The sequence below is a fragment of the Quercus suber genome, unplaced genomic scaffold (genome assembly GCF_002906115.3).
Source record: "Quercus suber isolate HL8 unplaced genomic scaffold, Cork oak 2.0 scaffold_564, whole genome shotgun sequence".
Classification (NCBI taxonomy): Eukaryota; Viridiplantae; Streptophyta; class Magnoliopsida; order Fagales; family Fagaceae; genus Quercus; species Quercus suber.
In genome coordinates, this window is record NW_027070009.1 from 125,065 (window position 1) to 197,153 (window position 72,089).

At 33.6% G+C, this 72,089-nt stretch overlaps 4 protein-coding genes and 2 pseudogenes across 4 annotated transcripts; 4 read left to right on the plus strand and 2 right to left on the minus strand.

Annotated features, from left to right (window-relative positions):
- Positions 1 to 3,386: 3,386 nt before the first annotated feature.
- On the plus strand, positions 3,387 to 3,660 carry LOC112017280 (membrin-11; the record flags this gene model as incomplete). Its single annotated transcript, XM_065764495.1, is given in 1 exon segment — positions 3,387 to 3,660. A coding segment is annotated over 1 exon segment (164 nt), but the record flags the coding sequence as incomplete, so codon positions are not given.
- Positions 3,661 to 11,691: 8,031 nt separating this feature from the next.
- LOC136063707 (ras-related protein RABA1f-like) lies at positions 11,692 to 17,227 on the plus strand (annotated as a pseudogene).
- A 2,570-nt stretch (positions 17,228 to 19,797) lies between these two features.
- LOC136063708 (uncharacterized) lies at positions 19,798 to 20,478 on the minus strand. Its single transcript, XM_065764489.1, has one exon. It carries the CDS (start codon positions 20,476 to 20,478, stop codon positions 19,798 to 19,800), a length of 681 nt encoding a protein of 226 aa, XP_065620561.1.
- Positions 20,479 to 21,084: 606 nt separating this feature from the next.
- Positions 21,085 to 21,675, minus strand: LOC112017269 (uncharacterized). Its single transcript, XM_024049735.1, has one exon. It carries the CDS (start codon positions 21,673 to 21,675, stop codon positions 21,085 to 21,087), a length of 591 nt encoding a protein of 196 aa, XP_023905503.1.
- A 15,814-nt stretch (positions 21,676 to 37,489) lies between these two features.
- Positions 37,490 to 44,976, plus strand: LOC112017283 (acyl-coenzyme A oxidase 3, peroxisomal). The gene is made up of 13 exons (XM_065764487.1): positions 37,490 to 38,062; positions 39,463 to 39,580; positions 39,685 to 39,792; positions 39,922 to 40,094; positions 40,207 to 40,306; positions 40,507 to 40,581; positions 40,840 to 40,970; positions 41,831 to 41,966; positions 42,046 to 42,165; positions 43,158 to 43,304; positions 43,768 to 43,872; positions 43,959 to 44,060; positions 44,544 to 44,976. Exons 1-13 carry the CDS (start codon positions 37,587 to 37,589, stop codon positions 44,784 to 44,786), a joined length of 2,034 nt encoding a protein of 677 aa, XP_065620559.1. The 5' UTR covers positions 37,490 to 37,586; the 3' UTR covers positions 44,787 to 44,976.
- Positions 44,977 to 45,939: 963 nt separating this feature from the next.
- LOC112040189 (cyanidin 3-O-galactoside 2''-O-xylosyltransferase FGGT1-like) lies at positions 45,940 to 48,463 on the plus strand (annotated as a pseudogene).
- Positions 48,464 to 72,089: the final 23,626 nt, after the last annotated feature.

Sequence of the window (72,089 nt, forward strand, 5' to 3'; positions counted from 1 at the left end):
CAAGAGCCTAGATTACAACCCAATGTTTTTTTATATTAAAACACATGCACACACTGACGAGTAAGACTCAAATAATCACCCTCTAGCCACCACAACCCAACTGCCACAAACTCGACCATTAATCCATACCAAGTCGAAACCCTTTCAATCACCAAACACCTTACAATGCATTCCACTAAACAGCAAAAGTACCAATCTCTAAAGACCCCAAATTGATGATCTCGGGCCTTCCTCACATTGGCATCCTGCTTTTCTTATTCTCAGTGCATCATTGTGGCTCCAAACGTTGTCCATGAGCCCCTCCACATATCGCTGATTCTTACCCTAGATCTTGGCACACTGGTAGTCACTATTTTTGGACATTGTGCGCTTCTCACAAGTTTTTGCACTCAAGACACCACTCAGGTATTAAGAACCTAACCTGACGAGTTGCAAGCCCAGACCCTAAGCCGGAGCCTAACCTACTTGCTGGAGCCAGGCCTGCAAGCAGTTGAACCAGTGAGCCCTATTATCCTAGCCCTATGAGGGCACTAGTGAGCATTGAGCCGGGGCTGTGGGGTCTTTTCCAAAGCACTTTTCATTGCAGGATTTGAACTTGGAACCTCCACCTCCCAAACTACATTGGAGCAAGAACGATTGCCGCTAGACCACCACCCTTTGTGGTGGTTACATCCTTTATTTTTTATTTTTCTTCAATTTTATTATTACATTGTTTTCTTCTTCTTGCATCTCAAATTCCTCCCCCACATCCCTTATTCTCTCTTCAAAATAGAAGCTTACAGAATTGGCATGCTTTATTCTTGGATAAAGCCATAAATGATTGAGATTTTGAATATTAATTGGGTATCGTTAGATATGCTGCATGAGAATTTGGAATTCTTTCAATAGTTACACATTTTTTGGACCATTAATTACTATTAGATCTAAGGGTCAAAAAACACTCATGGTAATGGCATTATTGCTCTCTAGAAACTAGCCAATGAAGCAATAACTCTTCTTAATAAAATAAAAAATAAATAAATAAATAAAACTCTCACACATAGCATTAATGTTCACTCTTCTCCTCATCATCATCATCATCTTCCTCTCTCACATCTTTCTTTTTGCAGTATGTACTTTCTGGCCTCATCCACTGATTTCTTTATGGTACTGTCTTGAGGTACTGGAAAATTTTAGAAATACATGGCCAAAGTCACTATTGTTTTAGAGAATGATTGTTGAGGATGAGTATTTCTAAGGATTAAAAACACGGAAAATGTCAATTAAAAAAAAATTAGTGCTCTAACAACATTATGTTTCAGCCATGTCGTCATCTCCCACAATGGTCTTTTGAAAGATCTTAAAAAATATGGGCTCTCTTACATCAACATATGCAAAGCATCATGGTTTATGGCAAAATAGGCTAGTACTTTTGTGGCATTATTTTCTTTGGATAATCAACACTCAACAGCAACATTCTAAGGACGACCATGGTTAATGTCCTCCCTGATAATATGATATGGCCCGACAGTCTTCTCCAATGCTCAACACACCCCAAAATAACAATTCAATTGCTAACCTCTGCAACAAAAGTCACGGAAAACCTAAGTCGCTAAATATACAACCAACATCTATCTTGCACCCTTATGATTTGTTTGCACGAGAACAAGTTGATTTCTTTATGGTACTGTCTTGAGGTACTGGAAAATTTTAGAAATACATGGCCAAAGTCACTATTGTTTTAGAGAATGATTGTTGAGGATGAGTATTTCTAAGGATTAAAAACACGGAAAATGTCAATTAAAAAAAAATTAGTGCTCTAACAACATTATGTTTCAGCCATGTCGTCATCTCCCACAATGGTCTTTTGAAAGATCTTAAAAAATATGGGCTCTCTTACATCAACATATGCAAAGCATCATGGTTTATGGCAAAATAGGCTAGTACTTTTGTGGCATTATTTTCTTTGGATAATCAACACTCAACAGCAACATTCTAAGGACGACCATGGTTAATGTCCTCCCTGATAATATGATATGGCCCGACAGTCTTCTCCAATGCTCAACACACCCCAAAATAACAATTCAATTGCTAACCTCTGCAACAAAAGTCACGGAAAACCTAAGTCGCTAAATATACAACCAACATCTATCTTGCACCCTTATGATTTGTTTGCACGAGAACAAGGTGATGTGAGAGAGGAAGACAGGAAGAATATGATGACAAGGAAAGGAGTGAAAGTTAACATCATGTGTGTGTGTGTGTGTGTGTTTTATCAAGAAGAATTAATGCTTAATTCGCTAATTTCTAGAGAGCAATAATGACATTATCATGAGATTTTTTGACCCTTAGATATAATAGTAATTAATGGTCCAAAAAAAGTGTAACTCTTGTGAAGTTACACCAGCTGTAGACTTGAACCCATCTCAAATATATATATATATATGAGATGAGTTCAAGTTACACATGGTTTAATTCGAAGCGATGTTACACCTCCCAGTAACTTATTGTAGAATATATATTTTGAGAATCCCACCATTGAATTACATGTTCAATATGATCTTAATATTCATGCCAATTTTCATGTTGTTTGGATAACATTTACTATTCAATCCATAAACTCGTCTTTTATGCATTATTTTAAACTACTAAAATTTGAATTTAAACAATTGATTGATAACATGATTATTAATTTTTGATCACTTAGAATATACGAAAGATAATATAATCTAACAGTGGATTTGTCAAAATTTGCATCTAATTAAAAAATATTAGGCGGTGTAATATATGTATATATATATATATATATGAGATGAGTTCAAGTTACACATGATTTAATTCTAAATAATGTTACATCACCCAATAACTTGTTGTAGAATATATATTTTGAGAATCCCACCATTGAATTACATGTTCAATATGATCTTAATATTCATGCCAATTTTCATGTTATTTGGATGACATTTACTATTTGATCTACAAACTCATCTTTTATGCATTATTTTAAACTACCAAAATTTGAATTTAAACGATTGATTGATGACATGAAAATATTAATTTTTGATCACTTTGAAATTTTGCAAGCATGGAGAATATACGAAAATAATATAATCTAACAGTGGATTTGTCAAAATTTGCATCTAATTAAAAAATATTGGGTGGTGTAACATTGTTTTAAGTTACACCAGGTCTAATTTGGATATCTTAATTATTACGCATGATTCAGTTTTCAGTAGTATGGTCTTTAATCCTTTGGACTGAGGTAGATACCTAAAAGAAAACAATGGTCTAAATTGTTGGGATAGCTCATGTCTTTCGATAAATAATGGTTTGTAATGCATTGACATGAGTGTTGCTCCTGAGTCCTGATGCTATTGAGTACTGCTGATATGCTTTTTCCTTGGTTCAGAATGCACAGCGGAAAGCACTGGATGTCCTTAATACAGTGGGGCTCTCGAATTCTGTATTGAGGCTGATTGAGAGGCGGCACCGTGTTGATAATTGGATCAAATATGCAGGCATGATTTTGACACTCGTCATTGTGTTCATCATCTGGAGGTGGACACGATGATCTACTCTTTTGGCTGGTATAGTTATGTGAGATGTGTTCCCTCTAGATGCCTTTTAATTTTTTGTTTTTACTTTTTTTCTCCTTCGGAGTGGAAGATATTAATTGTTTCAGCAGTGTTATATTGGAAAAGGTAATGATGGTAATGAAGTTGTACAAAGGCCAATTATGAGAACACACTTGTATAAAATTGATTTACAAATGGGTCAGTGCTCTCTTCAGAGCCTCCACAGAAAACACAAACCGTTATTCATTTCCAGACCGTTTTTGAGCAATTCAGATTCCTGAGGTAATAATGCATAGTGGATTAATTGCACAAGAAGAGGGTAAGTTCAAAAAGAAGTTTGGAAACTCAAGTGGTTGGCCGAGTTGTTCATAAGATTTCGTAAGATTCTTGAAATCTTAAATTCGAAATTTCTTGCTAGCATTTTAAGGCCACTCTTCATGGATTTTTTCATGTAATAACATAGTGCATGTAAGATAGGAGGACTACGTAAACTTGAGAGAATAGTTTGATACTCAAAAAGGTTTGAACTATGTTGTTTGTCCAAAAAAAAAAAAAAAGGTTTGGCACTATGGATCCTTGAACTCTATAAACTATAAAGCACTAATATTATTAGTTTCAGGCCATGGATCCTTGAACTCTCTAAAGCACTCTCCTCTTCATTGCCGCTGCTTCAAATTTTGGCTATTTGAAAGGAAAAAGTTTAGTAACAAAATTAGTTGTAATCTAAAACTACAACTTTCTTAAAAAAAAATTAAATTGCTTCATATTTTGAAAATTTAACCATTGGATGTATGTTTTTTACGTTTTCAATACATGTCTAATTTTATGTTAATTATATATTATTTATTATATGATTTATAAGCTTATATTTTATACATAATTTTAAATTATAAAAACTTACAATTTAAACAATTTATTAATAAAATAATTATTGATTTTTAATCTTTTATAAATTTTGTAAGCATGGAGGATATAAGAAAAAAATGTAATCCAATGATGGATTTGTCAAAATTCACTTCAAAATATATATATATATATATATTAAGGTTACAACAAATTTTGTAACTAAACTTTGTTATACCTCAAATCCAAAACTTTTGCTGCATCATTCCAAAACTGGCTACAAGTATTGAAATCTTAGTATTACATTCAATCTCATATTAAAGTATAAAGTTTAGTTACAAAATTAGTTATAGCTTTCGACTACAATTTTACTTAATATCTTTTCATTGGAGGGTAATTTTGACAAAATCTATATTGGATTACATATTCTTCTTATATCTTCCATGCTTACAAAATTTCTAGAAAATTAAAGATTAATAGCTTTATCATCAGTAAATTATTTATATTGCAAATTTTTGTAATTTAAAATTATGCATAAAATTTAAACTTATAGATTATATAGTAAATAATATCTGATTGACACAAAATTTGACATGTGTATTAAAATCGTAAAGAACATACAATTCAATCGTTAGATTTTTAAAATTTATAATAATGTTTATTTTTTTGAGAAAGATTGTAATTTTACGTTACAACCAGTTTTGTAACTAAACTTTGTCTCAAATTAAAATATATAGAAGCAAAGATACTTTCTTTTTTAGGTAATAATCACTAATCAATTAAATAGTAACCATTTAATGATAGATACAAGTTTTAATTTGTCATGTCTCACTTTGAATTTTTGAGTCCATTCTTCAACCCGTTAAGCTCACACCTTGAGGGGTGAGTTTTTAATTATTACTTAAAAATGTAATGAAATAAATTTGGTTTTCCATGCAAGCATTATCCTATTTTTATTCCAAATTTTAAAGAAATTCATTATTATTTTTTAAATTTGATTTTTTTTTTATATAAACAATAGAAGTGGACATATCAATTGTTTTTAATTTTTAAAAAAATAAACAATAAAGGACATTTGCAATGCCGATATATGGCTATGGGTTCTAGTTGTAGTTGCAATTTGCATGAATCAAAAGACAAAGTTAGCTTTTTAATGGTTAAATAAGAGATTTAACGTTTACTCCCTTCCTACACCAAAAATCAATTTGTGTCTTACTTTGATGATAAAGAACTATTGTTAGGAATATCATCAGGAGTAAACGTCATAAGTTGAGACTCTCTTAAAAAAGAAAAAGACAAATTATGGACCAATGATATAGTATACCCTTAACACATGGAATTCTAAAATACATCTAACAGAGCAAACAATGTACGGCTTAATCAAGAATTATATTTAAATAAAAAAATTAATAATATAATTAAATTGAATTTTTGAACATGTAAAGGAGATTTTACTGTAGTAATGGTACATAAAACTAAAGGAAAATTTAGTAAATTGTGGTAATAATTATATGAGAATAATAATTAGTTTTTTTTTTTTTTTTTTTTAATTGAGTGCCGATAAGGCCTCTGATGGGACGGACAACCAGAAGAAAAGCAAATAGACGATCAACAGATGGAAGCAGGAGATAGGAAGATGAAAACTATAAAAGAAGAGCTAGTAAAGCCAGAAAGGAGGGGAGAACCTGGAGGCCTCCTCGGCCACAGGCCGAGGAGCATTCCCCTATTTGTAAGGAAACACTTAGCCTTTTTTATAAGAAAAAGTTTGAGCGTGGTGATCGACGGCCAGCACCTAAGCCTGTCAACCCACTCTCTATAAATTTATTGTTTGGGCTTATTGGGCTGAAACCCAACACTCAATTCAAATTGGGTCCTTACAATTTATATTGCAAAATTTTGTAATTTAAAATTATGCATAAAATTTAAACTTATAGATTATATAGTAAATAATATCTGATTGATACAAAATTTGACATGTGTATTAAAATCGTAAAGAACATACAATTCAATCGTTAGATTTTTAAAATTTATAATAATGTTTATTTTTTTGAGTAAGATTGTAATTTTACGTTACAACCAGTTTTGTAACTAAATTTTGTCTCAAATTAAAATATATAGAACCAAAAATACTTTCTTTTTTAGGTAATAATCACTAATCAATTAAACAGTAACCATTTAATGATAGATACAAGTTTTAATTTGTCATGTCTCACTTTGAATTTTTGAGTCCATTCTTCAACCCGTTAAGCTCACACCTTGAGGGGTGAGTTTTTAATTATTACTTAAAAATGTAATGAAATAAATTTGGTTTTCCATGCAAGCATTATCCTATTTTTATTCCAAATTTTAAAGAAATTCATTATTATTTTTTAAATTTGATTATTTTTTTTTTATATAAACAATAGAAGTGGACATATCAATTGTTTTTAATTTTTAAAAAAATAAACAATAAAGGACATTTGCAATGCCTATATATGGCTATGGGTTCTAGTTGTAGTTGCAATTTGCATGAATCAAAAGACAAAGTTAGCTTTTTAATGGTTAAATAAGAGATTTAACATTTAATCCCTTCCTACACCAAAAATCAATTTGTATCTTGCTTTGATGATAAAGAGCTATTGTCAGGAATATCATCATGAGTAAACGTCATAAGCTGAGACTCTCTTAAAAAAGAAAAAGACAAATTATGGACCAATGATATAGTATACCCTTAACACATGGAATTCTAAAATACATCTAACAGAGCAAACAATGTACGGCTTAATCAAGAATTATATTTAAATAAAAAAATTAATAATATAATTAAATTGAATTTTTGAACATGTAAAGGAGATTTTACTGTAGTAACGGTACATAAAACTAAAGGCAAATTTAGTAAATTGTGGTAATAATTATATGAGAATAATAATTAGTTTTTTTTTTTTTTTAAGAAATACAAAAACTTAGAATAGAATAACTAATCGTATATGGGTATCCAATATACGGCATATATATATATATATATAATATTATATGAGAATAATAATTAGTTTTTTTTTTTTTTTAAGAAATACAAAAACTTAGAATAGAATAACTAATCGTATATGGGTATCCAATATACGGCATATATATATATATATATAAGAAATGTTATGCTTACAATATTTTTATAATACTTTCATAACAAATCATAAGTGGCAGGGTAAAATGTATGGCATAAACATAGTTTTACATAGCGGAATTCCCATTTTACACATAATATGAGTGCATTGAGTGGACTAGTGTGGTGATTAAATTTCCCACATGGAAATAAAAAAAAAAAAAACTATAATTTTTAAATTTATATGCTTCCATTATTGGACATTTTTTATTATTTATAAATGGTAATTATGATAGAATCTGTCCTAAACCACTAATCAATTAAATAGTAACCATTTTTCAAAAAAAAAAAAAAAAAAACCCATTTAATAATAGATGCAAGTCTTAATATGTCATGTCTTCATGCTTCTGATTGGGCTAGTGTTTGGGCAAGATGCTCTTCAAGCCTTGCCTTTGAATGGGCAAGTTACTCCATCACAGATGCAAGCGAAGTCTCTAATTCTATAATTCGTTGGATGACACAAGGACAAGGGGGAAACTGATGGGGTCCAAACCAAGTTTAGGTCATCCATGGTGGTCGTCCATGACCAGAACACGTCCATAGGGTTTTACAAGAAAAGAAGCCCAATAGAAGCACACCAAACATGAATAAGATCCCTCCATAAGATATAGTAACTGTCCAAGTTAGGATGGTCGTCCATGACTCACAAGGTTATGGACAACTGGGAGTAATAGTCCAGGGTGCACAAGGGTATGGACGACCATACAACACTTGGGTAAACTTCAGAGGAATTCTCTATAAGCTTTTCCCAATCAAACCACGATCTGTCACTTTGGATTGTGGAGAGAATTCCTTGCAACCCACTTCATTTTTTTTCCATTAACTCCACACATCTCCTACAGTGGTAGTGGATTCAAACAAGTAGACCCACCTTCAACTCTCTATAAAAAAACTAAGTCACATTCACCCAAGGTAAGTTCTACTATTAACAGTTTCCCATCCTTGTGCTCTAGAGAGAAAACTGACTTAACCATTGGAGGTTTCGTGGCTGGGTTACACCGGTCACCTTTGATAATCTTTTCTTTCCTTTCAAGTCCTAAGCCCATGCCCGAAGCATTCCAGCCTACTAATCTTTGTGCATCATCACTTTGCATTAAAATAGATGTAACATTTTTTTTCTTTTCTGTTTTTTCCAGGTTTATTTACTCACAATTTTGTTGGATTGCATAAAGGCTAAATTGGACGAGTTCAAATGAGTCACACTATTATTTGACGGCATGACTTCAAGGAATATTCTAAGTGATTATTATTTATGTAGTTAAAAATTAGCTTTGTAAAGCAAAGACCCTAGGTCCCTAACTATGTTTGTATCTATCTATCAATATGTCTAAAATTTATATTCTACTTAAGAAATAGTTTCTATATAAGACATTCCTTATTAATTGTTAAAGTAATATTCCAAGTTAATTTTTTGGAAAAATTTCAATGTTATATATGAGAAGAGATTCTTTCCGTAGCGAAGTCAAGAGATGTGAAAGAATTTTGCTACACTTTTATTAACGAATTTATATTAAATATTGAAAGTTGCTAATACAATCCTAGCAAGTATTTAGAACCCTAAACCATGTTTTTTTTTAAGGATTAATCACTTTTAAGCTAGTCTCGATCCCTCGGATGCTCTTCTAATTTTTTTTTCCTAAAAATTAATAATTTACATTGATTATAATTCGGAATTGTTGCATTTTTCAGTTACAAGAATACCTGAGTGTGATGAGATTATTTTTAACTTTATCTTTGAATTTATATCTATTTATATAAATTTTTATATATTTTCTAATCACAAAAATATCTATATATTTATTTATATATATATATATATATAAAACCGAAACCTTAGAGCTTCCACAATTTTCACGTCACAATTATTTTCTTTTTTTTTTTTTTTAAATTTTAGATTTTATCATCTTATTTTTATTTTCGCTCAAGCCTCAATGATGAATTATCTTCTTCTCCTATAATTCATAAGTTGATAAAAAATCTTAATTTGATTACTATCCAAATTCTTTTACAATTTATTTGTTCATATCCTATCAAATTCTAATTCGTTTTTTTTTTCTCCCATTTTTTTTAAGCAAAAGTGAAAAGTCAGACTGGTGGTCCTTATAGTGTTGAGCTTGGCCCATTTGAATCTGTATATTAAAATAAAGTCGGTTCCGTTCTTCATCTTCAACTATGATCTGTTTCGTATATAAAGCTTTTATTTTACAACATAGTCATGTGTGTTAAACAGAGTTGGTATCAAAGAAAAACAGTTCACTTTGCTGCTTCATTATAGGTATGATCTCTCTCTTGCTTAAAGTACTTTGGATAATTTTCTTTTCTGGGTTTATTTTTTTAGTGAATGATATAGACATATAGTATATTGCTCAATACTTGGTTTCGTTCAAGGAAAAAAAAGAAAAGAAAAGAAAAGTTCACAGATTAAAAACTGATATAGAAATTAATCTACTGACGTGATTACAATACTCTTATAAGGAATTGTTAGAGTAGTTTTGAATTTTTTTTTTGAATTTTTTTTGCCGAGTGCAAGAGTAGTTTTGTGTTTTGTGTTTTTTTTTTTTTTTGGTTGAGTGCAAGAGTTGTTTGGTGTAACTTTTACTACTATGAATTTTATATATAAAACCCTCGTATGATCTTGGAAAACACTCTGTCAAAAAAAATTGTCATCAATAACAACAAGAAGAGCTTATTCCTAATCCTAATANAAGATTTCATCTAATCCTTTTATTATTATAATTCATAAGTTGATAAAAAATCTTAATTTGATTACTATCCAAATTCTTTTACAATTTATTTGTTCATATCCTATCAAATTCTAATTCGTTTTTTTTTTCTCCCATTTTTTTTAAGCAAAAGTGAAAAGTCAGACTGGTGGTCCTTATAGTGTTGAGCTTGGCCCATTTGAATCTGTATATTAAAATAAAGTCGGTTCCGTTCTTCATCTTCAACTATGATCTGTTTCGTATATAAAGCTTTTATTTTACAACATAGTCATGTGTGTTAAACAGAGTTGGTATCAAAGAAAAACAGTTCACTTTGCTGCTTCATTATAGGTATGATCTCTCTCTTGCTTAAAGTACTTTGGATAATTTTCTTTTCTGGGTTTATTTTTTTAGTGAATGATATAGACATATAGTATATTGCTCAATACTTGGTTTCGTTCAAGGAAAAAAAAGAAAAGAAAAGAAAAGTTCACAGATTAAAAACTGATATAGAAATTAATCTACTGACGTGATTACAATACTCTTATAAGGAATTGTTAGAGTAGTTTTGAATTTTTTTTTTGAATTTTTTTTGCCGAGTGCAAGAGTAGTTTTGTGTTTTGTGTTTTTTTTTTTTTTTGGTTGAGTGCAAGAGTTGTTTGGTGTAACTTTTACTACTATGAATTTTATATATAAAACCCTCGTATGATCTTGGAAAAACACTCTGTCAAAAAAAATTGTCATCAATAACAACAAGAAGAGCTTATTCCTAACCATCAAAACCACAAATTTCCTGTCATCAATAATCAATTTTATATAATGTTGTGACATAGTCCATAGTTTTTTTTTTTTTTTTTTTTTTTTAAGGAGAAGTATAGTCCATAAGGGAGTGATTTAGATGTTTCCTACTCAATTTTGGAATCTCAGATTGATTAGTAGAATAATATGGTGCATTATTCATATTAAAAGTGGCAATTTACATTGATAAGAAACTAAACAAGGGCATGTAATAACCTCTATACATATGGTGGTGGTGTACTGCAAGTAGAATGCATATTTTAAATAAATAAATAAATTATAATAGTGGACGGTGGCTACTTTTGTCTTTCTTATTTATTTTAAATATGCATCCTACTTTGTTGATACATTCTTTTTTTATTTATTTATTTAAAATATGCATCCTACTTGATTGATACCTATACAATACCTATGGGAAACTATTTTAAATTATAAAATAATTTTTCTATTAACTTTTAATTAATACAGTAGTTTTTTAATACTAGACTCTCTATTTTTTTTTTAAATACATTTAATTTTAAATTTAATTTTTTCGTCCATCGCACGAATTAGCGACTAGTTATGATAATTTACATTCATCCAAATTCGGGATTTCTATCTTTTTCAATGCTTATATATTTATTTTTAACTTTTAGCTTTGAATTTCTCTTTATTTTTAACTTTAGCTTTGAATTTCTCTCCCTCTTCTGTCGTAGTATTTTACAAATACAAGCGTCCCCTCTCTCTCTCTCTCTCTCTCTCTCTCAAAATCTCAAATGCGAAGAAATTCAAAAACCATTTCCCGATCCCATTGAAATCAAATCCAAACCTATTTTCATATTTTGATCCTTCAAACCCTCGTTTCCTACCCCAAATTTCAAGCTCAAAAGACAAACAAACGAACCAAATAAAATGGGGGCGTATAGAGCGGACGACGATTACGACTACCTATTCAAGGTGGTGCTAATCGGCGACTCAGGCGTCGGCAAGTCCAATCTGCTTTCCAGGTTCACGCGAAACGAGTTCAGCCTCGAGTCCAAATCCACCATCGGCGTCGAATTCGCTACGCGTAGCATTCATGTCGATGACAAGGTCGTCAAGGCCCAGATTTGGGATACCGCCGGCCAAGAAAGGTAAACCCCATCCCCATCCCCATTTCTCATTTCATTCTTTGTTTTTCGTAATGGGTTTCTTAATTTGGATCTTGGGTGTTTCACAATATTGAATGTGGGTCATGGCGTGTCTTGGATTATTGGATTGTGGGTTATGTGTCAAATGTGTTGTTTTTGTGTGAAGGGTAATGGGTAGTCAATGAATTTGATTCATGCTTTAGAATTCTCCTTGGTTTTGATTGTTTATATTCATTCATTCTTTCTTTCTTTCTTTTTTTCTTTTCTTTTTTTTTTCATTGGATTTGGTATGGTTGATCATGGATTTTGATATTGTTCAAGCTGGCAACGTAGTTTTTTTTTTTTTTTTTTCGTTTTTTTGGGGGTTCAGAGTATTATTCTAGTTCATAGCTGGTTTGTGTCTATTTGATTAGGTTACATTTGATTGTGCAATTTGGAGTTTTGAGGTTTACTACGATATTTGTGTTATTGTATTTGATTGATTAACCAGATGGTATTGAAATTCAGTTTGCTTTGTTTCCTCTGTTCTTTTCTTACTTGTTTGATGTTGAATTCAACAGCCAAGATTCCTGTTGCCATGCCAATCAACATTTGTTGCTCTGTTGTGTGGCTTGGGATGGTGATCCAATGAATGCATAGATTTTATTATTATTATTATTATTATTTTAAAATTTTAAACCATCGTAATTGAACATTGTGGATTCATTTAAATATGCGGATGAGGTACATCTGGATGGTAGACAGGAGCAATTGAACTCCAATCCTGTCATCAGTTATTACCAATGTTGTTGGTGGTGGTGAATGAGAAATTGTTAAACATGTGTTTGATGAAGCTTTAAGATGGTTTTGAGTAATAAACTTGGCAGTTTATTTAAGGTTCCATAGCCACAATATTTTTCTGGCCTTGCTTTCAGCTTTATACTGGAGTGTTAAAGGTTAACTCTTCTTTTAAGTCACTCTTCTTCCATATTTTTCCAGACTGTTCACAGTATACCAAAGTGTTATTAGTTGGTTTAATTGAATAATGATGGAGGAGGTTGCAGCCTCTTGAGATGAAAGCCATTTTCATCATAGACAGTCAGAGGGCGTGTATCATACAGTGATACAAAAGGTTTTTACAGTTGATGTTTTATACACATGAAATAACTTTGCACGATCTATTAAGGCACCCTTCTTGGGCATATTACTAATCTGTTCCCTAAGCCCAAGTGTTATAAGTTGGATTTAGAATATGCGCAATACCTTAGGTATTGCCACCATGTGCAATTGTTCTCAATATTTGAAATTGAGAGTTAAAAAAATCAACTTTCATCCCCGATCTTTGAATAAAAAATATATAAATAAAATAGAGGTAAAACGTAAAAAAAGTGTAGCAAAAATTTTTTTTGGGCAAGTGAAGTGAGGGAGTAATTGCACCCCTAATGTATGGATCCAAATCTGATATGATTGAATGATGGAAGGTTTTACAGCCTCTTGAGATGAGAGCCATTTTCATCATAGATGGTAAAAGGGTATTTGTCATACAGTGATACAAAAAGTTTTAACAGTTATGTTTTATACACATGAATAACTTTGCACTATCTTTTAAGACACCCTTCTTGGCATTTTACCAAACTGTTCACTAACCCAAAGTGTTATTAAGTTCTTTTAATAGAATAATGGAAGGTGTTGCAGCCTCCTGAGGAAAAAGATTTATGTAAATTTCAGCAAAGCGGCACTATGTCAATATTTGTCAATCCATATAAGTTACAGCGGTCTTGGCATAAAGGAGTTTGGGGCATTTCCAACCTGAACCCGAAGAGCCAATAGGAAGAAAGAACCTTAAAATCGTGCCTTTTCACTCAAACTCACTCCTGCTAAAAAGTCTATCTTATCTCACAACTTCTACTCTTAAAGATTCTAATCCCCTAGAGTTTCTGGTTTATATTTCAAAATAAAAAACAATATGTATCAAAAGAAACAAGATAGTTGCTCATGCTCTCAAGCCATTTAACTGATTCTGAATGAACATTTTATGAAGTGTAGCATAAAATAATGGGTAGCAATCATCTTTGATCTTGTTATGCATGTAATTAGCTTCAAATTGATACATTCAACCATGGACTTACTGATCTTTTGTCAAAGCTTCAATCAATTCTTCTAATCATGTAGGATATGTATGTAACAATTAGTGGAAGAGCTATCACTGTAGCTTAGAATCTAAGAGTTTTTTTTTTTTTTTGGATAGAAATAAGCGAAACATGTCATTAACTAACCAAAAGTTACATCTTTAGAGGCTGCATTGCAGAAACAGGAGCCACCTCCAACCAGACAGAATAAATGCATAAAGTTTCAGCATGGCGAGCACATGAACAACACCATTACCTTCCCCACTGACATGATTAAAGAAAATCTCCCCGAAAGATCTACTCATGTGTTTAGCTAAATCCAGCTAATGGCCTACTTTAGATAAATTTGGCACATCAGATTTCAAAACTTCGATTACCATATGAGAATCACCCTCTACAACCACTTCAAAAGGACACACACAGGCAGCAAAAAACTGAGTACAAACAGCAGCAAGAGCTTCAGCTTCCTCAGCGTAGACCTAAATTTTCCAGAGAGCTTAGAGCAGCAATAAACAAGCCTTGATCATTCTAATAATCACCCCCGTCCCAACCTTCTGTATCTCTTCAAACACAGCACCATCAAAGTTAACCTTGAAGAATCCTCGATTTAGAGGCAGCCACTGAGTTTGGGTTCTTGAAGAGACAACATATGAAGCCATCACTGCGCTTTGAACTCAAAAATACTCCCTTNTTTTTTTTTTTCGTTTTTTTGGGGGTGATAATTAGATTGTGTTAGTAAAAAAGACATGTTAAGGAAGCTATAGAGAGTATGACTTTTGATAGAACAGAATGGAGGAAAAGAATATATGTGGACGGCACTAACTAATCTGTTTTGGATCCACAGCCGACCCCAAAATTTTGGGAGTAAGGCATGTTTGTTGTTGTTGTAATTCAATTGTGTTAAATGTAGGAAAGAGGGTTTTTGTTTTGTGTAAGAGATGGTGGGGAGCATGTGGACGTTAATAATGCTTTTAGTGATTAGGCTTATAGTTTAGTTCTTGGTCTGCCGATGGTGTGAAATGCTGTGCTTCCTGAAGTGATTAAGATGAACACACCTTGCTTATATTTCAGGGGCACACCTAATAAGTATTCAAATGGGGGATGTTTTAAACCAGGTAAGTCAAGGAGCATTTGATTTTCACAAAAACATGAGACAAATTATTTAACATTGTAGAACAAAACAATTAGTTCATAAAGTTGTATGATATCATCCAATTCTAAGAGACAGATTAGTATATGTTCCTCTGCACTATTTTTGTCTCACCAATGGAAAAAAGTATTAAAAAAGGTTTGAAACACATTCTCTTATCTTTGGAACCTAGTTAACAGCAATTTCCAACAGCAGGTGATTATGTGTCGTTTCTCTTAATGCTATGGATTTATTGCTCAATTTTGAATTTAGTGGAAAATTGCTACGCTCCTCATACTTTGGAATGGGAAAGTACAATTTACCCAAACTCTGTATCTTCTTTGGAGAACTGTAAACTTTGGTAAATCACTTGAGGATCAAATCAATTTAGATATATCACAAACATATGACTATGTCATCAAAGTTTTATTTGTTTTGTTTATCTTTCAGAAGTTGAAAGGAAGGATTATCTCATCTTAAAAATAAGTTGAATGGTTTTGAATTAATTGTATTTGCCTTTTCGAGGTTTCAAAACTCCTTTCTTTTTCTTGCAAGTCACACAGTTCCTAATTTAATCTCTTTGGTTCCAAAGCCTTTTATTTATTTTACATTTTCTCACTTTTTGTGGGTTACTAATTTCCATCTTAAGCTAATCAATGACTTTGATACACTAGCTTAATTTTTTTTTCCCAGTATGGAAACAAAGAAAGATTGAGAAGATAGAGTTTTTAACTTTTTATGCTTGTATTTTAATTTTATAAGTTATTGGATCTGTTTAGATTGGACCTTTTCTTTCTCTCTTTTTTACAAGGAAATTTCCTTTTTTCTGATTTTTACTTTTTGCTTCATGTACTCATTTTCTTTATTTGTGGAACAAAATAATTTACTCTCTGTTGATTCCATGTTATCATTCATTGTAGAGTAGACTTCTCATTTCACATTCTGTGCTACAGATATCGAGCAATCACAAGTGCATACTACAGAGGAGCTGTTGGTGCATTGCTTGTCTATGATGTCACTAGACATGTCACTTTTGAAAATGTGGAGAGATGGTTAAAGGAGCTTCGTGATCATACTGATTCCAACATTGTCATCATGCTTGTGGGAAACAAGGCAGATTTGCGTCACTTGCGTGCTGTTTCAACTGAGGATGCCACAGCTTTTGCCGAGAGAGAGAATACCTTTTTCATGGAAACCTCTGCCCTAGAGTCCTTGAATGTGGAAAATGCCTTCACTGAAGTGCTCTCTCAGATATATCGTGTAGTCAGCAGGAAGGCTCTTGACGTTGGGGATGACCCAGAGCCTTGCCCAAGGGACAGACTATTAATGTTGGCTCTAAAGATGATGTATCAGCCGTGAAAAAAGTTGGATGCTGCTCTGCATAGCCTCTGCAAATGGTGAAAGCCCTGTTGATATAAAATAGTATCTTTTGCTTTCAAATTTTTTTTTTTTTTTTAATTTCTATGTGGTTTAGAACATCTAAGTCTTTGTTACATGATAGAATGAGACCACATGGGAATGCTTAGTGAACAAATCATGTCTATGACGTATCATGCACCAAGGCTCTAGAATCTTGTTGGAGTTACGATGAAGGCCCTGGTATTTAGATGTAAAGTATTTTTCCCCTGCATTTTTTGCACTCGCATGCTCATTCTCTCACTTTTTCCTTCTTTTTCTTTTTTCACATTCTCTCAGAGTATTATTCTAGTTCATAGCTGGTTTGTGTCTATTTGATTAGGTTACATTTGATTGTGCAATTTGGAGTTTTGAGGTTTACTACGATATTTGTGTTATTGTATTTGATTGATTAACCAGATGGTATTGAAATTCAGTTTGCTTTGTTTCCTCTGTTCTTTTCTTACTTGTTTGATGTTGAATTCAACAGCCAAGATTCCTGTTGCCATGCCAATCAACATTTGTTGCTCTGTTGTGTGGCTTGGGATGGTGATCCAATGAATGCATAGATTTTATTATTATTATTATTATTATTTTAAAATTTTAAACCATCGTAATTGAACATTGTGGATTCATTTAAATATGCGGATGAGGTACATCTGGATGGTAGACAGGAGCAATTGAACTCCAATCCTGTCATCAGTTATTACCAATGTTGTTGGTGGTGGTGAATGAGAAATTGTTAAACATGTGTTTGATGAAGCTTTAAGATGGTTTTGAGTAATAAACTTGGCAGTTTATTTAAGGTTCCATAGCCACAATATTTTTCTGGCCTTGCTTTCAGCTTTATACTGGAGTGTTAAAGGTTAACTCTTCTTTTAAGTCACTCTTCTTCCATATTTTTCCAGACTGTTCACAGTATACCAAAGTGTTATTAGTTGGTTTAATTGAATAATGATGGAGGAGGTTGCAGCCTCTTGAGATGAAAGCCATTTTCATCATAGACAGTCAGAGGGCGTGTATCATACAGTGATACAAAAGGTTTTTACAGTTGATGTTTTATACACATGAAATAACTTTGCACGATCTATTAAGGCACCCTTCTTGGGCATATTACTAATCTGTTCCCTAAGCCCAAGTGTTATAAGTTGGATTTAGAATATGCGCAATACCTTAGGTATTGCCACCATGTGCAATTGTTCTCAATATTTGAAATTGAGAGTTAAAAAAATCAACTTTCATCCCCGATCTTTGAATAAAAAATATATAAATAAAATAGAGGTAAAACGTAAAAAAAGTGTAGCAAAAATTTTTTTTGGGCAAGTGAAGTGAGGGAGTAATTGCACCCCTAATGTATGGATCCAAATCTGATATGATTGAATGATGGAAGGTTTTACAGCCTCTTGAGATGAGAGCCATTTTCATCATAGATGGTAAAAGGGTATTTGTCATACAGTGATACAAAAAGTTTTAACAGTTATGTTTTATACACATGAATAACTTTGCACTATCTTTTAAGACACCCTTCTTGGCATTTTACCAAACTGTTCACTAACCCAAAGTGTTATTAAGTTCTTTTAATAGAATAATGGAAGGTGTTGCAGCCTCCTGAGGAAAAAGATTTATGTAAATTTCAGCAAAGCGGCACTATGTCAATTTTGTCAATCCATATAAGTTACAGCGGTCTTGGCATAAAGGAGTTTGGGGCATTTCCAACCTGAACCCGAAGAGCCAATAGGAAGAAAGAACCTTAAAATCGTGCCTTTTCACTCAAACTCACTCCTGCTAAAAAGTCTATCTTATCTCACAACTTCTACTCTTAAAGATTCTAATCCCCTAGAGTTTCTGGTTTATATTTCAAAATAAAAAACAATATGTATCAAAAGAAACAAGATAGTTGCTCATGCTCTCAAGCCATTTAACTGATTCTGAATGAACATTTTATGAAGTGTAGCATAAAATAATGGGTAGCAATCATCTTTGATCTTGTTATGCATGTAATTAGCTTCAAATTGATACATTCAACCATGGACTTACTGATCTTTTGTCAAAGCTTCAATCAATTCTTCTAATCATGTAGGATATGTATGTAACAATTAGTGGAAGAGCTATCACTGTAGCTTAGAATCTAAGAGTTTTTTTTTTTTTTTGGATAGAAATAAGCGAAACATGTCATTAACTAACCAAAAGTTACATCTTTAGAGGCTGCATTGCAGAAACAGGAGCCACCTCCAACCAGACAGAATAAATGCATAAAGTTTCAGCATGGCGAGCACATGAACAACACCATTACCTTCCCCACTGACATGATTAAGAAAATCTCCTTGCACGCTGGACAACCAAATGAGGCAATTGGATAGATTCATTAAAGAGAGCTTTGTTTCTTTGATTTCAAATAGCCCAAGCTACTGTAACTACTTGTTGCATTGTCTCCACACCATCCTTCTTCAAAACTTGCCACAAAAAATCAATAGAAGACACCCCCACAGTATTATGAATTATAGGACCTAAATCACAATCCTCCCATACTTTTTCTGCATAACAACAGGACCACAGAACTTGTTCTGCAGATTCAGTCTCGCTACCACAAATAACACAGCAGTTTGTGAAACAACACCCATCCTATGCAAATTAAGCCTAGTATGCAGAATAATTTCACAAACTCTCCCTGCAAAATTCTTTCTAGGTAGATTCAGATGCCACAAGGAATGCCAAAAGTAGCTCATACCCGCATCATTGGATAAATTCCCAGTTTCCTCCCTACTCCCCATTGACATATCCACAAGATATGCACTCTTTACAGTAAAGCAACCAGAACTATTCCCCAACAAACTAATAGAGCAACCAGAACTATTCCTCATGAACATAGCCACATCATATGTTCATAGGCCTTTTAAACTACTCAACTCTGTCTAGCATCATCTCCACAATACATATCTAAAAACTGTCTTTTCTTATAACTTATATTCACATCGTTTTAATTGACACTCTTTCCTTCTGCTCATTCCACGTTAATTCGATCACTTTTTACATTGACCATTAAGCCTCCCTTCAAAAGTTCTGGCCGCACATCTAAACCGTCTGACTCTCCTTAATTTCTCAAAAAACGCATCAACATCTATGAAAGAATTTGTTTGATAAGATGATGCAGCACCTGGGTCTTCGCATACCAGACCTTTTTGAACACAAGAATCCTGATTATGGGATGCAATTCCCAGTCTCTCTCTTGCTATCTTCAAGAAGGAGTCGAGGGCTTGATCAACAAGCCCTTGCACATGTCGGATGAGGCAAATACTAGCAACACTTGCATATGTTTTTGTGCCTTTTGAAGGACCGTGTTGCCACAAAAGCACAAATATGCAGTAACACTCTTCTTCTCCATTCCTAAACGAATGTTGGATCTTTTGCACCTTGTGAACAGTTGCATCGTAGAATTTAACTTCCCCATTATCAGTATAATGCGTGGCGCAAACTTTCATGCCCGCGACCACTTTCCTGCACTCCCCATCTTGCAACTGCACGCTACTACGTCGAAACCTGGCCCCGAAATCCTCTATCTCTTTCACAGTATTGAATCTCCCCACATGATATATCTCATCCCACTCGTCCGCAAAGTTCTTGTACTTAATGGTGAGTATGTCACCATTGCTTACCAATTCAACCTCGTACCAAGCATTGTCCTGGAATGCTTGGAATTCCATGAGTTATGAACTATGAAGCAAAGGCCTTTGCTTTACAATTATAAATCGTAGCGCTTGAATTCAGAAAGTTCAAAATCACGAGAATGGTGTTGGTTTGTTGGAATTATAGGTAGCTAGTGTGCTTGTTTGTTATAAGTTATAACCAAAAAAGGGAAAAAAGTACACACAGTAAATCCAGGCTGGCAAAGTCAGAAATACCTTTGGAGTTTGGGTTTCAATTTTCAGATGGGAAGAAAGTGAGAGAGAGAGAGAGAGAGAGTACCTGAAGGTGGTCAGAACCGGAATGGGGAGGTCGGAGCGGAAGCGCGGCAATGCAGGCGGTGGGGCAGGCGGCAGTTGCGGGTGGAAGGCAGTGTGGGTAGGTGAGAGAGATTGGAGAAAAAAAATGGTTTTTTTGTTTTTTTGGGAGCCGGAAAGGTTATTTTTGGGGAAATAGATTTGTTGGAACTTTTGAAACGAGAAGAAATAAAGGCAAGAATTGGCGGAGTTTTGAAAAAATTTCAGGGACAAAATTGTCTTTTGGTTTGGGTTGGTGAGTAAGTTCACGGTTTTGAACAGCTGTTTTTTTTTTTTTTTTGATAGGAAATCACACAAACATAATATTAATCAAACAACAATATCGTTTACATCATGAAGAATTGCCAATTCTAGGAAACCAGGACAATACTTCATCCACAAACACTGATCAACTATGCCCATGGCATACTTTGCTAACAAATGAGATGGGATATTTGCGTTTCGCTTAACATGAGAAAAACCAACATTATTGAACTCCAAGGAAGCTTTGCCAATACCCATAATGACTGCATCAATTGAGACCGGGGCTGAGAAAGAAAGATTTAATGCTCTAGATACAATTAGCGAATCACTCTCAAGTATTAAATCTGTAATCCCAAGCTGCTTTGCAAATTGTAAACCAAATTCAACGGCCTTCGCTTCCGCTTCAAGTGGTCCCAGAGGTGCATGAATTTTTCTGCATGTTGCTGCTACAAAATGCCCATTCCAGTCCCGTACAATAACTCCAACTCCCACAGAATTCAGCTTTGCAAACACAGCACCATCAACGTTAAACTTGAACACCGATATTGGTGGTGAATTCCATCTTTGAACAAACTGAACTGGTTCTTGAAAATTTGGTAATAATTCATTAGCAGCCTGGAACTCCTCCAAATATTGCACAGCCCATTGAAGAAGCATTCTTCCATCCTTTCACTTTCCACCATGACGAACATCATTTCTGTTTCCCCACAAAGCCCACGCAGAAGTCAGCAGCAGCTCAATAGTTTCTGGTGTAGTCTTTTCGTCCAACATCAAACACCATAGCATCTCCTTAAACGAACCAAGACGATCCATCACGGTGGGAAAAACCAATTTCGATGAAGACCATAGTTCTTTAGCACGGGAGCATTTCCAAAAGAAGTGGATTGAATTCTCAGCCTCCTCATTGCATCCATCGCATGTATCAACCTGCAAAACATTTCTTTTAACAAGGTTAGTTTTCAAGGGTAGGATATCTCTACAAGCCCTCCAAGAGAAGTGCCTTATTTTTGGAGGCACGTTGATCTGCCATAGACGTTTCCAGAAGTTGCGTTCTTGGCTGCCATCTGAGCTTGAAACCGTGGATAAGGCTGAAGACATTTGAGTTGCAACCCAATATGCATTTTTCACCGAAAAAGCTCCATTCGTGCTCCAAGCCCAAATCAGTTTGTCTTCTGGCATATTAGAACTTAAAGGAATTGCTTTTATAGCCTCTGCTTCATGCGCCAAAAACAGAGCATCAATGGCAGCAACCTTCCAAGAAGCCTCTTCCTTATTTATCAAATCTCGGACCTTCATATCTTCTGGCATAAACAACCTGGGAGATGAAACCATGAATGTAGAAGGTTTAGGCAGCCATCTATCCCCCAAATCCTGATTTTCTCACCATCTCCAACTCTCCAACGTGTGCCATATTTAACTAGAGGTTGAGCAAACATAATACTCCGCCAAGTAAACGATGGATTGTTACCCAAAACAGCCTGTGAAAAATCACTTGCAGGGAAGTACTTAGCCTTCAAAACCTTATACACCAATGTGTCATGACCTTGTTATTCATGTTGAAACACAGAAATCAGATGCCGATTTGGTATTCCGAGAAAAAAAATCTGGAAAATTGTAGTGACAAGAAAAAAACTAGTACCACAGAAGATAAAAGGATTGAAAGGAAATTCCTGCAAACTCCGCTGATATATTCTTGTCGGATGTAAATTTTAAAAATTTAATTGTTTATTTGCATATTCTTATTAGAATAAAATTTCTCAATATACTAATTTGGAAATAAACTTTTCAAATTTGTTATATATCTTTTATTTTTTTGTGAATTTGGAAAATCTAATCATAAAATTTCACATTCCTTAAATTCTTAACATGCATATCAAATTTTGTTCAAATTGGATATTACTTACTATTCGATCAATAAATTTATTTTTTACATCCAATTTTAAACCATAAAAATTTAAAATTTTAATATTTGCTTGATGAGATAGCAATTAATTTTTGATCTTCTTGAAATTTTACATGCATGAAAAATATAATAAAAACATGCAATCTAACGCTTAGATTATCAAAATTCACATTTAATATAAAGATATAAAAGGAGTTTGCAAACTAGTTTGAAGAAACTTTATTTTTAAATTTCAAATTATCAAACGGTGAGATTTTCAAATTTTACATCTAATTAAAAGATATAAGAAAAGTAATTTGGAGAAAAATCATATTCTTACAAAAGCATGCACAGCTTTCCACATGATTTACTATGATTAGGATTAGCGAAGAAAAAAAATGTTCAACTTTAAGTATTCCTGGACAAAAAATTAGTATTATAAAAAATAAAAATAAAATAAAATAAATGCACAATTTTAGCCACAACTTTTCATGTGGCTAATTGAAACATGTAGTTTGTCATTGTACAAGATGAGTTTTTATTTTTTATTTTTTATTTTTTTTAATAAAGAAAATTGAAAGATTTTTTTATTAAAAAGGGGGGGGGGTCTATTAATAAGCATTCTATCTCACAATGGCACAAATTAAAGATTAATAAATGTTTAATTATGAGTTGTAATGCATACTTTTTAAACAATAAATATACATGTGTTAATGATTTATTAGCTTACATGTACAACTTTATTGTGACTTTATTTTTTGAAAAGTGTATAAAAATATTATTTAATAAAACATTAAATGCATTTTAACCACTATCCTTAAGGCATTTTGTAAGAAATTTCCTAAAAAAAACCTAAATAACTATCTGAATGGAGGTTAAAAATGCAAATTCCAAATGTTGTAGGAAAACTAGACTAATTATTAGTTAATCCGAAAATATGGTGGCATGGTATTCTCACTCTCACTTTCATGATAAATCTTACTAATTAAATTTATGGCGGGATCCATCATAAATGTGGAAGGAGGAAGTATTACATTATTGTACTCTATGAGTGCTTAATAATTTTCCAAAAACCAATTGGTTGTGGGAGTATTCATAGTCTTGTAATTTACTTATATGTCCCTAATCGGTAATTTTAGGTTAAACTATGCTGACCTCACCTCAAAACACTTTGCACCTATCTAGTTCAAAATAAGATGTTTACCTTCGCTAAAATGTAAACTATTTATATTGACCTCTCCCATATGACTAAAAAAAATGATTTAAATTTTTTGAATTTCTTATTTATTCTCCACTTAAATTGTCATTCACCTTATTTTTAATAAAAAATTTGGGATTCTGTTAAAGTATTTTTTTTTCTTTACATTGTTTAAACCCTTTTTTTAGTCATTAGAATAGAGCAGCATAAATAATTTGTGTTTTAGAGAAGGTGAGTGTCTTTTTTAAAACTATAAAAAAAGTGAGCGTATAACGAAATACCTCAGAGAGTTAGTACAATTTTCTAAAAAAAAAATTAGAATGAGGAGCTTATTTAAATAATATTTTATATGAAGAATTCATGTGTGTTTTAATAACAACGCAACAAAGTGACATCACATCACATGTGGATGAACTTGATATATATATATATATATATATATAGTACAAATATGAAATTAATTATAAAAAATTGTATTATTTATTTAGTTCAGCAAGTATCCATTCACCATCAATTTTCATTTAAAAAAAATCCAATGGTTAAAAATAATATTCTACAAAATGTTAAAGAAATAAATGGGAAAAAAATTATGAAAAGTATGTGACCGATATTTGTATTATAGCATTATAATTAAGTGGTTTTATGTCTATAAATTGACAAGTCATATAACATATATAATGACGTAATATAAATTATCATAATATCCATAATAAAAAATAACCAATGATTAACTATTAACTTTGCAAGAGATATAAAAAATACAATTTAAATTAAAAAAATTTAAAATTTTTATGATAAATGTTTATTTATTTATTTATTTATTTTTTTAAGTATTACATTGCCAAGTATAGGATATTAGAGCACTTGTAGCACTGGTGCTAAAAAGCTATATAGCTATTTTAGCTCCACAAAAATAACCATACAAAAGTGGAGCTAAAGCTATTTTTTTTAGCTTCATTGCTACAATGCACATCTATTTATGGATGTGCACTGTAGCTTAGAAATTAAAAAAAAAAAAAAAATTATTCCATGCTTGATTGTGTGTGGCTGTGATGGTTGTGTAATTGTTGTGTGTAGTGGATATATTATTTTATTGTAATAGATATCTTATTTTGTTATGATATTTATATTATTTTATTGTGTTAAAAGTTAAAATAGATCCATTGCTGCAACATGTGTGCAGGTAAAATAGATAAAATAACTTTTTGTGGTGTCAAATAGCTAAATTTTTAGCTCCACTATTGTGAATACTCTAATAGTGTGTTCTAATTCGTTCAGTTCATATTTGGTAATGTCTTTTGTGGGAGGACTTTTGTCTTAGCCCCCAATCAAGTATTGTTTGTTTTGGGATGGGCAATGATCGACTTAAGTCCCACCCACACAAATTTGCTCAATCTCATATCGGGGAGAGACGCCTCACACCCTTGTCTTATAAGTCTTTGGCCTAAGGAAGGGTGTACCTTAGTGTGTGTAATCAGCGAATAATACCTGATTAGGGACCGAGACGAAAGTCCTCCCACAACATGAAATGTCTCTTTAATTGCCACATAATGAGTTAAAATAAGATAGTTTCAAATATATTTGGAGCCTAACTTGTTCCTCCAAGTTTTGGATCATTCATATTTTTAAAAATTTTATTAGTTCAATTGAATGATTTTTTACTTACATTACTATAAATTTTGATAATTTGTATATAAAATGAAACTTTTTAATAATTTCATTATGAAAATGGTAAAAATAAATTTTATTAATTTTATGAAAGATTGTCATTAAACATAATTTTGATTGAAAATACTATGTTTTTTTTGTTGTTGTTGGGTGTATGTATATATATAACTTATCAAATAAAAAAATGTGTGTATATAATAAAAAAAGAGCAAGGTTTAGGTACAATACTTAGGTGTTGTTCTTTAAGTTCACATTTTAAGATTCTGCCATGCGGATTTTTTTCTCATGAGATGGAAGTGTATTTTTAAGTTAGGTAGGCACCAAACATGTTTGAATTTATCTTTTTCAACTCGTTATGTGGCGATTAACAAGTCATTGACTCATTAAAAAAATCTTGTCACTAAAACTATACATGAAATGTCTCTTTAGTTTCCACATAATGAGTTAAAGTAAGATAGTTTCAAATATGTTAGGAGCCTAACTTGTTCCTTCAAGTTTTGGATCATTCATGTTTTTGAAAATTTTATTAGTTCAATTGAATGATTTTTTACTTACATTAGTACAAAATTTGATAATTTGTATAAAAAATGAAACTTTTTAAGAATTTCACTATGAAAATGGTAAAAATAAATTTTATTAATTTTATGAAAGATCGTCATTAAACATAATTTTGATTGAAAATACTATGTTTTTTTTTTATTGGTTGTGTGTATATATATAACTTATCAAATAAAAAAGTGTGTATATATAATAAAAAAAAGAGTAAGATTTAGGTACAATACTTAAGTGTTGTTTCTTAGGTTCCCCTTTTAAGATTCTGCCATGTAAATTTTTTCTCATGAAATAGAAGTATATTTTTAAGTTAGGAAGCTACATAGCTAAATCTTAAGAAGAGAACTTAAGAAATAGTACCTAAAGTACTGTACCTAAATTTTGTTTATAAAAAAAACATATATATATATATATGTGTATGAGAGGTTATCTTGATAAATATATTAATGTTTTAATTTAGCCTCAAACAAAAATTCTTAACTCCGCTATGTAATCTTCCAAATCTATCATAAAGTTAGAATTTTCACGAATCTTCCAAATCTATCATAAAGTTAGAATTTTCACGTGTGATTTTGTTAAAGTATGTAGAGGTCAGTTAAAAAAAAAAAAAAAAAAAAATCATCGGGCCTAGTCCTAATCCATGCGTGATCTAGCCAAATTGTTTGGGCCCTACCTCACATCCCACTCCCACCGCTAAAATGTTGGAAACTTGCAACTATCGACAATCGGGGACGATGGCTATCACATCACATCCCTTGTGGATGAAGATTGCACGCATCTCAACAAAATGCTGTAAGTCTATTTTGGAATTTTGTATATCCTGTAGCCGGCATCTTGTGGATGAAGATTGCACGCATCTCAACAAAATATTGTAGGTCAATTTTGTATATCCTGTACCCGGCATGCCGGGTACAGGATATATCGCCTCTGTTGTTAGTAGATCTGACATTAATTTATATAGGGTGAGTTTTTTTTTTTTTGAGAAGATTTTAAAGGGTGAGTTTAACCAGTATTTTTTATGTATTGGTTAATAGGGTTGTGTTAACGCTGCTTTAAAGTAATTATTAATAAATTATATTAAGACAGTTTTGACACTTACATATAAAAAGAAAAAATTTGATATTATTTTTATGAGAAATATAAAAGTTTGTAAAATAATTATTTTTTTTATAAAATATTTATAAAAATATTTTTTATAAAAAAAAAAAAAAAAAAAATCATCGGGCCTAGTCCTAATCCATGCGTGATCTAGCCAAATTGTTTGGGCCCTACCTCACATCCCACTCCCACCGCTAAAATGTTGGAAACTTGCAACTATCGACAATCGGGGACGATGGCTATCACATCACATCCCTTGTGGATGAAGATTGCACGCATCTCAACAAAATGCTGTAAGTCTATTTTGGAATTTTGTATATCCTGTAGCCGGCATCTTGTGGATGAAGATTGCACGCATCTCAACAAAATATTGTAGGTCAATTTTGTATATCCTGTACCCGGCATGCCGGGTACAGGATATATCGCCTCTGTTGTTAGTAGATCTGACATTAATTTATATAGGGTGAGTTTTTTTTTTTTTGAGAAGATTTTAAAGGGTGAGTTTAACCAGTATTTTTTATGTATTGGTTAATAGGGTTGTGTTAACGCTGCTTTAAAGTAATTATTAATAAATTATATTAAGACAGTTTTGACACTTACATATAAAAAGAAAAAATTTGATATTATTTTTATGAGAAATATAAAAGTTTGTAAAATAATTATTTTTTTTATAAAATATTTATAAAAATATTTTTTAAATTAATGCTCTTAGTACCTTCACTAACAATTTCCTTTTATAAATAATCTAACATTTAATTTAGATTTTTATAAATAAATTAAATTTTACATTTTTTGTTTCACATATACGAAAACTATTTTTTTTTTTAAAAAAATGTAATCCCCAAAACAAACACAAATGACAAATCACATAAATAAAATTTTGGGTAAATTATTTATCTACTCCATAACATTTACCATACATGCCAATTTAGTCCTTCGTATTTTAAATGTGTCAAATTAGTCTATAATTTTTTGTTACTATGTCAAAATGTTCTATGCCCTTAATAATAAGGATGAGCATTTTTCATCCACCACTGAGCAAATAGACACAATACCCAAAGACGAATTGACATATTTGAAAGATCTATTATTAAATTGGCACATAACGTAAAGATTATAAACTAATTAAATAATTTACCCAATAGTTTTTTAGTATCAATTATCAATGTACCACACTACCACTTTTATATTATTGATAGTTTATATATATGAGTTTGGTTAATGTGTGCCCTTATGGCATATATTATTTCTCTATTTTAGGAAATTTTTTTATTGAAAATTGAAAAAAATTGAAAAGAAAGTTAATAACTTTTTTATTTCCCAAAAAAATTTCTTAAAATAGTTTGTTAATATATGCCCCCATACATTAATAAAACACTATATATATATATATATATAAGGAACGTAAAAAGAAAAATTTATTAAAAAAAGGTTTCTCTAAAGGCTAGGGTGACGCTCCCATAAAACCCTAGCCGCTTAGTAGAAGGTCATGCTTAACCCTTGGGTTTAGGCTTCCCTAGTTCGTAGTTCCAGTAAAGAATCAGTGTTATGCCATCATGGAAGATCTATCGGTGTTATGGAAAAAACTCTCGTTGACAGAAGAGGAAGAGAATGAGTACTGTTGCGCGTATTGGGTGAAATAAGTCTGTTAACACAAGGTTAAAGAAGAGAGAGAGAAGATAATATGACACAAGGAATTTACGTGGTTCGGCTATATGTCTACGTCCACGGGAGGCGACAGAATAATTTTCACAATAACTTTGGAGATTACAACAGTGACTTGAAAACACTCTCACACAAACCCAAACCCCAAATACACCCTTGGTTCTCTCTCAAGTAAATAGAGAACACCCTATTGTATTTGGACAAATTGCAAGCCACAACTTCCTACACTTTGGTGCGCACACACAGAGGAAGTTATCCGTAGCTCCCTTCCATTGCTCCTCATTTGATCCACCTCTATTTATAGCCAAACCTTCAGCCGAAATTTCACCATATCAAGTCAACAAAAATGGCAAGCATTTATTGCCAATAGTCATACATTTCGGCTACGCATGAATACACTTACAAGTCGGTTTTGTTCCTTACCATTTCTGGACACTTCATGAATTCAATGAAGTCATATTTTGGCTATTTCTCAAGTGTTCTAGACCAATGGGAATACAAGACTTCTATCAATCAAGAAGTCAATAAATACGGCTATGTCCATGCAACAATTTAATGCATGAGAGTTGTGTTTCTTCACGCAAGAAATCATGCAATTTCTTGCAACTTCCTAATGAATCCTTGGCTAATGTTAAGCCACCAATTTTGACAATTCAAGCCATTCTAACAAGTACAATGGTTAAACCTTTAAGACCACAAGAGGTAAGGTTCTTGCCTCAAAGTTTTTTACTAGATGTGTCCTAAATATGGAGGCCATAGCTCGGACCTTTAAGCAGTTATGGCAGACGAAGGGTGGATTTGAAGTTAAAGATGTGGGAAATCACGTGGTCCTCTTTATGTTTTCAGATAGGTTGGATGTAGATCGAGTCCTTATGGGTGAACCATGGAGTTATGACAAACACTTAGTCTCTTTGTGTCAAATGGAGAAAAACGTTGCCATTAAAGACCTTGTTTTTGACAGGACATCTTTTTGGGTCCAAATCCATGACTTACCTGTTGGGGATATGAATCCAAAAGCAGCGGCAGAGATTGGAAGGGTCTGTGGAGAGGTACATCAGGGACTGCAAGAGTAGGGCAATCAAGATGGTAGCACCTTCATGAGAATCTGAGTGGGGGTTGATACGTCAAAACCTTTGTGTAGAGGGCGCAAAATTCGTCAAGAGAATGGGGAGGCTGGTTGGATTAGGTTCAAATACGAACGTCTACCAAATATTTGTTACTGGTGTGGCAGACTTTCCCATAGCGATAAGGATTGTGAGCTTTGGATACAAAGTCAAGGATCCCTGACTGAGGCAGATAGGTAGTTTGGTGCCTAGCTTCGAGCCCTAACCTTTAACAACAGAAAGTGCTCATCGGTTAAGGTGGGTGGTGTGGAAGTAGGGACGGATGGTGGAGATTCGAATGGGGAAGATAAGAGGAAGGAAAGGGAAATGATTGCCTGTGGAAAAGTGGGGGTACCAAAACATGAAACATCGCAGTTCAGTGAACCCAGTGCTGTTGTTGGGTCACCTCCGGTACACAGAACACTGCTTATGGAAACAAATACCGTGATCACAGTAAACACAAAGTTTTCGAAGTGCATCTTGGTCGAGAAACCAGATTTTCAGCTTGTGCTTTAGGAGATTGACTAGGAGTTATCCAAGTTTGACCCTCCAGAAGTGGGCCTAAGCACAATTGGGCCGATGATTGTTGTGGACTAGTCCGAGGGTCATTCAAATCACATGAATCCTAGCTCCACGGGCTTTCATTCAGATCGGGACGAAACACATGACACACATGGAAGCCCACATGAGTTAAAAAGTAATACACGGGGCTGGAAGAGATTAGTTCAGGATCGGGCTTCTATTGAAACTCAACCCATGCAGACTTAGAAAAAAAAGGTTTGTACGTGAAGAGAAGGATGTTTCTGAAGGTAAGACATTAGGGAAGAAAATGCACGTGACAATGATGGAGGCTGCAAGTCAACCCCCCGAGATCAATGAGTTGCCTAGCATGGAACTGCCGTGGGCCTGGGAACCTACGAACAGAGGAAGAGCTTGAAGAGATCATTCGAGCACAAGATCCCCTAATCATTTTTCTGTCAGAAACTTGGTCTGATAAAAACCGGTTAGAAGAGATTTGTTGTAAGATTAAATATGCAGGTTTATTTACTGTTCCTAATCTAGATAGGGGAGGTGGTTTAGCTCTTTTTTGGAAGTCTGACATTGTTGTTTGGGTTGATAGCTTTTCAAAGAATCACATTGATGTAGTCATGAACAGTGGGACAAAGGAGGTATGGAGGTTTACCAGGTTTTATGGGGAGCCAAATGCAAGCCACAAAGAAGAGGCATGGAACATTCTTCATTTGCTGCACTCGAAACCTCATTTACCTTGGTGTTGTATGGTCGATTTTAATGAACTCTTACACACTAAGGAGAAGAGAGGTGGCAGACTTCGCTCGCATGCACAAATGCAAGCTTTTCGTGAGGCATTGGATTTTTGTGGTTTTCTAGACCTCGGCTTTATAGGACCAGAATTCACTTGGCATGGTAGGAGGCACAAATATATGATATGGGAACATCTAGACAGGGGTGTGGCCAATTATGATTGGATGTCAAAGTTTTCGGCAGTTACAATGAGGCACCTTCACTGCTATTCTTCTAACCATTGACCTATTTGCTTGCACCTTAACCCTAATAATGAAGCCCAGCATTGGATTAGGAAACCTTTTCAGTTCGAGGAGATGTGGCTGGCTGATAAAGGGTGCGGCGACACGGTATTAAGAGCTTGGCAAGTTGAGAACCATGGCACTCCAATGTTCAAGGTGACACAAAAACTTAAGAAATGTAAGAAGATGCTGAAGTCTTGGAGTAGAGAGCACTTTGGCAATGTTAAGAATTAGATTAAAAAGAAAAGGAGGAGTTATGGAAGGCCGAAGAGTTTGTAGTAAATGGAGGTAGCTACGACTTGGTTGTCTCTTTCAACCTTGAGCTGAATTTACTGCTTGAGAAAGAGAGCCGAATATGGAGACAAAGGGCTAGAATGCAATGGGTGGCGAAGGGCGATAACAACACTAAGTATTTTCATGCGGTGGCAACTCAAAGAAAAAGGCGAAATTTTATCAAAGGTATTCGGGATGTAGATGGTGTGTGGCAGTTTGATGAGGGGGCTGTTTCTAGGATCTTTGTAGAGTTTGATACCAGACTCTTCTCATCATCCAATGTTCATGATCTTGACCGAGTGTTGGAGTGTGTGAAAAGGGTTGTTACGGACAGCATGAATTCTAAATTAATGAAACCTTACAGCAGAGAGGAAGTGGATGCTGCCATCAAACAAATGGCTCCTTCGAAGGCATCGGGTCCTGACGGGATGCCCCCTGTTTTTTATCAGTCATTTTGGTTGAATGTGGGGCCTGATGTCTCTAATGCTGTCCTTTCATGTCTTAATTCTGGTACTTTCCTTAAGTCCATCAATCACACTTTTATTACTTTGATTCCTAAAGTTTGCAATCATGAGAATGTTTTAGATTTTCGACCTATTAGTTTGTGCAATGTGTATTATAAAATTATTAGTAAAGTTATTGCTAACAGATTAAAGCCTTTGCTCAACTCTATAATTTCAGAGGCTCAAAGTGCTTTTACTGTAGATAGACTTATTACTAATAACATTTTGATAGCTTTCAAATCCTTACATTATATAAAAACCCAATGCTCTGGGAAGGAGGGTTTTATGGCCTTGAAGCTTGATATGAGTAAGGCCTATGATATGGTGGAATGGAAGTTTCTGGAGAAAATCCTTTTGCAAATGGGATTCCAAGATTCATGGGTAGCTATGATCATGCAATGTGTTTCAACAGTGACTTACTCCATTTTGCTTAATGGAGAACCTCAGGGGTTTATTCAACCATCTAGGGGTTTGAGACAGGGTGATCCTCTTTCTCCTTTCCTATTTCTGTTTTGTGCAGAGGGTTTAAATGCTTTCCTTTGCAAAGCTGCCGAAGATAACGAGATCAGAGGCTTATCAATTAGTAGACAGGGCCCACAAATTACTCACCTCTTCTTTGCAGACGATTCTCTTTTATTTTGCAAGTCAAACACGACCCAATGTTTGAAAATTCAGCAAATTCTAGACTGGTATGAAGTTGCATCAAGTCAGCAGGTGAATATGGCTAAGACCACTCTCTTTTTGAGCCGAAATACCCTTGAAAATGTTTAGCAATAAATCAAGGTCTTGTTGGGTGTGCTGGCCATAAAACACTATGAGAAATATTTGGGTTTACCATCCTTTGTGGGGAGGCAGAAGAAAGCATGTTTCAACCAAACAAAAGAGAGATCTGGAATAAGATGCAAGGGTGGAAGGAGAGGCTACTCTCACAAGCTGGAAAGGAAGTGATGATTAAGGCGGTGGTCCAATCCATCCCTACATATTATATGAGCGTGTTTCAATTGCCAATAGGCTTAATCAAAGACATTTAAGCAATGATTTGCAAGTTTTGGTGGGGGCATCAAGATAATGCAAGGAAGATGCAATGGGTGAAATGAAGTACTCTTTGCTCCTCAAAATCTCTTGGTGGAATGGGTTTCCGAGATCTAAGACAATTTAATGATGCATTACTTGTGAAACATGTATGGAGGCTTTACCATGAGAAGGATACTTTGCTTTACAAAGTTTTTAAATCTAAATATTTTCCTAATGGGAGTATTTTAGACGTGGACATCAATCCTCGAAGTTCTTTTGCATGGAAGAGCATTTTGCAGGCAAGAGAGGTGATTTACAAGGGGTTTAGGTGGAGAGTTGGGGATGGGTCAAAAATAAATATATGGACTAGTAGATGGGTGGAGTCATCTGGAGGTGGAAAGATCCTATCTCCTCAGCACGATTCATCGTTGGTGGTTGTGAAGGACCTGTTTCTACCTGGCTCAAAGGTATGGAATATGGAGCTTATAGATCAGAATTTTTTTCAGTGGGAAGCGGAGGGTATTAAGAGCATTCCTGTCAGCCTACATACAGATGAGGATCTTCTTATTTGGCCTAGAACACCTGATGGTCTGTACTCAGTGAAAAGTGCCTCTCAGCTTTTGGCAAATAAGCATAAGCAGGCACAAGCAGGTTCATCGGATGTCGAAGCTGGCAAATGTCTGTGGAATGAATTTGGAAGCTTAAGGTGCCAAACAAAGTGAGACATTTCTTGTGGCGTGCGGCATTTGACTCATTACCCACTAATTTTAATTTTTGCTCCCAGCACATCATTTCGGATAATAGTTGTAACTTGCGTGAGGTTATCACCTAGAAGATGTGCTTCATTTCCTTTGGTTGTGTGACTACGCCAAATGTGTGTGGCTCTCGGACCAGACCTTTAGTTTTCCACACACAAAAGTTTTTAGGAGTTTTAGAGACTTGGTATCATTTATACTCTTCGGCACCTCCACTAACATTGCTGCTTTGTTTTCCATGGTTGCTTGAAGTATTTGGACCCGTTGCAACAAATTACGAGTAAAACAGCAGGTATGGGATGTAGGAGACACGGTCAAGAAAGCTAAGGAATTGCTGCAAGAGTTCCAGGACGTGCAACGTCCTTCCACGAGGTTAGTGGTTCCACGTGAGGTGGTGTGATGGAAGCCTCCCTCTATAGGATTGTTCAAGATCAATTTTGATGGAGCTATCTTTGAGAACATGGCATTTGCTGGTTTAGGGATTGTTGTTCGGGACGAGCAAAGGATGGTCATCTCTGCTCTTAGTCAGCGTATTCCTCTACCCAGTTCGGTGGACATGGTGGAAGCTTTGGCAGCTAGGTGAGCTCTCATCTTTGCCCAAGAAATTAGTATTTCAACAGTGGAGGTAGAAGGTGATTACCTATAGGTCATCAAAGCTATCAAAAATCAGAAGCAAGATAGATCGTGGATGGGTCACATTATACATTATATTAAGTGGTTGGGTTCTTGTATGCAGTCATGTAGTTTTTCTCATATTTGTAGGGGGGGTAATAGATTGGCTCACTCCCTTGCTAGAAAAGCAGTTTTAGCTGTTGATACCGATGTGTGGTTAGAAGAGCTATCATAAGACTTAGATGATGTTTTTCAGTCTGATTTACCTTAACAAAGTTGACTTATCTGTTTCTCAAAAATAAATAAATAAATAAATAAAAGGAACTTATACTGAATTAAATTTTTTTTAAACTATAGATTCATGGCTTAATATTTTTCTTTTATTTTTTTTAGAAGGTTGTCTCAATCTATGCTTGCCAGCCTGGCATTTCCATTATAATATGGACAAAGTTTTATCTATAAACTATGCTATTTTAAGTTAGTATTTTCTTTCTAAAAAAAAAGTTAGTATTTTATTCCATTAATCATGTATACGTAATACGCTTTTGAAAGTGAGATTAGGCGCGGAACCATGAATTAGTGTCTGGGGGAGGGGAGGGGGCGAGATGCTATATATACACATACACACAAAAGTTACCTGTTTGCAAAAGTATCATATAACAAATATATAAAAAAGAAAAGAAAAAAAAGGACTTAGCATCTTCCATTAAAGTCAACACTCAAAATACGTACTAACTAAGTGAAACAACCAATATCGTCCATCAATTTAGATTCTCCAAATTTAAGTAGAAGCCAATTTGTAATTCTAAATAAAAATAGTGAGAAAAGCTTATCAATTGCCAATTGGTTAAATAATTTAAAGGGGAAAAAACATGAAGCATAATTTGAAAAAATAGAAATGAAAAAACTGAAAAGAAGGTTTTTGAACCTATCAAGATTTTAAAGCTATTTTCATTTAGATTCAAATAAGAAAATTCTTTATTAAGGTAGAAAGAACAAACTATGTATATGGTCCATTATTATATAAAGTCATTAAACAACTAAACAAAGATAATGTGAGAGTATTTGCTAAACAAAGTGAATTGGCTTCTCAAAAAAAAAAAAAAAAGTGAATTATAGATTGGCATTATTAGAGGGTATTTTAAGCCAAAAGTAGATCTAATAAAAGTAAATGTGAGAGCACCGGTTCTAATGAGAGACTTGAGTGGTAGCTAGAAAGGAAGTGAACGGTTTAAAAAGTTTTGGGAAAAATGTGAATGAAGCTAGAATGCTGAGCTAAAATTAAATGTCAATAGAACTTTTGGCTAATGTTTTGGGACCTGGGACGGGGAGAAAGAAAGGAAGTGAACGGTTTAAAAAGTTTTGGGAAAAATGTGAGAGAGGGGGGGGGGGGGGGGGTGGGGGGGGGGATGGCCCTCCTATAGCTACACATAGTTCCGCCCCTGAGTAAGATGACAATAGGAACTAAAATGAAAACATGGCCAAAATATAGGGAACAAAAAAGGTATTTTTACATGTATATAATTATGGAATACAAATTGTGTATATAAACTTTTTCATATTGGGTTATTTAGATGATTCAAACTTCATTCTATAATCCTAGTTTTTTTCATTGTTATTCTTAAGGTAATCAAAGATCTTTCTCATCAAGATCCACCATCATATCTATTAAAAAAAAAAAAACTATATCTCTCATTCCATGTTAAGCCTAAACAAGGGGAAAAACTATCATGTTTTTGCTACACGTATCCACCCTTTCACATAGGGGTGGATACATGTAATTGAAACATGTAATATCACCTCCTAGACAAGAGAAGCCTCATGTCAAGCATCATGAGCCAAACCATGGTACGAAGTTTTAAAAATATTTATTTGTCGAACATGATCAAGTATATATATGCTCATTAAGCTAAAAGTAATGCCCAAAATACTAAAAGTTATGCAAGTGGGAATCATGATTCAAATTGAACTTGGATTTGGTGCAAATTTTCTTTGATTTTTTGCTCTAATTGGACTCATAATTCATTGAGTTGACCATCTTTAATTTCATTATGGCCCTTATAAAAATAAAGTTCATTAGCAATCTTCTTTGCACAAATCCGCTCATGCCTTTCTTGCTAGATTTAAATTAATTCTTCTACAAATGACATATTCATGTATTAAAATACATTTTAAGCACAAAATTAATTATTTAACATTATTCCAAAACTTACAAATTAACACAAATTCAGTATGACAATACTTTCTAATAGTGATATAAATATACAAAATTAAACTATTATCAATTATGTAATATGCCAACTATGCCATGTCATGGCCACAAAAGTAAATTACAAGAACCATTGTAATTGTAATTGTGTTTATAATTATTTTTTCATTAATTCAATAGTTGAGTGTAAAAAAAATTTCAAACCTAAACATTCCATTGAAAATACAAAAAATACCAATTAGGTGACAAAAACAAGTGTCTTTTCCCCAAAAAACAAGAAGGGACAGAGTCACAAAACAAGCGGCGATATTTAACTAACCCGCGCGCGAGCCTCCACCTAACCTTGGCTAGTACTATTATCAGCATTATTAAATACCTATATATATATATATATATCTCCTTCTCTCTCTGTTCCCAAATCCCAATCCCAATTTTCCCACCGCTTCATCTTCATCCTCAACATTTTGACTCTCTCTCTCTCAAGCTCAAAAAATGGAGCAACAAATCACAAGGCGCACCCAAGTCCTCACCAACCACCTCCTCCTCCACGGCGAACCCACCTCACTCTCAGCTGCACCGCCTCTCTCCTCCAACTCTTGCCTCAACTACTCTCCTCCTGACCTCAACGAGCCATTCTCTTGCAACCCCACCGACATGCGCGTATACCTCGACTCTCACAATATCCCTGATCGTGATTGGCTCTTTGGCCTTATCACCCGGAGTCGGCTTTTCAATCCCAAACAACGTGGGCACAAAGTGTTTTTCTCTCCTGACTATAACCAGTCCATGGAGCAGCAGCGAGAGATGACCATGAAGCGGATTTTGTATTTGTTGGAAAAGGGTGTCTTTCAAGGTTGGCTTACGGAAAGAAATCCAGATGCTGAGTTGAGGAAGTTCGCGCTTTTGGAGGTTGTTGGAATTTTCGATCACTCCCTCGCCATTAAGCTTGGAGTTCATTTCTTTTTGTGGTATGTATGTTGTTCTCTTTCTTTATATTTATCACGATGGTGTTGTTGTTTTTGGAGTTAGTCTTCTGTGTTTTTGGGTTGCTGACATGTTTTGGGACATGATAGAATGAGCGTTTTGAGGTTTGAATTTTATGTTATTGTGTGTGCTTTTGAGAATGAGATTAAATTCTGGAATTTGGTTTTGGTGTATCTGGCTGTGATTTCCATTTTTTTTTTTTTGGCTTCATTCGTCAATGCATTTTGAAATCGATTCGAATATGACAGATCTTGATTTTGTTGTGAATATGGAATTTTGACTTTGACGGAATTGGAATTCCGACTTGAATTGAATTGGGAGCATTTGGGTTAGAGTTTAAAAATGCAGTATTTGTGATGCTAGGTGTTATTCTATCATATGGTGCAACAGGGGGAAAAAATTCAATTGTTTTCATCTAAATGCTGGCTATTAGAAATTTAGAAGTATAGAATTTTTAGTGGGGTTGGAATGATTGTTGCCTTAACCTTCATAGTTCATATGGTTGCTGAAATAGATTAATTGTCTTTCAAGGTTGGCTTACGGAAAGAAATCCAGATGCTGAGTTGAGGAAGTTCGCGCTTTTGGAGGTTGTTGGAATTTTCGATCACTCCCTCGCCATTAAGCTTGGAGTTCATTTCTTTTTGTGGTATGTATGTTGTTCTCTTTCTTTATATTTATCACGATGGTGTTGTTGTTTTTGGAGTTAGTCTTCTGTGTTTTTGGGTTGCTGACATGTTTTGGGACATGATAGAATGAGCGTTTTGAGGTTTGAATTTTATGTTATTGTGTGTGCTTTTGAGAATGAGATTAAATTCTGGAATTTGGTTTTGGTGTATCTGGCTGTGATTTCCATTTTTTTTTTTTTGGCTTCATTCGTCAATGCATTTTGAAATCGATTCGAATATGACAGATCTTGATTTTGTTGTGAATATGGAATTTTGACTTTGACGGAATTGGAATTCCGACTTGAATTGAATTGGGAGCATTTGGGTTAGAGTTTAAAAATGCAGTATTTGTGATGCTAGGTGTTATTCTATCATATGGTGCAACAGGGGGAAAAAATTCAATTGTTTTCATCTAAATGCTGGCTATTAGAAATTTAGAAGTATAGAATTTTTAGTGGGGTTGGAATGATTGTTGCCTTAACCTTCATAGTTCATATGGTTGCTGAAATAGATTAAACAAAGTATTTATTACTTGGTGTGTGTGTGATGGGGTACTACACATACCTGAGGGAATAGTAAGGTGCTCAAGGAGCTTTGAACACCATATTAGGGAAAAAACAAAAAAATTCTTGGACATATTTACAAGTATAAATTTTCAGTGATGTTATGATAGGACATAAATTGATTAGCCATTCCGGTTGTCTCTTAATAAATTTCAGGGGTGGTGCCATCCAGTTTTTTGGCACAAAACGACATCATGACAAGTGGCTGAGGGACACTGAAAATTATGCAGTCAAGGGTTGCTTTGCAATGACTGAGTTAGGCCATGGGAGTAATGTATGTGAGTTTTTTAATCGGTTTGAGGTTTTAGACCTGTGCACAACATTTTATTCTCTCTCTCGGTTGTTTTTACTAATTGATTCCTATGCTAATTATTTTAGGTTCGAGGGCTTGAAACAGTCACCACTTATGATTCTAACACTGGAGAATTTGTCATTAACACTCCCTGTGAATCTGCCCAGAAGTATTGGATTGGAGGAGCAGCTAATGTAAGTATATATTTTTTTTAAACTTTTTCCATTTCTCTTTCTTGATCCTTATCAAGGTTTACTTTACAGCTTAAAAATCCTGCTTCTGATTCATCTAAACTGACATGCTATTCTTTTCTTGATGTTTAGCATGCGACACACACTATAGTCTTTTCCCAGCTCAACATAAATGGGGAAAATCAAGGAGTCCATGCATTAATTGCCCAAATCAGGGATGCAGATGGCAACGTCTGTCCAAACATACGAATAGCTGATTGTGGTCATAAAATTGGGTTAAATGGTGTTGACAATGGTCAAATCTGGTAATAGTTACTCTTTCCGTTGTTAGACATTACATAATCTGCAAATAACTTTCATTATAAAATTCTTTAATCCAATATATATATATATATATATGCTTTGGAGATGTTTCAGGTTTGACAATGTGCGAATCCCCAGAGAGAACTTATTGAATTCAGTAGCTGATGTTTCACCGGACGGGCAATATCTAAGTGCAATAAAAGACCCGGATCAGGTGGTTCTCTTTCCAGATAGATAATGTCTTCTCATTTCTTTTCCACCTGTTTCATTATATTTCTGTCTTTCTTCCTTTTTCTCTGCCTATGTCTTTTGTTTGGCTGGCGATCTTCTTTCTATCATGTAGAAGAAGATATTGTCTAGAGCTTGAACTAATAATTACACGAACAATCTCTTATTTGTAATTACTTTTTCTAGAGATTTGCAGCATTCTTGGCCCCTTTGACATCTGGCCGTATAACTATTTCAGCCAGTGCAATTTATGCATCAAAGGTAACATGTATATTTTAAGCACAGGACTGCAGGTACCTTTTGTTTTTGTTTTTGTTTTTGTGTTTTGTGTTTTGTGTTTTGTGTTTTTTGTTGTTATTGTTGTTGTTGTTGTTGTTGTTTAAGTCAATCTAACATTTGTGTGTAATTTTGACAACCCTTCCCCCTCCCATCCAACCCAAAAAAAGAAGTTAATTTTGGGTTCATGCAACTCCTACTAAAATCAATTATGATTCATGTTATACCATTCTACTTTATCAGATTGGCTTAGCGATTGCCATAAGGTACTCACTTACAAGGCGGGCCTTTTCTGTCTCACCAAATGGGCCTGAGGTCCTTTTGCTTGATTACCCGAGCCATCAACGGCGACTGTTGCCTCTGCTTGCAAAGACGTACGTACTTGAATAATGGCTTTGTGACAATCAAATCTTTTTGAAATTGATTTACAATAAAAATTTCTCTTGCTCTTCCAATTACAATTCATGCAGTGTAATTTGATGCTGTTTCTAGCTTTACTGGTTTGAGAAGCCTAGTATACTTAGTGTATATATGCTGTTTGTGACAATATATCGGGGTAATTGATCTTGCAAATACAGTCTTTTGTGCAAGTTTAAGTATGTTGCCGTTTAATCTTGAAGTAAAGATTCCTTCATATTCAGCATATTGATTCATAAACATTGCACTTTTGGTATTATAAACGAACATCCTAATGCTATTGGCAGTTTTTCATATGTGAGTGAAAAGCCAACTTGGAAATGGATTTAATGCTTTTCGTACACAAGCCAGAGGTTATTTCTTTGAGGATAAACTTCTGGGCTTGAGGATAAATTGCTTAACCCATTAGGGGTGAAAAGCCCCTTGATTACCAGGTAATTGGTTTTGGTGGTGGGGTTAATTGCCCATGGGAGTTTGATTAACAGTGAGGATTGTTGTATAGTATGCTCTTCAATGTGCAACTAATTTGAGTTGAGTTCTCCTACGTCATCAAAAAAGAAAAAAGAAAAAAGAAAAAAGAAAAAAAAAGAAGTTGGCCTCACAACCATCGAAAAAAGAAAAATTAAGTTAGCCTTGATATTGTAGTGTGCAGCTCTTATTTTAATACATGGTGAATGGCAGATATTCTACTTTTAGATCATGACTATAAATAGCCTGATGCTATTATTAATATTTACTATGTAATTACATTAACCATCCTTATGTACAAGTGATGCTGCTCTGACCCATTGTTCATTTTTTTTTTCTCCTGCTGCAGATATGCTATGAGTTTTGCTGGAAATTATTTGAAACAGATATATGTGAAGAGAACACCTGAGTCAAACAAAATCATACATGTTCTTTCAAGTGCATTCAAGGCTACTTTCACGTGGCATAATATGAGAAACCTTCAGGTCAGAACTTTAACTATATTTTGATTTGGCTATATCTATAGAAACTGGCCTCAATAAAGTTCAATTGATAATGTATCAGGAATGTCGTGAAGCTTGTGGAGGACAAGGTATGAAGACTGAAAACCTTGTTGGTCATCTGAAAGGTGAATATGATGTGCAGTCCACTTTTGAGGGGGACAACAATGTTCTGATGCAGCAGGTAGATCAAGTCTACATTTTTTTTTTTCTTTAAAGAAGATTTTTTTTTTTTGATAGGTTAGAAAAATTTGTATTAAAAAGAAGCTACTCCATCAAAGAGATGATGTAAATGAAGGAAATATTTACAAGCAACAAAGGAAAACAAAACAACTTATGCACAAGAAAAAAGTGAATCTAAAAACAGCGGAATGGATTTCAAAGAAGTAAAACCCCACACATGAGACCAATCAAACAAAGTGGTCACAAACAACTCTAAGAGCTTATCCCCAGAAAGTACCGAATCTTCAAATATGCGATTATTTCTCTTCCTCCATAACCAAAAAACCTCACCACAGTGTAGAAGCAAATGATCCACACTCTCCCCATTACATTTACACAGGCAACACCAATCCATAATAGTGCAGCCCCTTTTCCTCAAATGGTCCGTTGTGAGAACCCTCACCGATGCAGCTGTCCCAACAAAAAACGACACACGACCTGGAGCCTTCACACCCCAAATACTCTTCCAAGGAATGGACATGTTGGTTTATGACATATTGTCTAAGAGGGTGACCTCAAAATAAAACAAAAAAGAAAAGAGGGGCATGAGGTTCTGGCGTGTGAGCCATTGCTTCTGTAAAGTCTGTTTATATGGATGGTAGAATGGTGACCTTACATAGATATGATTGAAGTAGTATCAACTGCAAGTAGGTGGCTTTGCGCTTTCACAACGATGCTTGAAATTGTTTTAAATTGAATATCGCTAACATATCCTCAGTTATCATTATTCAGTAAATAATGCTTCTCTAGAGCTGAACATAACTCAAACTATTGGTTGAATCTTAATTTTCTGACTGAATTTATATGTTAATACTTAGTGAGAAACATTGAAAGGAAATTTTGCTGTTTGATTCTTAATCGTTGTACTAATTTAAGTATTATTCTACTCAGTTTTACCTTTTGTGGAATTATGTCTGAAGCAGTGGAACTTTTGGATTAAATATGTTTATTCAGGTCAGCAAGGCACTGCTTGCAGTATATATAGCAGCTAAGAAGAGTAACAAACCATTTAAAGGATTTGGGTTAGAACACATGAATAATCCTTGCCCTGTCATCCCATCTCAGCTTACAAGCTCTACCCTTCGGTGCAGCAAATTCCAAGTAATATAATTTAATAATGCTTCTCTAGAGCTGAACATAACTCAAACTATTGGTTGAATCTTAATTTTCTGACTGAATTTATATGTTAATACTTAGTGAGAAACATTGAAAGGAAATTTTGCTGTTTGATTCTTAATCGTTGTACTAATTTAAGTATTATTCTACTCAGTTTTACCTTTTGTGGAATTATGTCTGAAGCAGTGGAACTTTTGGATTAAATATGTTTATTCAGGTCAGCAAGGCACTGCTTGCAGTATATATAGCAGCTAAGAAGAGTAACAAACCATTTAAAGGATTTGGGTTAGAACACATGAATAATCCTTGCCCTGTCATCCCATCTCAGCTTACAAGCTCTACCCTTCGGTGCAGCAAATTCCAAGTAATATAATTTTAGCTATTTTTCTGCTCTATATGTTATTGATGTTTAAATTTGTAGATATGTCTCACCACTTGTGTATATCAGACTGATGCATTTTTCTTAAGAGAGCGGGATCTACTGAATCGTTTTGCTGCTGAAGTATCTCAATTTCAAGCACAGGGAGAAAGCAAAGAGTATGCCTTCATTTTGGTGAGAACTCGTTTCTGTTACTTACAATGCATCTCTCTCCCTCTCTCTCCCTCTCTCTTATTGTTGTTTACCCTTCTCTGCACCAGAGTTATCAGCTTGCAGAAGACTTGGGCAGAGCTTATTCAGAACGAGAGCTACTGCAAACCTTTATACAGACTGAGGCAACTGTACCTGCAGGTTCATTGAAGGTAATTCTTAGTAATTGCTTTTATATATTGCCTATAATCATATCTATTTGATAATCAAGTTTCGTTATTGAATTTCTAAAAGATCTGAAACTGGTTCCTTCTTGTTCTGTTGTGTTCACTGGGGTGGGGTGAGTATATTTTCATCATATCACTAGAGATGTATGATGTGCAGCCATTACTAGGTTTTTCCTAAAATATGGAATGAGAAGGGCTCTGGTTTAAGAGATAATAACTAGCATATTTGGGAGGTTTCAGTATAACTGCGAGTCAAAGCTTTTATAATGCTAAGATCCAAGTTGTTTATAAGATACTAATCTGTATATATTTGAAAATTTGGGTATTGATAATTTAATTATGATCCCATTGTATGCTTGCAACTATGATTTCTGCAGATTTGATAGCTTTTATTGTTAAAGAGGAAGAATGTAAAAAAAAAAAAAAAAAAAAATTCAGTTGCTGAATATTTGTTTATCTTTCCTTCAGGATGTATTAGCTCTCTTGAGATCCATGTATGCCTTGATTTGCTTGGAAGAAGATGCTGCTTTCCTCCGATATGGGTACTTGTCGATGGACAATGCTGCTGCAGTGAGGAAAGAAGTGACAAAACTTTGCAGTGAACTACGGCCACATGCACTTGCCTTGGTCACTTCCTTTGGCATCCCCGATGCTTTTCTGAGCCCTATAGCTTTTAACTGGATCGATGCAAATGCTTGGGCTTCAGTTTAGCAGTAGCTAGGCCTAGGAGCCACAATTCTCTCTCATTTTTAGTTGAGACAAAACCAGTACTGCTTTTGGCTATCTGCTATGTCAATAAGACAGCCTAAAAACATTTATTTCTTAAAAAATAAATAATGTAATAATGGACGAGCTTCTGTATAACTATTTATTAATAAATTGTTTGGTCATTCTATACAAAGGCTAAATGAGTTTGTCTAATGTCAGTTGTTTTGTTTCATTACAGCCCATCCAATTTCCCCCCTCCAATAGTATTTCACAGTCACACTTAGAACAGTCCATCTCTTGTTCACTCTTCTTTTGTTTCACCAGCCTTTGATTTGAACTATAGCGTATTGTCATAAGAAGACTCAACAACCAACACTACATATATAATGCAAAAGAAAATGTTTATATATAAAAGACAAGGTGCTATTCTTCTGTCCAAGGTAACTAATGTAGCTTGTTTCACAACCCTCTATATGTTACATGTCTGTGGGTGTTTGACGGTTTGTAATTTTGTGTAGAATTTTCACTTGCCTTATTCTTGTTTTTCTTCTTATGTAGACTATAGATGTTTAGACATGGAAAAGGAGAAATAAAATGTGTAATCTTCTAGAGGAATTTTAAAAGCATGCATTAGAGGAGTGGAATCTCATGCTGATTCTTCCAAAAACAGCTGTATTGAAATGGAAATTCATGGCTCAAATTCAACCTGTAGAAAAATTTTCAAATTATGGAAGAAAAGATGGATTGAGTGCTTTTTCTTCGTAAATGGGTGCATCATGTTGAAATTTTAGTTTCCATTGGTGATACTGATGACCCAATGACTGATGAGTGTCCTTTCTTGGTATTTTATCCCTTAATATTTTAAGTTTTCAACCGACTTGCTACATTTAGATCATAAGAAAAGATTATATAAGAGTCACAATGTAAGTTTAATGAACTCGATGGTTTGATCCATTCGTAAGATTGTTATCCAATTTTCATGAGTTTTATTTAACAAAAAAAGAAAAAAAAAATGGTGGAAGAAGCGACCAAAACACGTATCTCTTTTTACTTTTCCAAACTACCAAAACTTGTATCAGTTAATATGGTGTGACACCGTTCACAAACTGTTACTTTTTAAGTATATAAACGAAGTTATAACTCTAGACTCTAGTTCAACTCGTGTCTGGTTTAGTTAACTAAGTTTAGTTGTATGATTATAAGGTGGTTTAGAGACGTAAGTTAATTGCTCTTGTTGGAATAGTAAATCAAAGGAAAAAGCGGCACTTCCTTCTCTGTTTGCTGCATACAATTGGGGCATCTTTCTCTACTTATAAGGGCTGGTTGGTTGCGATCTTGAAAGTATCTGTGGATCTTATCTGCTGCTGGAATATCTAGCCAGCCCAACAATGTCAAAACCAACTTCACCGTAGCCAAAGAGGTAATATCTTTTCTTTCACTTCTCAAAACCAAAATCCTCTTCGATTTTTCATTTCTTCAGGAAGACACAATCTCTGGCAGAGTACAAAGTTCCCTGCCAACTGTTTGCCACATGCCTTTTTATTTAGTTTTTAGCTTATTTTGCTAATGCTGTTGAGAGTACCAAAAAAATGTAGAGGTAGACCAAAAATCACATTGGTAGAAGTAATAAGAAGTACATGTTAAATTGTTAATAAAGGAAGTAATCAAAAACATGACTTTAGATAAAATAATAGACCGGAGGAAAATAATATATGTGAGCCGACCTTAACTAATCTATTGAGGATCCATAATCAATTCCAAAATTTTGAAATAAAAGCATTGTTGTTTTTGTTGTTAATTTTGCTCATGTTCAATTTTTTAAGTCTCACTTTTTTCAAGTACAAATATACTTTGCTCACATTCAACAAATAATAAGCAAAAAGTCAAATAAATTGATACGAAATGCATGTCTTTACCCCCCAAAATTTTTAGGCTCCTACATGAACTGGTCGAGTAAAAAAGGCAGTCATCTCCTAGCATGTGCTGATTATATTCTCTACAGTCTTTTTGTTGCCGGTTGCTTTAGCTTCAGGTCCAGCATACATCAATTGACTCATAGAAAGATATGGATGCAACATCATTGCACCTGGTAATGTACCCCTTTTTCGCTCTTGGCCACCTTACCCCTTATCTCCACCTATCAAACAAACTAGCCCAGAAAGGCTATAGAATCTCCTTCTTGATTCCCACCAAAACACAATCAAAGTTAGGGACTTTCAACCTCTACCCAGATCTCATCACCTTTGTCCCCATCACTGTTTCCCATGTGGATGGCCTCCCTCCTGGTGCTGAGACCACTTCAGATGTGCCTGACCATTTGCACCCTCTCATTATGACTGCTATGGATCGCACTGAAAGTGATATTGAACTTCTTCTCCATGACCTTAAGCCAGACATTGTCTTCTTTGATTTTACGCATTGGTGACCAAAATTGGCCCGTAGTCTAGGTATCAGATCAATTCTCAATGCCACAGTCAGTCCACTTACAGTAGATTATTACACTATGCCCCCTGCTGGAGCAGAGCAACATACTGGCAACAACTCACCTGAGGTTGACCTTATGCGGCCCCCATCTAGTTTCTCAGTATCATCGTCCATCAAGCTCCATGTCCATGAAGCACGAGCCTTTGATGCAATAAAGACCATGAAATTTGGTAGTGGTGTTGTATTCCATAATCGCCTGTTCACTAGCTTAAGTCAATGTGATGCACTAGGACTCAGGACGTGTAGAGAAATTGAGGGACCTTATATTGACAATCTTGAAAGCCATTTTGGGAAGTCTGTATTTCTTTCAGGACCAGTCATACCAAAGCCACCAACTTCTGCTTTAGAAGAAAAATGGGGTAAGTGGCTAGGAAGATTCAAGATCAGATCAGTTATATACTGTGCATTCGGAAGTGAGTGCACATTAAACAAAGATCAATTCCAGGAATTAGTGTTGGGTCTTGAGCTTTCAGGTTGGCCATTTCTGGCAGCACTTAAGCCGCCTTTTGGGGCTGAGTCTATTGAAGAAGCCTTGCCAGAAGGGTTTGAAGAGAGGGTTCAAGGAAGAGGGATAGTACATGGCGGATGGGTTCAACAACTGCTAATTTTAAAGCAACCATCAGTTGGGTTTTTCATCATACACTGCGGGTCAGGTTCTTATTTTGAAGCCTTAATGAATCAGTGTCAACTGGTACTCTTACCGCACGTAGGTGACCAGATTTTGAATGCAAGGATGATGAGTAACAATTTGAAGGTTGGGGTGGTAGTTGAGAAAGGTGAAGATGGTTTGTTCACAATGGAAAGTGTCTGTAAGGCAGTGAATAAGGTGATGGAGGTTGACAGTGAGGTTGGGAGGGAGGTCAGAGCCAATCATGCCAAACTCAGAGAGCTCTTGAGCAGTGAAGATTTAGAGTCATCTTATATTGATGGTTTCTGTCAGAATCTTAAAGATTTGGTTGGATAATTTATGAGTTTCTAGTCAAGTATGGCTATTCTTGTTGTAAAACTTTGTCAGCTCTAAACAACATGGTTCTTTATTGAGAAGTTTGAATCATGAACAATGTGTTGCATGGTATTTGGTGGCTTCCTTAAGAGAGCTGTACTTTGTTGTGCTTGTGCAGCCATTTGCTGCTTGTATGACTTTTTAGTCTTGTGGTTTCAATATTGCTGTTCCTGCAATAAGCCTTTTGAGTTCACTTGGTCTTTTTTTTTTTTTTTTTTGTTGAGATAGAGACTCTTGGCCTTGTCTTGTGTAAACTGTCACAGTGATTGTAAATAACAATAAATCCTTCAAGGTCATTTTGTCATGTTCCAACATAGCTGCCATCTCATTTTCAAAATTCTCTAATCTTGGAAATCAAATAGTTATGGCAGGCCTTGCAAACTACTGTTCCTGGTTTGCTTTTAAAAAGGCCCCAAGTTTAAGGTTGGAAGAAAGACACGTCTGAGAATATCTTGAAGATTTCGATTGATCTGTATACATATAAAGATTAGATATGTTTGTTGAATTGTAAACTTAAGAAGGAAAAGGAATGGCTCTCACTTCCCCTCCAAGCTAATTGTATTCCTAAAAACTAGATTTAACAGCAGTTAAGCCAGAAAATTTTAGATGGAGCAGGCACCAGGAAAGTGTGAGGACAATAGGAAATTGGCATCAGGGCTTGGTTGGAACTTGGAAAGTATTACGGACTACAGGGGAGATGATTTTAAAGATATGGAAGGCAAGCATTTACTGCTGCTACTATGCGTTGAGATAATATGAGCTAATTAACTAGGCAATATTTTTAGATGCCAAATTTTAATTACAACTAAGTTAGTTAAGCTTTCTCAAAAAAACTAAGTTAAGTCTAATTAACAATTAATGTGGAGTTTACGTAATTAACTAAGAATGCTATTACCAATTGCATAAATAAACATAAGGACAAAATTTAACTATAAAATTGGTTGTAACTTAAGGCTATAAACTCACTCAATAAAATAAATATTACTACATATTTTGAAAACCTAACTGTTGAATTGCATATATTTTACACTCTTAATACACATGTCAAATTTTGTGTCAATCGGATATTATTTAATATATAATCTATAAATTTATATTTTATGTATAATTTTAAATTACAAAAACTTGCAATTTAAAAAAAATTTATTGATGATATAGTTAGTGATCTTTAATTTTCTTGAAATTTTGCAAGCATAGAGGATATAAGAAGAAGATGTAATCCAATGGTAAATTTGTCAAAATTCACCTTTAATAAAAAGATATTAAGTAAGATTGTAGCCTAAGATTACAAACTCACTTGATAAAATAAATATTACTACATATTTTGAAAATCTAACCGTTGAATTGCATATTCTTTATACTCTTAATACACATATCAAATATTGTGTCAATCAGATATTATTTACTATATAATCTATAAGTTTATATAATTTACTATATAATTTTAAATTACAAAAACTTGCCATTTAAAAAAATTTATTGATGAAATAGCTAGTGATTTTTAATTTTCTTAAAATTTTGCAAGTATAGAGGATATAAGAAGAAGATGTAATCCGATGGTAGATTTGTCAGAATTCACCTATAATAAAAAGATATTAAGTAAGGTTATAACTTAAGGCTACAAACTCACTTAATAAAATAAATATTACTATATATTTTGAAAATTTAATCGTTGAATTGCATGTTCTTTACGCTCTTAATATACATGTCAAATTTTGTGTTAATCGGATATTATTTACTATATAATCTACAAGTTTATAGTTTATGTACAATTTTAAATTATAAAAACTTGCAATGATGAGTTTTGACAATGATGAGAGGGAAGGGAGCAGAGAATCAGTAGTGTTTGGCTCTCACAAGGATAGACTCAATTCTCTTTACTCTCAATTGGGTGCTTAGGGCTCGTGAGAATATGATGTATGTAGAGTGGGTATGGGAAAGGTACAACAATCGATCTAGAATAATAAAATTCACTCTAGTAACGAGCAACTTGCAGGAATCTCGTGATATAGGTTGTCTAGTGAGTTTGTCTCACGAACTGCAATTCTAAATGATTTTTGAACTCTCACGTGCAATCTACATGTTCATTTTGCAGGTCACTTGTTATGCGAATTGTCTAGTGAAAATGCATTTCCGGTTACTCTTCAATGGACTTTCAAACCCAACCCAATTACAATAAAGCCCACAAATACAATAAAACTATGCATGAAATTACAAAGGAATAGGTACGAAATAAAACCAACAAACAAGAACAAAAATTACAACTTAACATGTGTAATATTTGGGAAGTGAGGTGCAAGTGCAACAGATTGTCGATAACATCCTTCTTTTGTGCTTCTACTATTGGTAAAGAAGTAACAATGGACATCATACTTATGATACTTGTGGGGCCCTTTTTTTTAGGACAGTTCACTGGCCCAAGCTTGTTATGAATCTTGGGTCATTGAAGAGAGCCTAGAGTATATTTCAGTGTTGGGTGAACTTAATTTGGCTCACTATGACCTATTTGGGATGTTATATGAACCGTGAGCAAGTTAAATATATATATATATATATATATATTTAATGTGGCAGCGAAATACAAAAGAAATGAACAATGAACTTGGAATGAATAGTAATAGGTGCAAAATATTTTATTGTAGCATTTGGTATGGGTAATGTTTTAGGATTCTCAGTAATGTTTAAACATTCTCATATTTGGTTGCAAATCATGTTAGGGAATCAGATGCCAAGGGAAATCTAGATTCTCCCTTTAACCCTCTTTCAGTAGGAATGTTGATTCTTTTTAAAACAGGTGGGTATCCAGATTTCAAAGTTTAAAGGAAATTGTATTTTTTATAAATCGACAATTTTAACCCATTTTTCTTATCATTTAAGCAATTAAGATAAAATATAAAACAAATTATCAATATCTTTTACCTTGTCTTTTTTTTTCCTATCCATGTTCAAATATGCTAAAGTAGATTTTATCTCCCCAGTAAAGACTGGACCTGCCTATTATCCAACAGAAACCACACAACCAACCCCCAACGTCCATCAAGCCCTTTATGAGCCCCAACCTCAACCTGATTCTCCTACCCACACAGATATATTAGGATTTACAGATGACAGACAAATTAATGTTTTAGCCAAGGAATTTGTTTTAGATAAAGAATTACCAAAATATGACTACTTAAAACCTGAAAATAATGACAGAAAAAACCAATTTTTTAAAGAATATAATGAACAAGAAAGAAATAATTTAAAAGCCAAATATTATGAAATGGTGACAGACTTATAGACACATTTTAGTTTCTTTGACTTTTTGGACTATCATAACAAAAAGATAAGTATAATAGAAAAAACATTGTCATGGACGAAGATAGAAAATCATGAGAAAGTATATCAAGCTAGAAATAGAAAGAGACATAGATGGAATAAGTCCATTATGTAATTAAAAGAGACATAGATGGAATAGGTCCATTAGTTAATTTTAAAAGAATTTGAACCCCATTATAGATCACCTTTAACAAAAGCTATGATAGATAATTGATATAATAAAGATAAGGATGAACTAAAGAAAGAAACTAGTCAGATAGGAATTATGCATGACGAAAGTAAAAGACAAAAGACTAATAACATGAAAGATGACCCTACTCATGAAAGAATAACACGTATAAAAGATAAAGAAATGATAAAAACAATAGAAGGACAAGATAGTAAAAAGCTAGAGACAAAAGAAGAGGTAGGGAAAGTTATAAGAAAGGACATGTTAAAACCAAAAGAAAACAGTACTCTTGAAGAATCTCTACGTAGGAAACTAGATATAAAAGATAAGATAAAAAAAGTCAATAATGGTTGGAAAACTAATAATAACAGTCCAAAAGAAGTGGTGGAAAAGCAAAAAGAAGAAGCTAGTTAGCACAAATTATATGTAAGAAGCTAGAAATAGAAAGAGACATAGAAAGACAAAATAGCATAATAGAAGATGTTATACGTACAAAGCTAGAACAAAAAGAAGAAATAGAAAGAGATAGACAAAAGTAAAGAGAAATAGTCAACAAAAGTAGGGAAAATAAAAATAATAGTTTAAAAGAGTAATTGATGAAAGACTAAAATTAATTGAGAAATCTATGATAGATAACAGTTTGGCAGAATTAAAAAGAAAGATGGAAATCTTAAATTCACCTTTAGATACAAACAGGGAAAAAGAAATAGCAGTTCTAAATACTACTGAGTCATCAGCTAATGAGAAAACTGATAGACATGTTAAACATATTATTTTCATAAATGTAAAGAATATGGACATACTAAAAAACAATGTGCTAGACAGAATAAAATTGCTAAACAAATTAGAAATTAGAAAACTTTAGATTCACAGTCCAGGAAGGATTATTTATCTAAATTGAAAGAATCCCTAACCCAAGTTGACACATTTGAAAAGATTTAAAGGATTATAAGTCAATTTATAATATTTCAGAGATTACTGACAGATTTAAACCCAATAAACCTACAACTGTGACAGATTTACAAATAGAAATTAACAACTTAAAAAATGACTGAAGGAATTAAAATCAGAAAATATAATCTTAAAAGGCATGGTTGACCAGATAGCTGCACAAGTAATTAACATAAAAGATAGAATTAAATTTTGTAATAAACCCTTGATAGATTCCTCCCTTCTTGATGGACAAAATTATAATGGTGAAAGTTCTCACAAAGATGATTATAAAGATGAATTTTTAAACATATTGAAGAATGATATTCCAAAAATGGTACACTGAAATAACCTTGGTCGTTGATAAAGAATTCTCATTGATAGTTATTCGCTTGTTGATTCAGGTGCTGATATGAATTTATACAAGAAGGATTAATACCTTCTAAGTATTATGAATCAACAACTGACAGATTAACTTAGGCTAATGGTGATAGACTTAAAATAAGTAATAACTAACTAAGGTGTACATACATAATAATGGTATCAATTTCAGAACACCTTTCTTCTTGACAATAAGTTGTCCTCTAAAGTTATACTAGGAAATCCTTTNTAGAGACAAAAGAAGAGGTAGGGAAAGTTATAAGAAAGGACATGTTAAAACCAAAAGAAAAAGTACTCTTGAAGAATCTCTACGTAGGAAACTAGATATAAAAGATAAGATAAAAAAAGTCAATAATGGTTGGAAAACTAATAATAACAGTCCAAAAGAAGTGGTGGAAAAGCAAAAAGAAGAAGCTAGTTTAGCACAAATTATATGTAAGAAGCTAGAAATAGAAAGAGACATAGAAAGACAAAATAGCATAATAGAAGATGTTATACGTACAAAGCTAGAACAAAAAGAAGAAATAGAAAGAGATAGACAAAAGGAAGAGAAATAGTCAACAAAAGTAGGGAAAATAAAAATAATAGTTTAAAAGAGATAATTGATGAAAGACTAAAATTAATTGAGAAATCTATGATAGATAACAGTTTGGAGAATTAAAAAGAAAGATGGAAATCTTAAATTCACCTTTAGATACAAACAGGAAAAAGAAATAGCAGTTCTAAATACTACTGAGTCATCAGCTAATGAGAAAACTGAAGACATGTTAAACATATTATTTATCATAAATGTAAAGAATATGGACATACTAAAAAACAATGTGCTAGACAGAATAAAATTGCTAAACAAATTAGCAAATTAGAAAACTTTTAGATTCACAGTCCAGGAAGGATTATTTATCTAAATTGAAAGAATCCCTAACCCAAGTTGACACATTTGAAATAGATTTAAAGGATTATAAGTCAACTTATAATATTTCAGAGATTACTGACAGATTTAAACCCAATAAACCTACAACTGTGACAGATTTACAAATAGAAATTAACAACTTAAAAAATGATCTGAAGGAATTAAAATCAGAAAATATAATCTTAAAAGGCATGGTTGACCAGATAGCTGCACAAGTAATTAACATAAAAGATAGAATTAAATTTTGTAATAAACCCTTGATAGATTCCTCCCTTCTTGATGGACAAAATTATAATGGTGAAAGTTCTCACAAAGATGATTATAAAGATGAATTTTTAAACATAATTGATAGAATGATATTCCAAAAATGGTACACTGAAATAACCTTGGTCGTTGATAAAGAATTCTCATTGACAGTTACGCCCTTGTTGATTCAGGTGCTGATATGAATTATATACAAGAAGGATTAATACCTTCTAAGTATTATGAATCAACAACTGACAGATTAACTTAGGCTAATGGTGATAGACTTAAAATAAGTAATAACTAACTAAGGTGTACATACATAATAATGGTATCAATTTCAGAACACCTTTCTTCTTGACAAATAAGTTGTCCTCTAAAGTTATACTAGGAAATCCTTTTTTGGTTTTACTTTACCTATTTTTCACAACAGACAATGGAATAAGTTCTAATATTTTAGAAACAGAAGTATTCTTTAAGTTTCTCCTACCACCAATTCCCAACGATATATACTTATTAAAAGAAATTTCTATCTCAAAGGACACAAGTATTAATAAAATTGAATCAGTAATAGATGATGAGATTCCCACAAGCTCAATGATAGATGATACTATTCTACCTAGTAGTAGTAGTACCTAAATATACATATATATATATATATATATATATATATATATATAATTTCAATGTTTTTAACAAATTTTCCACCCTTTGTTGACTTGTCCTCCTTTCTCTTTTATCTAGCTTCCTACGTAACATCCCTTGTTTTGTCTTTGTCATGTTTCATGTCAAGATATTTCCTTGTACTATAAGACCATGACTTTTAGCCTTTTTGTTCTTTTAGCCTTTTTTGTTCTGTAGGAACTTATCGTCAGTGCTCTAAATTTCTAATATAAATATAACATTCTAGCTAATCTTTTAACGCCACAAATCTGCGACTAAACTGTTGTCAATTTAAAATGGAGCTATAGGAAGGAGTAGAGCCTGCGAGTCCTAATGCACAATACTTCAACAGCTCTATTCTGTCAGTATCTATTATTGGTGTCATGCAAAGTGAGGTACCAATTGAAACCAACGAAGCGCGTGCCATATCATTGCTCAATGATGTGTTCCTACCCATCTATACATGCTTCTCCTCCATCATGGTGATGTTATCTACTTTTCTCAATATTGTTTTTCTTGGATAATAATATGATTCTATCTTCTTTTTCCTCTTTTATGAAATACACAAACATAAATGCATGGAAGGTTATTTGGGTATTCAGATGCTGCCTTATAAGGTTCTTACATTAATCCCTTTAAAACTGGCACTATGTAGTGAGAATTTGTGAACAGGTTAAGGATAGAAAAGGTGAGAAACAATGGAAAAGGGTTGAGGTGAAGCTCGAAGAGCACGTTCATTTTCCTATTTTCCCTACTGGCTTGTTACCCACATCATATGATGAATATCTTGAAGATTATATATCAAACTTTGCAATGGAGCATTTTTCACAGAACAAACCACTATGGGAAATTCACATAGTTAAATATCCAACAAGCAATGCAGCTGGTACTATCATATTCAAGCTTCACCATGCACTTGGTGATGGCTACTCTCTCATGGGTGCACTTTTTTCTTGTCTTCAAAGGGCTGATAATCCTTTTCTTCCCTTAACATTTCCTTCTCACCAACACTCAGAGCTAGAAAGTGGCAGAGAATATCCAACAGACTACTGTTTAGGATTTACTTTTATTGTTCAAGATTTCATAAGATTCTACCGACAGATTAACTTGAGTTCACTTTACTTAACTCAGGTTACTTTTGAAGCTTACCATGGTTTATTTCATCTATAAAAGGACAGACTCCGAAGACAAAAGACAGGTCCAAAAAATTTCCAGAGATAGAACTATGCTTATTTCCCTGTTGCTCTTCTACATAGATACCAACATATAATTCAAATAATAGTCCACCCACTCTATGAAAAAGAATCCAAGGTAAAAGATAGAATTGTGCTTATAAGTCAATATGATTGGACTGAACAAACAGATAGTTTGACAAATGTACTAAATTATTGGGAAATTTAGACCCCGGTTGATAGAATTAACAAGTTTTAAACCCAAGTTGTTAATTAGATTTATTATGAATCAAACTTGTTAAACAAACAAACATCAATATCATGTCAAAAATCATGCAGCGGAAATAATAAATAAGACAAGATATGATGACCCAGGAAAACCAGTGAAATCAACCAGTTTCATAGTAAAAAACCTGGGGGAAAACTTTCCTGAAAAGCAATCCACTATAGTAAAGAGAAGTTTTAGATCTAGTATAAAACCTTTGTCCCTAGACTCTACAATCCCCGTAGATGAACTCACAGCAGAAACCTTCTACCGCTTCAGAACCTCTGAACTCTTCAATATATGAACGCCACCCTTTGATGTTGCATGGATCCCAATACGTGACTCACTCCTTTGCATGAATCCTAGTACGTGACTCACTCACCAACTTAAGGAAGAAGAATGTTGGCTATAAAGTTTTTCACATCATCAACAATGAAGATCAAGAAGCACTTTGTTACAAAACCTTAAGGCGCAAAGACGCAGTAGCTTCTTTTAGAGAGAATAAGGCATTAGTCACCTTTTGCATATGTTCTCCTTGTATTCTCTTATGTGACGACCTCTAAAATAAGCCTTATATAGGTCTAGGGTTGTGAGAAAAGAAACCCTACACAAATACATAAGCCTGGCCCAAAAATAGAAATCTGAATTTTCGTAACCTCGACAGATAGCAGCTATCGAGGAGGTGTCGAGCAGGTATCGAGATTTAATGAATCTTGACAGATAGTAGGTATCGAGGAGGTATCGGGGAGGTGTCGAGGGGATAGAAACTTTCTCGATCGATCGACAAGTTATCGAGAAGCTATTGAGATTGCGATAAGCATCAACTGAAGATCTCGACAGATAGCCAGGTGTCGAGGAGGTATTGAGAAGCTATCGAGCTTTAAAATTCAGCACTTTCTCACTTGATTCTTGGATAGACTTGCATGGCTTTAACACTTGAACTTGAAACAATGTTTCTTGAAGTATTAAAAACATTCTAGATCTACCCAATTACAAGTAAAGTGCATTTTCTCAAAGGATTAGCTAACTACATAAAATATATTGACATATGTTCTTAACAAGTGAACCACATATGTCCTAACAATCTCCCCCTTTGGCAATCCGTGACAAAACCACAACAAACAAATGAACATATGAGAGAAGTCATAAATCACTCAACTTATATTCACTTGTTGAATACAATAAAATCTATCCTAACACAAACTCTTGAAAATTTTTGCAAGAAGAGAGTTTATGGCAAGTAGACTTTGACAACCTGTATTTCTGAAACACTTTAAACAAAACTCATCAAGGCATCTTGTGTGAAACAGAAATAATAGATTGCATACAAGTATAAGAAACATGTGTATAAAGATAGAGAAGAAACAACACATGTAGAGACAGGTGAAAGAAACATACATCCACATATAAAGAAGATAAGTACAATGTATGTAAATGATGGTCACAAGACCCAAGGTACAAGAAGAAGGAAGTAAGCACTCCTCCTAACAAGATGAAACACATCTCCCCCTTACAAAGGAATGTATTTCTTCTCCTAACATGTAGAATCTTTAAAAAGAAACCACATATCTCCATAAATTCTCCCCCTTTTTGTCATGATTGATAAAGGGTACAAGAAGCTAGAAAGCTTCACCTGAGAAACATAAAGATGATCAAAGATGATCAAGGGGGCACAAAGAAATCCATATAAATGCATAAATGTCATGAAACAAGATGCTATGGATAACAAGAAAAAAATGCAAACCATGTAAAAAAAAAATTTCTTAACAAAAATGTTAAGCACATAGATTCACACACACACACACACTCACACTAAACAAGTCTAACCAATTTTATATTTCAAAAATAAGTCAAGATAGTTTAGTGAGTATACAATAGCACATGTAAAACCTTGTTATGGCCAAATCACATCGCACCTGCACATGTATCAAAAGTAGCAAAGAATATTGCGTGTTATGTGTGAAAAAATATCGCAAGATTGCATATGTGTATACATTTATGATGATCTGAAATATGAGAAAATAACTTTAACTCACACACAATCATAACCGTTTGATGGGGACTATCACCTTCGAGGTAAATCCTATAACTCCCACATCTCCTAGAATACACACTTGCAACCATATTTAAAGCATTTTTAATCTTTTTACTTTTTATTTTCTTTGTATATTTTCTTTTATTTTTATTTTAGCATACCATATATGGGCATATAAAAGAGAGAAAAGAAATACTCAAGATGTTAAGCATTTGACATCGCACTTTTACTATGCCGAAGTATACGAATGTCTTTGACACTGCACTTTTGCTATGCCGAAGCATACAGATGTCATATTATGATTGGCGGGCAAACAGTGGTGAGATGGTTATTTATGCCTTTTTCTTGGGATTTTCTAGTCCTACCCGTCAAAAAGAGTGATACGAGTGTTAAGTTTAAGAGATAACTTAATCTTACTCATCACAAACAAGAGCCACAAAGCTCACTTGCTTAGTTGTGTATAGAGATGCTCATCTAAGTTACAAGCGATACAAAGTTTAGAAACTTTGTTTCATTGGCCATCCAAGGTATATAAGTACGAAAGTACACAAAACACACACTGTTTTTGTATTTTTCTGATTTTTATTTTTATTTTTATTATTTTATTTTGAAAACAAAACAAAATAAAAACTAAACAACTAAACAAAAACAGCAAACAACATGAAAGCATAAAAAGAGATGCATGCATATGCATGAAGGCATGATAGAAAGGTGCAAATGCATGAAAACATGATTTCAAAAGCAGATAAGAAATTAAGCAAAGAGAGTCCTACTTTAGATAGACAAAATTAAAGCAGAGGGCAAACAGAAAAGATAATTAAGTCTTAGGCTCCTTTCTTACCCACACAGCACAAATCTTTGGCCGTGAAGATGAAAAGGCATGTGTCCTAGTATGTCTACTAAAGGACATAGAAGAATTAGAATTCTCCTGAAATTGAGTTAAAAAGTTCAAGACTTTTAATAACTCTCTAAACAAAGGTGTAGGTCCTTGAGAGGAGACCTGTGACCGTTTGGACAATTGCTTATGAGGATACAACTTAAAGCAATTAGGACGAATGTGTCCAGCAACACTACAATGATGACAAACATTAGGTTTAACAAAGGATTTAGAATTAGACAGATCAGTTTTGGATTTCATACCTTTATCACCTTTCTCAGATTGTGGCACAAAGACAGTCCTTGATCCAGAAGCCGTGGAAGAGGAGGGGCTGGAAGAAACAACATATCCTAAGCCAGTTTTATCAGAACTAGGCTTTTGAGCACTCAACACCTCATCAAGCTTTGCACTAGACATCCTCTCTATTTGAGTTCTAGTTTGACTAAGCTCAACCTCAAGATTCTTGACATTCTTTTCTAATGAGGCGTTCTCCACAACAAGAGTCTCAACTAACCTTGTAGTCTCATCCAGTTTGACTAATAGATCAGCTTTTTCAGTTTTTACCCCATTAAGCTCTTTTCTACCAAGATGAGAAGTTTTCTCAGATTTTATAAATTCAGTGCATAGCTTATCATAGGCTTCTTGAATGGTCATCTTCTTGGGTACTTCATCATCAGAAGAATCCTCACTGTCACTAGTACTCTCCACAATCATCTTATCGGTTGTGGCAGCAAAGGCCATAACTTGATGACATTCATCCACAAACTCATCAGAAGAATCATCCTTAGTGTCACTCTAAGTAGCAACCAACCATTTATCTTTTGACTTCTTGATCTTTTCCTTCATGAGGTAGTTTGGACACTCTATCCTCATATGACCAAAACCTTTGCACTCATGGCATTGGATGAGAGGTTTCTCATTCTTGCTCTTCCTAGAGGATGTAGATTTCCTAGGAGGTTTGCCTTTATTCTTTTTCCTAAATTGAAGAAGTTTGATAATCTCATTAGTTATGAAGGATAGATTCTCATCCTCATCTTCACTTTGATCTTCATCTTCAGAGTCCTCAATCTCTTCCTCTATACCCTTAAGAGTCAAGTTTTTACTCTTTCCACCTTTTCCCATTGAGCCTAATCCCATCTCATAGGTTTGAAGGTTCCCTACAAGCTCAGTCAAAGGAATTTGATCAATGTCCTTTGCTTCTTCAATGGCAGTGATCTTGGCATGGAATCTTTCAAGTAAGGATCTAAGGATTTTCCTAACAATTTTGGATTCTGCAATAGATTCTCCAAGATTGAAAGCAGAATTCACAATATCCTTGAGTTTAGCATAAAACTCATCAAAGGTCTCATCCTCCTCCATCCTTATTTTTTCAAAACTACTAGTGAGTTGTTGAAACTTCACAGTTTTTACTGCCTTGGTACCTTTATAGGTGGTCTCAAGAATGATCCATGCTTCCTTGGCAACTTCCATGGATGATATTTTCTTGAATTCCTCATTGGTCACTCCATAGAACAAAGCATTTAAGGCCCTACTGTTGAAATTTGCCACAATGATTGTTGCATCATCCCAATCCACCGGCAATTCCTTTGGCTTAATCCAGCTGACTTCAACAGCTTGCCATACCTATTCACCTAGAGCCTGCAAAAACACTTTTATACGAACTTTCCAGTATGCATAATTAGTTCCATCAAATAAAGGAGGTATAAATAAAGATTGTCCTCTATCCATGACAATCGGGGTCAATGGATCACACTCAGGAAATTAATTCAATCAGAGTGAACCTGCTCTGATACCACTTGTTGGAAAATTTAGACCCCGGTTGATAGAATTAACAAGTTTTAAACCCAAGTTGTTAATTAGATTGATTATGAATCAAACTTGTTAAAACAAACAAACATCAATATTATGTCAAAAATCATGCAGCGAAAATAATAAATAAGACAAGATATGATGACCCAGGAAAACCAATGAAACCAACCAGTTTCACAGTAAAAAACCTGGGGGGAAACCTTCCCGAAAAGCAATCCACTATAGTAAAGAGAAGTTTCAGATCTAGTACAAAACCTTTGTCCCTAGACTCTACAATCCTCGTAGATGAACTCACAGCAGAAACCTTCTACCGCTTTAGAACCTCTGAACTCTTCAATATATGAACGCCACCCTCTGATGTTGCACGGATCCCAATACGTGACTCACTCCTTTGCACGAATCCTAGTACGTGACTCACTCACCAACTTAAGGAAGAAGAATGTTGGCTACAAAGTTCTTCACTTCATTAACAATGAAGATCAAGAAGCACTTGGTTACAAAATCCTAAGGCGCAAAGACGCAGTAGCTTCTTTCAGAGAGAATAAGGCATCGGTCACCTTTTGGATATGTTCTCCTTGTATTCTCTTATGTGACGGCCTCTAAAATAAGCCTTATTAGGTCAAGGTTGTGAGAAAAGAAACCCTACACAAATACATAAGCCTGGCCCAAAAATAGAAATCTGAATTTTCGTAACTTCGACAGATAGTAGCTATCGAGGAGGTGTCGAGCAGGTGTCGAGATTTAATGAATCTTGACAGATAGCAGCTATCGAGGAGGTGTCGAGGAGGTGTCGAGGGGACAGAAACTTTCTCGATCGATCGACAAGCTATCGAGAAGCTATCGAGATTGCGATAAGCATCAGCTGAAGATCTCGACAGATAGCCAGGTGTCGAGGAGGTATCGAGAAGCTATTGAGCTTTAAAATTCAGCACTTTCTCACTTGATTCTTGCACAGACTTGCATGGCTTTAACACTTGAACTTGAAACAATGTTTCTTGAAGTATTAAAAATATCCTAGATCTACCAAATTACAAGTAAAGTACGTTTTGTCAAAAGATTAGCCAACTACATAAAATATATTGACATATGTTCTTAACAAGTGAACCACATATGTCTTAACATAAATAAAATTATAATAGATACCATTCATGCACCCTTTGTAGTAATCTCAAATACTCATGTAACAAATATTTTAATAAAAGAAGTCTTGACAGATTCCCCTTTATTAATCATTAAAGAAGATATTAATTGTGATAATGTCTTGAGTAAAGACAGATTTAACTTTTTGACAGACATAAATTATAAGTCTCTTACAAATTTTCCCCAGACTATTTTAGTAATTAATAATAGAAGAAAGTAAAAGACAAAAGACTAATAACATGAAAGATGGCCTTGCTCAGAAAAAAACAACACGTGTGGAAGATAGAGTAATTTTTAAAAAAGGAATGGTAAAAGAGATGATAGAAGCAATTGAAAGACAAGATAGTAAAAAGCTAGAGACAAAAGAAGATGTAGGGAAAGTTATAAGAAAGGACATGCTAAAACCAAAAGAAAATAGTACTCTTGAAGAATCTCTACGTAGGAAACTAGATATAAAGGATAAGATAGAGAAAGTCAATAATGGTTGGAAAACTAATAATAATAGTCCAAAAGAAGTGGTGGAAAAGCAAAATGAAGAAGCTAGTTCAACACAAATTAAATGTAAGAAGCCAGAAATAGAAAGAGACATAGAAAAACAAAATAGCATAATAGAAGATGTTATACGTACAAAGCTAGAACAAAAAGAAGAAATAGAAAGAGATAGACAAAAGGAAAGAGAAATAGTCAACAAAAGTAGGGAAAATAAAAATAATAGTTTAAAAGAGGTAATTGATGAAAGACTAAAATTAATTGAGAAATCTATGATAGATAACAGTTTGGCAGAATTAAAAAGAAAGATGGAAATCTTAAATTCACCTTTAGATACAGAAAAAGAAAAAGAAATAGCAGTTTTAAATACTACTGAGGTATCAGATAATGAGAATACTGACAGACATACTAGACATATTATTTGCCATAAATGCAAAAAAGATGGACATACTAAAAAATAATGTGCTAGACAGAATAAAATTGCTAAACAAATTAGTATGTTAGAATTTAAAAAAGACACACTAAATGAATTAATGAAAATATTTAATGTCAGCCAAAAAGAGATAGATCAAGTAAAGAAAAAGGAAGAACTAAAATCAACCAACCCACTTAAAGTTAATAAAAGAAAAAGGAAACAAAAGGATATCATAATGAAATTAATAGATAATCTACGTAATCAAGACAAAAAGGACTATTTACTAAGCCTGAAAGAATCTATAGACATACCTGTTGCCTGTATTAGATGTAAGAAATATGGACACCATGTTATAGAATGTAGAAAACAAGAAAAAGCCAAAAAAGAAAAAGACAAGCAAGAAAAGATAAAAAAGAAAAAAGATGACGTAGAATCAGTAAAACCTGTAACCATACAAGACTTAATGACAGAAGCAAAAATAATAAAACAAGAAATTAAAAATATTAAAGAAAATTCCGTACATATAAATAAAAATAATTTTGAAGAAATAATGAACTTGAAAGAATTTCCTAGACCCATGATAAAATCCCCTTTAATAAAAAAAGATAATTGCAATAGACATAATTTCTTTTGTTTAATTAACGGAGTAATCTTTCAAAACTGGCATACAGAAATCATTTTAGTTATTAATAAAGAATTTTCTTTGAAAGAAATTACTTTAATAGACTCAGGTACTGACATGAATTGTATACAGGAAAGATTAATTTAGGTGGCTACTAGATTAATTAATCATAAATTACCTAATGAGATATGTGATCTTTCTTCTAAAGTTATTTTAAATTATTTTATGGAAATAAAAAAGGAAATTAAAACTAATGTAACTAACGTACCTTTAATTCCAGCCTACCTTTTATTCCAAAAGAAATTAGTTTTCCCTATAAGATCACTATCTTACAGGATACTAATAAATAAGGAATCTATAGAACAAAAAGAAGTTTGTCATTTTTAGAGACAGAAATATCACTTGCTCACCAGTTGACAGGAAAAGACATAAAAAAGGATAAACAAGACATAGAGACAGAGATTTGTCCAGAGACAGAGATTTGTTCTTATTTCCCTGTTACCCTTCTACATAGATACCAACATATAATTCAAATAATAGTCCAACCACTCTATGAAAAAGAATCCAAGGCAAAAGATAGAACTATGCTTATAAGTCAATATGTTGGACTGAACAAACAGATAGTTTGACAGATGTACCAAATAAAATTATAATAGATACCATTCATGCACCCTTTGTAGTAATCTCAAATACTCTTGTAACAAATATTTTAATAAAAGAAGTCTTGACAGATTCCCCTTTATTAATCATTAAAGAAGATATTAATTGTGATAATTTCTTGAGTAAAGACAGATTTAACTTTTTGACAGACATAAATTATAAGTCTCTTACTGATTTTCCCCATACTATTTTAGTAATTAATAAAAGACTTTATGGAGAAACTATATTTCATATATACTCACAAAATGCTATATACAGATACATGGATAGCACGGATAGAATCATAACAGATTTTGAAAATATTTTGGATTCTACTCACTTTGACAAATTCCATTATGCCTGCTCTAATATTATTACTACTCAGCAAGGGCACAAAAGTGTACAGAGAAAAGTTTGTTTTACTTTGAAATTAAAAAATGATTTTCTTATAAAGTACTTTAAAGAAATTTCACAGAAAGCCATTAGTGAAAGGATTTTAAAAATATGTTTGAAAGAAACCTTGCATGAAAATTTTTGTTCTCAAAATAATATTTTAAGACATAATCCTTTTCCTTAACCCCATTTGCAGACAGGACATAATCCTTTTCCCCAACCCCATTTGCAGACTAATATGAGTGACAGAACTTCCCACGCAGACAGGAAAGGAAAGGAAAGGGCAAGGCACTAGTAGTGCTCAAACATTTTCGAAAGCCTTCAGTAAGGATTATAGATGGGCAGGAAGGTGTCTCGTTAGAGACAATATCCCTTCAGGATACGTTGCAAGTAGAAGCAATGTATTCATGTGGTGAAAATAATGTAACTTTGCAAAAAGTGCTATGCACTGATCTCATGTTTCAGGACGGAGAATTTATAGACCTCCCTCTTCATATTAAACTACTTCTTGATAATTTATAGGCAGCTTTTGCCCTTAAACAGAAATACTTATTCCAAAAGACCGTTCAGGCTTTGGAATTACATCTTGTTAACACCGGGGCATTTATTGAAGCTCTCAGTTGTCAACTCCCTGGCAAGGAGGATGGAGATTCAAGCTTCACAAAGACAGAATCATAGTCTCTAAAAATCTATCTTATGGGAACAAGCTTTTCAAAGCTCCACCCTAAGATTCAGCAAAAAAAGAGGCTTGCCATCAGAAATTTACTTTCTGAAATCCAACAAAAAATATTAACCCATACAGCTTTAACTAGTTCTTATGACAAATGGATGTATCTTTTTAAGGTACTAGTTTTTACAGCATTTATCAGAACAGAAGACATGACATGTGGAATATGGTTATCTCATAAAGCTACATGGTATGAGAGTTTTGGAGATGCAGACAGAGTTTATGAAAGAACAGGAGACAGATATGATCCCTACCCGAGATTACTTATCAATACAGAGACAGAGGATCCAGTAATTCGTGATCTCTTATGGCTATCTGAAATGCTAGAAGCAGGGTTTATTAGCAAATTAGTTTTAACTTCTGCAATTCAGATTAGTTTATTCCCCAAAGTCATCCAAGAAGCAGCAGCACAGATTGGAGGACTTAATTATATGAAGATGGAAATCTTGAGTACACTTCCAGTTTGGGACACTAGTTATTATATGGAATCTCAGCCAGCACATATTTTGGTTCTTATTTATGATTGGGGTTTTATCCTTGAATACAACTAGTATTCAAGAGATACTTATTTATCACTGGATGATCCAAGTGCTCTGGCTCAAGAATGGTCTAATTTCAAGTGTAACAAGATTTATGAAGTATAGAGAGATTTAGACAGAGATTTCCACTTATGTGGCTACACTGACAGGATAGCTGTGTATGGTCCAAGACCTTCAGCAAGAAGGCTTATTGGGAAAAGAAGGATTGTTAAAGATCCCAGATTAATGACAGCAAAGGATCATGTTCCTGTTTTCCTTCTTATTTCATATTGTGCTTTATGCAACGATTATGGAGTGCGTCATGAGCATGAGCAGTATGAGGATAACACCGATCCGCTAGATTATGATAACTATGCAGATACAGATTGACAAGACAAACAGAAGGGTTTCCCGGACAGACAGAAAAGACAGATCACTATTCACTAACATGCCTCCTGACAGATAGATAGTGTTTTACTATTCATCAGCATGCGCAAAAGTAGTTTAGAAAAAGACAGGACAGATTTTAAGTTACTGTTTAAGATTCTACCGATAGATTAACTTGGGTTCACTTTATTTAACCCAGGTTACTTTTGAAGCTTACCATGGTTTATTTCATCTATAAAAGGACAGACTCCAAAGACAGAAGACAGGTTCCAAAAAATTAGAAGGTCCAAAAAATTTCCAGAGATAGTTTAAGGTCCAACTTTAAGGTCCAATTCTTAGGTCCAAGTTTTAGAAAGTTTTTGTAATAGCCTTCCGACTTTTGTACTCTACCCCTCTCCTTTTGTAATCTTGTAACCTTTCTCCTCAGACAGTTTTACTTTGTAATCTTGTAACTCTTCAGACAGTGTTTTATTTTCAAGCTTGTATCAAATACAGTTTGTTTTCAAGTTTAATCAAAGACAGAAGTATTTTCAAGTAAGATTTTATCAGTTTCAGTTTTCATATTCTGTACTCTGTTTTAACTTATTTTGAATATATCTGTTTTCCTATTTTCTTCTTTATCATCTATTTTCTTCTTTATCATCTATTTTATCATTGTTTATGCTTCTGTATTACTGCTGTGCTCTCTCCTGGGTAGTTAATGGTATCAGAGCCGGATCAAATAGATGATATCAGAGCCATGGATGGTAGATGTATGAGTTTTATTTCTTTGCAATTAAGAAATTACTAGTAACTTATATTACAGTATAGCCACTACTTGCTCCTTGATAGCGTTGGTCAACCTTGCACTCGTTGGCAAACCATAGTATTCACGTTGGTCAGCCCGTTTTGTTAGCTGACGAACTGGCGTTGTTTGGGTGGTCCTGCAATGGAGTTTCCCGAGGAGATGGTCCCGATAGCAAGGATACCAGTGGTTAGTAATAAGGTTCCGCCAGTAATTATTAATTGCTTAGAAAGAGAACAAATACACTTATCAGCTCATAATCTGTTTGCTTGTTCACACTTAGGCTAGGCATACACTAATTTGAAACATGGACTATGATAATATAGATTATGATGAAGGTTATAGCATAAGAGATATAGACAATAATTGGTCAAACAGTAATATAGATTATGAAACAGATTCTGATTCTGACAGTGATATGGATGACTATAATTATAATTATAATAATAATGCAAAAAATTGGAGTATATTAACAGGAGATAAAATCAACCGATAGACTAATAGACATAGCTTCTTAGACATAATTAATAAAAAATTAGAATCTATAGAAAATGATGAAAGATCTACGACGTATACTAAAGTAGAAAGAAAAAATGATAGTTTTTTGGACCTCTATGAAAAAATGAAAGTTTTAAATTCACCTTTAGAAAAAGAAAGAGAATTTGAACCCCATCATAGATCACCTTTAACTAATACTGTGATGGATAATTGGCATAATAGTAAAGACCATAATTCAACAAGTACTGAGATATTAATAAATATGATAGAAAGCAGAAAAGACATCTTTTTAGATAATTCAAAAGCAACTGATAGAGCTATACCTATAGCATTTAAAGACAAAGAAATAGACTCACAGACATTAAAAGCAGCTGACAAAAGAGTTGATAGGAAAACTAACCCAAGTAAGGAAAGTGTAACACGTATAAAAGATGAAGGAAAGAATCCCATAAAAGAAAGAAGTGTTATAGATATAATAAATGAAGAAAAAGGAAAAGGCATGATAAGGAAAGGCATAGTAAAAGAAATAATAGAAAAAATGGAAAAACAAAATAGCAAGAAAATTGACATAGTAGTAGACCAAGATAAAGCAAAAGAAATGTTTGAAAGACAGAATAGTAAAAAACTATGTAGAAAGTTAAAGACAAAAGAAGATGTAGGGAAAGTTATAAGAAAGGACATGCTAAAACTAAAAGCAAATAGTACCCTTGAAGAATCATTACGTAAGAAGATAGAAGTAGAAGAAGAAATAGAACAAGAAAGAGCCAGAGATAGAGAAATAGTCAACAAAGGAAGGAAAACTAATAATAATAAAGAAAAAGAAAATAGTAATAGTGTAGTAAAAGCAAAAGTAGTCAACAATAGATGGAAAATTGATAATAATAATAATAGTTTAAAAGAGGTAATTGATGAGAGGCTAAAATTAATTGAGAAATCTATGATAGATAACAGTTTGGCTGAATTAAATAAAAAGATAGAAATTTTAAATTTACCCTTAGATACAGACAGAGAAAAAGATATAGCAGTCTTAAATATTACTGAGGTATCAGATAATGAGAATACTGACCGACATACTAGACATATTATTTGCCATAAATGCAAAAAAGAGGGACATACTAAAAAACAATGTGCAAAACAGAATAAAATTGCTAAACAAATCAGTATGTTAGAATTTGAAAAAGACACACTAAATGAATTAATGAAAATATTTAATGTCAGCCAAAAAGAGATAGATCAAGTAAAGAAAAAAGAAGAACTAAAATCAACCAACCCACTTAAAGTTAATAAAAGAAAAAGAAAACAAAAAAACACAATAATGAAATTGATAGATAATCTACCTAATCAAGACAAAAAAGACTATTTCCTAAGTCTGAAAGAATCTATAGATATACCTATTGCCTGTATTAGATGTAAGAAATATGGACACCATGTTACAGAATGTAGAAAACAAGAAAAAGCCAAAAAAAGAAAAAGACAAGCAAGAAAAGATAGAAAAGAAAAAAGATAACAAAGAAATATAATCAGTAACTTTACAAGATTTAATGACAGAAGCGAAAATACTCAAACAAGAAATTAAAGATATTACAGAAGATAATCACATATATATATATATATATATATATAAGTGAAGGGAATATTGTAGAAATAATAAAATTAAAAGAATTATCTAAAACCCTGGTTTCCTGGGTGATCATATCTTGTGTTATTTATTTTCCGCTGCATTATTATTCTTGATATGATTGTTTGATTGTTTTAACCTAGAATTGCTTAATTTGACTAAGTAACAACTTGGCTAATTAATCTAGGCTACGCAATCTGTGTGTTTTAAGGGGTCTAAAACCGTTCACCTACAAGCTCAGTCAAAGGAATTTGATCAATATTCTTTGCTTCTTCAATGGCAGTGATCTCGGCATGGAATCTTTCAGGTAAGGATCTAAGGATTTTCCTAATAATTTTGGATTCTGCAATAGATTCTCCAAGATTGAAAGCAGAATTCACAATATCCTTGAGTTTAGCATAAAACTCATCAAAGGTCTCGTCCTCCTCCATCCTTATTTCTTCAAAACTACTAGTGAGTTGTTGAAACTTCATAGTTTTTACTGCCTTGGTACCTTCATAGGTGGTCTCCAGAATGGTCCATACTTCCTTGGCAACTTCCATGGATGGTATTTTCTTGAATTCCTCATTGGTCACTCCATAGAACAAAGCATTTAAGACCCTACTGTTGAAATTTGCCGCAATGATTGTTGCATCATCCCAATCCACCGGCGATTCCTTTGGCTTAATCCAATTGACTTCAACAGCTTGCCATACCTGTTCACCTAAAGCCTGCAAAAACACTTTCATACGAACTTTCTAGTACGCATAATTAGTTCCATCAAATAAAGGAGGTATAAATAAAGATTGTCCTCTATCCATGACAACAGGGGTTAATGGATTACACTCAGGAAATTAATCCAATCAGAGTGAACCCGCTCTGATACCACTTGTTGAAAAATTTAGACCCCGATTGATAGAATTAACAAGTTTTAAACCCAAGTTGTTAATTAGATTTATTATGAATCAAACTTGTTAAAACAAATAAACATCAATATCATGTCAAAAATCATGCAGCGGAAATAATAAATAAGACAAGATATGATGACCCAGGAAAACCAATAAAACCAATCAGTTTCACAGTAAAAAAACCTGGGGGGAAACCTTCCTGAAAAGCAATCCACTATAGTAAAGAGAAGTTTCAGATCTAGTACAAAACCTTTGTCCCTAGACTCTACAATCCTTGTAAATGAACTCACATAGAAACCTTCTACCGCTTTAGAACCTCTGAACTCTTCAATATATGAACGCCACCCTTTGATGTTGCACGGATCCCAATACGTGACTCACTCCTTTACATGAATCCTAGTACGTGACTCACTCACCAACTTAAGGAAGAAGAATGTTGGCTACAAAGTTCTTCACTTCATCAACAATAAAGATCAAGAAGCACTTGGATACAAAACCCTAAAGCGCAAAGACGCAGTAGCTTCTTTTAGAGAGAATAAGGCATCGGTCACCTTTTGGATATGTTCTCCTTGTATTCTCTTATGTGACGGCCTCTAAAATAAGCCTTATTAGGTCTAGGGTTGTGAGAAAAGAAACCCTACACAAATACATAAGCCTGGCCCAAAAATAGAAATCTGAATTTTTGTTACCTCGACTGATAGCAGTTATCAAGAAGGTGTCGAGCAAGTGTCGAGATTTAATGAATCTTGACAGATAGCAGCTATCGAGGAGGTGTCGAGGGGACAAAAACTTTCTCGATTGATCGACAAGCTATTGAAATTGCGATAAGCATCAGTTGAAGATCTCGACAGATAGCTAGGTGTCGAGGAGGTATCGAGAAGCTATCGAGCTTTAAAATTCAGCACTTTCTCACTTGATTCTTGGACAGACTTGCATGGATTTAACACTTGAACTTGAAACAATGTTTCTTGAAGTATTAAAAACATCCTAGATCTTCCTAATTACAAGTAAAGTGCGTTTTGTCAAAAGATTAGCCAACTACATAAAATATATTGACATATGTTCTTAACAAGTGAACCACATATGTCCTAACATAAATAAAATTATAATAGATACCATTCATGCACCCTTTGTAGTAATCTCAAATACTTATGTAACAAATATTTAATAAAAGAAGTCTTGACAGATTCCCCTTTATTAATCATTAAAGAAGATATTAATTGTGATAATTTCTTGAGTAAAGACATATTTAACTTTTTGATAGACATAAATTATAAGTCTCTTACAGATTTTCCCAAGACTATTTTAGTAATTAATAATAGAAGAAAGTAAAAGACAAAAGACTAATAACATGAAAGACGGCCTTGCTCAGAAAAAAACAACACGTGTGGAAGATAAAGTAATTTTTAAAAAAGGAATGGTAAAAAAGATGATAGAAGCAATTGAAAGACAAGATAGTAAAAAGCTAGAGACAAAAGAAGATGTAGGGAAAGTTATAAGAAAGGACATGCTAAAACCAAAAGAAAATAGTACTCTTGAAGAATCTCTATGTAGGAAACTAGATATAAAGGATAAGATAGAGAAAGTCAATAATGGTTGGAAAACTAATAATAATAGTCCAAAAGAAGTGGTGGAAAAGCAAAATGAAGAAGCTAGTTCAGCACAAATTACATGTAAGAAGCCAGAAATAGAAAGAGATATAGAAAGACAAAATAGCATAATAGAAGATGTTATACGTACAAAGCTAGAACAAAAAGAAGAAATAGAAAGAGATAGACAAAAGGAAAGAGAAATAGTCAACAAAAGTAGGGAAAATAAAAATAATAGTTTAAAAGAGGTAATTGATGAAAGACTAAAATTAATTGAGAAATCTACGATAGATAACAGTTTGGCAGAATTAAAAAGAAAGATGGAAATCTTAAATTCACCT

Coding starts and splice junctions, on each gene's coding strand:
- LOC136063708 (XM_065764489.1), bottom strand. CDS start 20,478: ATGGAATTCCAAGCATTCCAGGACAATGCTTGGTACGAGGTTGAATTG.
- LOC112017269 (XM_024049735.1), bottom strand. CDS start 21,675: ATGCTTCTTCAATGGGCTGTGCAATATTTGGAGGAGTTCCAGGCTGCT.
- LOC112017283 (XM_065764487.1), top strand. CDS start 37,587: ATGGAGCAACAAATCACAAGGCGCACCCAAGTCCTCACCAACCACCTC. Junction 39,581..39,684: donor AGTTAGGCCATGGGAGTAAT/GTATGTGAGTTT, acceptor TAATTATTTTAG/GTTCGAGGGCTTGAAACAGT. Junction 40,582..40,839: donor GTGCAATTTATGCATCAAAG/GTAACATGTATA, acceptor CTACTTTATCAG/ATTGGCTTAGCGATTGCCAT.